This window comes from Rutidosis leptorrhynchoides, chromosome 6, assembly GCF_046630445.1.
Source record: "Rutidosis leptorrhynchoides isolate AG116_Rl617_1_P2 chromosome 6, CSIRO_AGI_Rlap_v1, whole genome shotgun sequence".
Classification (NCBI taxonomy): domain Eukaryota; kingdom Viridiplantae; phylum Streptophyta; class Magnoliopsida; order Asterales; family Asteraceae; genus Rutidosis; species Rutidosis leptorrhynchoides.
In genome coordinates, this window is record NC_092338.1 from 277,349,169 (window position 1) to 277,421,257 (window position 72,089).

Sequence of the window (72,089 nt, forward strand, 5' to 3'; positions counted from 1 at the left end):
GGGGGTCCAATGATGGTGGTTAGGGAACAGGATGAGACTTTAGGTTTGCAAGTCTATCAAGGTGCAAAGGTATTGACTAGGAGACGCAATCAGGCAATACAATATCAGGGCAACCATCCACAGGTGGAAAGGGGTTCAGATGAGGAGATGGAGGAAGCGGATGACATTAGGGATGTCATTAGGGATAGTGCTACTGATGTTTTTCAGCGTATAGATGAGGTAGAAATGACTAACGAGGCTAGGCATCATTAGTATGAGCAGTGGCACGCCAAGAATGTGTACAAGAAATCCAGGCAATGCCATCATGATAGATGGCACTATCATCAGCATTAGATCATGAGCCAGCTATCATATCAGGTACCGCATAACTACGTCCCGACTCGACCTGCTTACTATCCGCCACATCAGCCCAATATGCGACCACCCTTTACCTTGTACGACCCTAACCAAGCCTATCAGGACACCTATCACCAACCATGAAACCCACAAAACCCACAAAACCCACAAAAACAATTTGCAAACACCGGTGAAGGGTTATTCTGGAAAAATTATCTAGGGTAAAAGCTATATTGAATTTTCAAAAAGATCAAATGTTTTCATAAAGATCCAATTTCCTTAAAGGATCTAAATTTTTATAGTAATGTGGGACTGTAAACCACATCGTTACTACCATTGTTCATACCGCCATATAGAAATCACTGATGTACAAAGTGTGAAGAATAAAGAAGTGATTTAAGTATGTTTATATTCAAGTTCTATATTGCTTGAGGACAAGCAACGCTCAAGTGTGGGAATATTTGATAATGCTAAAAACGAACATATATTTCATAGCATTATCCTTCAAGAAAGATAAGCTTTTAGTTGCAATTGTTCTATTTACAAGTGATATTCGTTTAAATAATAAAAGGTGAAGATAAAAGACAGATTCGACGAATTGAAGACGCAAATGACCAAAATGCTAAAAAGTACAAAGTACAATCCAAGAGGTTCAATTTATTGATGAGAAACGTCTAGAAATTACAAGAGTACGAGCCGCGAAACGCAAAGTACAAGATATTAAATAGTACGCAAGGACGTTCGAAAATTCAGAACCGAGATATGAACCAACTATCAACGCGCGACGCAATGGACCTAAAATTACGAGTCAACAAGGCACAAGAATATAATATAATATATATATAATTATATAAAATTATATATATTATATTATATATTAAATAAACTCAGCAGCCCACGTTTTACTTGAAAATGTGAGCTGGTATAGCTGGCCATGCGATCACATGGCCAGGTAATGTTAAAGTCATGCGATCGCATGAGGGGCTGTAGCTGGCCAAGTCCTATAAATTGCGACGTTTTCGGCTGAATTATGTACACCTTCTTCATTTTTATCTCCTTCACTCTCTCAATATATATTTATATTTATTTTATAATTATAATTTTAATATTAAGTTAATAATAATAAGGTTATAGTGGCGAATGTTTTAAGTTTGTAAGTCGAAATTCTGTCCGTGTAACACTACGCGATTAATACTCATTGTAAGTTATGTTTAATGTTTTTAAATAAATGTCTCGTAGCAAAATTATTTTTATGCTTATTTAAGCCGAAGTAATCGTGATGTTGGGCTAAATATTAAAGACGGGGTTATTGGGCTTTATACCATAATTGGGGTTTGGACAAAAGAGCGACACTTGTGGAAATTGGACTATGGGCTATTAATGGGCTTTATATTTGTTTAACTGAATGATAGTTCGTTAATTTAATATAGAGATTTACATTTTGAGGTAATTATAAATAACCACATACACTCGATCGGATACGATGGGTGGGATATTTATAAATACTAATAATCGTTCATTTAACTGGATACGGGGATGGATTAATAGTCAATGGACTCATTAAAACAGGGGTGGATTACATACAAGGACACTTGGTGTAATTGTTAATAAAGTATTAAAACCTTGGATTGCACACAATCGATAACCTGGTGTAATCATTAACAATGTATTAAAACCTTATTACAGTTTAAGTCCCCAATTAGTTGGAATATTTGACTTCGGGTATAAGGATAATTTGACGAGGACACTCGCACTTTATATTTATGACTGATGGACTGTTATGGACAAAAACCAGATGGACATATCGAATAATCCAGGACAAAGGACAATTAACCCATGGTAATAAATTAAAATCAACCGTCAAACATCATGATTACAGAAGTTTAAATAAGCATAATTCCTTTATTTTATATCTCATCGCACCTTTAATTATCGTACTTTTAATTATCGTCATTTACTTTACGCTTTAAATTAAGTCATTTGTATATTTAATATTTTACATTAGGTTTTAATTGCGACTTAAGACATAAAATCGACAAACCGGTCATTAAACAGTAAAAACCCCCTTTTATAATAATAATAATAATAATAATAATAATAATAATAATAATAATAATAATAATAATAATAATAATAATAATAATAATAATAATAATAATAATACTTATATATATATTTATACAAATATAGTTTAAAATAAATATAGCGTTAAGTTTAGTTGTATCCCTGTGGAACGAACCGGACTTACTAAAAACTACACTACTCTACGATTAGGTACACTGCCTATAAGTGTTGTAGCAAGGTTTAGGTATATCCCATTCTATAAATAAATAAATAACTTGTGTAAAATTATATCGTATTTAATAGTATTTCGCAATAAAAATATAACTATTTCGTATACACATCGCATAACATCACATATATATACATTTTAATTAAGTCGTTATTTTGTCGTTAATCGTTACATATATATTGTTTCGAAACTCTTAAGTTAGTAGCCTCGTTTAATGTATCTAACCCATTGTTAATATACTTAAAGAGATACTTACTTATCATTATATCATGTTTCCGCATAACATCACATATATATATATATATATATATATATATATATATATATATATATATATATATATATACATATATATATATATATTTATACATATACATATATATATATACATATACATATATATATATATACATATACATATATATATATATATACATATACATATATATATATATATACATATATATATATATATATATACATATATATATATATATATATATATATATATATATATATATATATATGTCCATATATATATTATCATGTCGTTTCTACAAGTTATAACGTTCGTGAATCGGGACAAACTGGGTGGTCAAACGTTTACATAAAATCTGTTTTAATTAATCAAGTCTTAACAAGTTTGATTGCTTAACATGTTGGAAACATTTATTCATGTAAATATTCATCTCATATAATATATAATCATGGAAAAAAAATCCGGGTCATTACATGAACGATGTCTGTTTTCATAGTTGTCCACCAATGCACGAATTTCAAGTCATTCTACATTTTATTACTGCTGGATGTACTGTCAGTTTGGGTTTGTGAGCTTCCGTCAAGATCAGATCCCTCAAGTCTCCAAGCATAAGCACCCAAACACGGTTATGATACGTCTTAATTCTACGTAAGTCATCAATAAGGTCAAGTTTTTGTTTAATCATAAGTTTAGATTTAACATGTTAATCCTCCAAAGCACAGGCTTGCACAGTTCTTAGTTGGTCAATCATATCTGAAGTAATCTACAAACGAAGAAATTTCACGGTGTCACTAGACTTCTTGCGACTTAGTGCATCAGCAACCACATTTTCCTTACCCGGATGGTACTTGATCTTACAGTCGTAGTCCTTTATAAATTCTTACCATAGCCTCTGGCGCGTGTTCATTTCTTTCTACGAGAAAATATACTGCAAACTTTTGTGGTCTGTGCAAATCACATAATGTGTCCCATACATGTAATGTCTCCATAGTTTCAGGGCGAACACTACGACAGCCATTTCTAAATCATGTACATGATATATGAACTTTCAATTATCTCGAGGCGTAAACGATCACTCTGTCTCTCTGCATCAATACATAGCCCAACCCGACTAATGAAGCATCACAATATGTAACACCCCGTCAGAACCCACTAATGGTGTGTTAACCTCCGGTCCCACAGTTAACGGTCACGCCCTCTATATGAGACGTTTTTCGAAAAGTATTCGCATTAATTTCAAAAGACGTTGTCATTGAATGTAAAGTAATTCAAAACAATTAACATTAATGACAGAAGTAAATAATCCCAAACATTATTTAAATAAAAAGTTTTCAATGCGAATGTAATTGTCTTAACAAAAGGTCATGCTGGACTCCAATCCAGTGTATGCATCAAGCAAGCATAAAGTCATCAAATAGCGGAAGTTTATACCTTTAAGAACCTGAGATAAAACATGAAAATGGATCAACAAAATTGTTGAGTGAATCTACAGGTTTAGTAAATCGCTTAGCGTGGACCACGAGATTTCATTAAAAGCAGTAAAAATTATACATCTGTTATAAGCACTTGAATATAAAGTTTTAACCTGCGAATATCTAAAGCGCTACGCGACTTACTTTACCCTATATAGCATACACTGATTAAGTATATGGTTATGAAGTAATAAGCACTCGTTCGTTGAGTGAAGTTTTTCAGACCTAACGGATCCGTCCCTATGATTCAAGCTTACAAATGTAATTAAGATATTCAAGATAAGGGCTTTTTGATCAAACTCATATGTATATTCAATTTTTGTACTCGTGTCTAATTCATAAAATAGTTTAAAACAGCATGTTATCTCATCCCAAAAAGTAAAAGTGTATGGGACTGTAGACTCACCTTGAGTGCACTTGAGTAAAGCACAAGTAACGAGTAGTCGAATTACTACGACCGAGTGATGTAACCTAGATACATATCAATATGTGGTCACATAAGTATATCTCAAAATAAAAGTTGATTCACAGTACAGTTGTCCTAATTGCTCAGACCGACGCACTTGTCAAGTAAAAGTCAACACAAAGTCAACTAGTTCATGCAAGTCAACAAAAGTAAAACTTGGTCAAGTTGGTAAACCTAGCTCAACTACTTCAGTAGTTCATTTCAATGATCTCATATAGTCAAGCCAAGGTCAACTCATAAGTTTCATACATTCGTTCGTCAATTTAACGTTTACTAGTTCAGTTACCGTTAGTGTTCAGAAAAGTCATGCAATCGAGCAAGCATTATTCACAAATGACACATCAAGAAATTATGATAAACTCCGAATCACAAGTACATGTCATAAGCTTTCTAAAAACACCAATCACGCTATCATACAATTTCTAGAACTTACGTAACATGCAAATCTTTATAGTTCAGTTTCTATTTGCGCATCAGTTTTATAAAAATTTTCATTTAATTTAGACACATGTAAATCACACAAGACCAGTGGGTGAATTTCACAAACATCCCAAAGTTTAATCTATCAAAAGTTCTAAGAAATTCATGTAGCCAATTTGTATAGTTTTACCAATCAAGTTGGACTTTCTGATTTAGACAGAATTCAGACCTATAGTTTTAGCATGCATAAAGCACATAGAAAATAGAGTTTTCAGAGATATACATACAAATGATATATGCTCAATTAACAACATATCAGATGCTCAAGTTCCAAAACAAATTCTACTTCATGCTAGACCATTATATGTATAATCGAGACAGATTCGACCCCATTCAGGTAGTCGTTTTTGGGAGAGATTATACTGACATTTAGAGGCAATTAGCATACAAGGTCTACATGAAAGATTAAGTAATCATTATGAACTTTTCAAAATACAAAGGCCTATTTTCCAGAAATCATGTAAAGTGGTCGTTTATCTCAAGATAAAAATGTTGTTTAGTAAGTTTTATCGTAAACGGTTAAGTAATCATAAAATGAGTTTTACAAATCCAATCAACATGATATCCTAGTCCATTTTGTGTGTTTTTAAATTATCTATCCAATAGACATCAATTCCAAATACAAAAATCGCAGTTTTCAGATTAAAGCACAATAACACGTCAAAAATTCAAACAAGCATAACTAGAGCTATACATAACGAAATCACGCGATTCTTGCGACCAAAGTTATTAATTTTTCGATAGATTTTCATCTAGACACTTTTTATTTACAGAAAAATTAGTCACCATATCAGTAGCATAGCATTTGAATTCGTGATTTAACCCTAACATGCAAACCGAGCATTATAACGACTAGTAACGCATACAATCGCAATCAATTGAGCAATAAGACATCTAGTACCATGTAATAATAATAAAATTCAGTTTTATAGAATTAGAGTTATGCAATTTTACCTTAAAATGCAATTAATCAGTACTAGCGCGTAGAGAACGATCAAAGGAAGCACTTTAATGTTGATGATTCAAGCAAACAAGCAATTTATGATGGTGTTTTGCGTGCGTGTTAGTTGAAGAGAAAAGGGAGGCCAGGGATAGAAAGATGTCAACTAGTATAGGGTTTAGGAATAAGAATGCAGTGTTTGGTTTAACATGTAATTAGTTTAGGGCCCTAATTAAATAACATTAGTTAATCCATAAGCCCAAAACAAGTCCAAGAGGGAAGGTGGGGAGAGGGGTCGGCCGAGTGAACCAAGTGGGTTGGGTCTCGGCCTCGTTTTGCTACTAGCTTGCTATCGGGTGATCCATTTCGAATGCCGTTAATCGTACCTAGTTCTCCGAACGTTAAGCGGTCGTTAAAACGCAATTCGCCAAGTTTAATTCATTAAATAAATAATAAATTAAATAATTTTTTCTTAAAACTAATAATCATTATAAATAATTATTTTATTAAAATTCGATCGTTTCACAGTCCCGAAATACATCTGTTGCAGTTCTTAAAATCATATCGTTTTCTCTGTATCTCAAATCATGAAATACGTTTTTCGATTAATGAAAGGACTCGTTCATATACATTATAAACGATTCACAATAGTTGATTACATCGCGAGGTATTTGACCTCTATATGATACATTTTACAAACATTGCATTCGTTTTTAAAAGACAAACTTTCTTTACAACGAAAGTTGACGGCATGCACACCATTTCATAATACATCCAACTATAATTGGCTTAATAATAATCTTGATGAACTCAATGACTCGAATGCAACGTCTTTCAAAATATGCCATGAATGACTCCAAGTAATATCCTTAAAATGAGCTAATGCATAGCGGAAGATTTCTTTAATACCTGAGAATAAACATGCTTTAAAGTGTCAACCAAAAGGTTGGTGAGTTCATAGGTTTATCATAACAATCATTTCAATATATTAATAGACCACAAGATTTCCGTTTATAAATATATGTACACTCGCAAGTGTATAAAAGTATTCTATAAGTTGTAGGCACCCGGTAACAAGCCTTAACGTTCATGTTTTACCCTCTGAAGTACACCAGATCAGGTGTGTTTAAAATAACCTCGAAGTACTAAAGCATCCCATAGTCATGATGGGGTTTGTCAGGCCCAATAGATCTATCTTTAGGATTCGCGCCTACCGTACATAGACAAGTAGTTTAATGTTACCAAGCTAAGGGTATATTTCTGGTTTAAACCCACGTAGAATTAGTTTTTGTACTTGTGCCTATTTCGTAAAACATTTATAAAAATAGCGCATGTATTCTCAGTCCCAAAAATATATATAAAAGGGAGCAAATGAAACTCACAATACTGTATTTCGTAGTAAAAATACATATAACGTCATTTAACAAGTGCAAGGTTGGCCTCGGATTCACGAGCGTATCAATATTGAGATTCAATATTGCAGGAAAGTACGTAGACGCAACAGAGATGATAAACACTAGATTGACCTCACGAGCATACCCATGAACCATACACATCACCTCCATAGCTATAACCCATAATTTTCTTAGCTTCGACTCATTCAAAAAAACTATTTTGAAATCACTCGGACAGTACTCCGTCATAATATTTTATGTATACTAATAATATCTTAAAATAATACAGAGCAAATATATATATATATATATATATATAAATATATATATATATATATATATCGATTGAGAGAGTTTAGAGAAATATATTTTCAAGTTTCTATGAAATAATGAAACCTATTGAATTCTATTTATAATAGATTTTTGAATTATTAAAGTGAATTATCAAAGTATGAATTATTAAAGTGAATTATTAAAGTATGAATTATTAAAGTGAATTATTAAAGTATGAATTATTAAAGTGAATTATTAAAGTGTGAATTATTAAAGTGAATTATTAAAGTTAAAGTAAAGTAAAAGTAAAGTAAAGGTAAAGTTAAAGTATAGTAAAAGTATAAAAACTATGTATATATAATACGCGTATAAATATATATAATATTAATTTAAATAGTTATATATATTTAATGAAATAAAATATAAATATCGTTATATTTAATATACTGATTAAGTAATGAGTTGTCAAAAGTGATTCTAGATATTTATAAAAGTTATATGCATTTTAATAACAAAGTTCTTTTTAAACTGAAAACGTCGTTGTACGTTTGAAAATAGATTAATAGAATATTATGGAAACCAATTCTCCACTAACTTTTGTCTAACTTTCGTAAATGACACTTTTTGTTTTTATTTATAAATAGCTTTACAAATTATTCTGAATATCGTTAAGAGGAATAGATTTTCTCAAATCATAGTGGACCTCTCAACAAAGACTTGTAATCATAATTCAATGTTTCTGATAATTCAATCATTTAATATATATATTTTTTTAATTTTGTCAAAAATTATATTGAAACAAATACGTTCGTGTAAAGTATTATACGTTTAATACTTTATTAATATTCTCAAGTTATAATATATATATATATACATATACATATCTATTTATATATAACGATTCGTGAATCGTCGGAATTTGGTCGAGGTTATAATGAATGTATGAACATAGTTTATAATTCTTGAGATTTAACTTAACAAACTTTGTTTATCGTGTCGGAATAATGTAAAGATTAAAGTTTAAATTTGGTCGGAAATTTTCGGGTCGTCACAGTACCTACCCGTTAAAGAAATTTCGTCCCCGAAATTTGATAGAGGTCGTCATGACTAACAATGAGAATGTTATTATAACGATTATAGAGTTTTATCATGTTCAAGAAGAATGGATAAAATAATTCGATTACTCGAAGCGTGTGAGTGAAGTTATAGTAAATGAATGAAATAAGATAATAGTGATTCGTCGTATCTTTTGACGTCATCACGATTGATCTCCGAAAAGAAAATATTTGTAATCTATATTGGATTTGATTATTCGGCGATGAAGGAAATTATGATCCTCTTCGAATTAATGCGATAATCCATTTTGATTTCTCTGTCGGATATTTCACTATAAATCCACCTCATTTGTTTTCTTACAACTCACACCTTCTCAACTCATATTTTAAAGTATTTGTCAATATGCTTCATCCAGTGCTGATTCTTGATATACTCCTCACTGTCATATCTGTCGCTCTTCTTTTTCATATGCCTCCGGAAGAATCTATTTACTTCTACTATACTCTTGGTTTTATAGTATTTTTAGTTCTCCCGTGTCTTTATATTGCTATATGCATTGATATATACGGTTTGTGATTTCTGGGTTGTTGTTGGGTTTTATATCTTCCCTTATATTTCAAAGTCCTTGCTTCTTCTATAATCATTGTCATCCACAGTTAATGCTCTCTTCTATTTGCTATGATTTATACTACCATTTCTAGTTCGGAGCTTTGTCCTTTCGTTTCTTCTTCTTGCGATTAAGCACCGCTTGTAATGGTCCAGAATTCGCAGATATAAATTTCGGAATGAACATTGTTAATGTTCTAGGAAGCAAATTGTAATGGCACGATCTTGACTTGTCAAATTACCAGAATACCTCGGAAAAGGCCGAATCATCAAGAAACTTGATATTTAGAGATCAAAGAGAATACAAGAGTCGTGTAACATAGCACATGATGAAGTTATGATCTGTGAATCATCATGTTCCATTTAGAAACTCAGCATGAATTACTGTAATATAATCACGTTGATCAAGTGTCATTATATTATACTAACTCATGCTTCAGCTCCCAACACTTCTTCAAGAATATTCCTATTTTAAACTCGAATGTTTCAGAATTTAGAAACTAAAATAGTTTCTTTTATGATATAGTACAGATACCGCGAAGAGGTAAATGATATCAGATAAGAATAATTATAAAAATATCTTCAGAAGTATGGATGATATTTATAATGAAAGATACGATGATATCTTAGAATGTCTAATATCAGAGGATGATGAAGGATATTGTCCGCAGGGGTTTAGAGTCAGGAGCAAGGTATTCGTTAATGACTTCAGCAAGTACTGAATCATTTGAATTCTTTGAAGGCAGGTTCAGCCTTTGTGATTTGTCCACAGCCTCCTTCATACTTTGCTCAATCCGTTTTCCAGTTCCAAAGCTTCTCTTTTTCTGAGCTTTGCCAATATACTATCCTTTATCATCCAACTTTTTACTGTTAAGGTCGTTTACAGTTTTTGCTGCTTCATCAGCATTTTTCAAAATTTCGAGAACTGGTTCGCAGTTTAGGGTGTTTTTCAGAAATTTCTCATTCAAAGAATGTAAGTCTTGAAGGTAGACGTTGTGTGTATATGTAATTGTTAATGTAGACATGCTGCGAGGTTTCAAAATACTGATTGCTGATTCTCAATAATTGGTATGACAATTCTTGTTATAAGGTACGAATGAGTATATGATAGGGTTTCGATAATTATAATGATTTTTTTTTTGGAAAGTCAAAGATCAGTGAAGTTGTTGGTAAGTTTATTGCTAATGTGGTGAATATAAATGATTCCCCTGTAACATTGGATAAAGGGCAACGTATCTATCGAGGTTATAATAAGACTGTTTTGATTGAGAAGTCGAAGTTGACTTGCTGGAGCTGTGACAAAACTGTCTATTTTGAAACGGAATTGAAAAGTTATTTTAGCTAGTAAATGCCAAAGGGTCTAACACGGATACGTGTCAAACTATGACTTGGGTTTTGAGAGTTTTTCAGGTGTATAACTGTGGGTAACATGTGGTTGGATCATCATCTCAATTGTTCCTTAGTTGAAGTGTCTTCAGGAATTTCGAAAGGTTTGAGCACATATTGTAATTGTTAATACATATGATGTTCTAACACAGTTTTGAAGTCAAAGTATAGCTTTGAAAGATATAGGAATCTAAGAGTGATGATACTGGTTATATTTCGAATTGAATTATGCGATTTCCAAAATCAAAATATGTAATTGAATTTGAATGAGTATGATTGTTTTGATTTATATGAAAGAATGGATATTGTTGTGAAAGTAGGGAGTATAGTTGATTATTGCTGAATCAGTTTCGAAAAATGTAATATATTAATTGTGAATTTATATATCTCTCGGGTATTACCTACCCGTTAAAAAAAAATTTCACAATTAATATTTTGTACAAAAGAAGTTTATTACAGTCTTTATGAAAATATATGTGTATATTTTCTTTAGATGTAATATAGATTTAATGAGTTAATATTAAATTAAACTCATTTGTTTTATGGTTGAAACTAGAATTGAGTAATCCCTAAAACTTTATAAATTGCATAAGTATTTCTTCAATAATATTGAAATTATGAATCATTACTTTGTTATTTGTTGGTTTTCGTGAAATTCTTGTGAACTTTGCAAGGTACAAATGATGTTATTTGAAAAGTTTCGAGTACATCGATGATGAAAGTGTAAAATCAAACATATATTCGAATAATACACTTGATTTATTATGAATTGGATTTTTATTGAATTGAGATAGAGATTGTAATTAACGATGGTTAAGTTGCGGACGAAGGACGTACATCATTGCATATTTGTAATATGAATTAACTGAGTAGTTAAGATTCACACATAATAGCTTAGTACGGGAAGATTTATTATGGTTTAAAAATTTATACATATAAAATATACATATAAATCTTTCGATTGGAAATGAGTTAATACTTCATAACTCGTTGATACAATATATTTGTTGTTGATTCGTAATGATGTCCACAATGATTCTTGAACTGACAGAGTTTGTGATGTTACAGGTGCTGTTGATTCTAACGATACTGACGGCACTGACTGTGTTGATGATGCTACGGTCCTATTGATGCTGTTGGTAAAACAATTCTAGCTTGTAAATCGTACACTATTTTCGATCAAAGTTACTACTCTACCATCTCCGTTCACTCATCCTATTTACGGTCAGAATTAAATAATCTCTAAGATTTTGGAGATTACATAACTGCCGCAGAGATATCTCTTCAATGAAGTTTATAAATTAATACGTCATCGTTTGTTGTTGTTGATATTCCTGGATATTTACAGAGCGTATGACGTTGATGTTTGAGATACAGATTGTGATGTTGCGGTATGGGATGTGGATGTTGTTGGTGGTGGTGGTGATGGTACTGTTGGTGTTGCTGATGGTGGTACTGTTTATGCTGCTGGTGCTGCTGCTGGTGTTTGTAACCTTTGCACCATATTCTCCAAAGCCACTACCCGAGCGCGAAGCTCGTTGACTTCTTCTATTACACCGGGGTGATTGTCGGTTCGGACGAGCGGATAAATAAAATCTAGAATTTGGTGTAGTATGTAATCGTGACGAGATACTCTAGAAATAAGAGAGAAAATGGCGTTTCGGATAGGTATGCCGGTAAGTGCTTCAGGTTCTTCGCCAAGAGGGCAATGTGGTGGATGGAAGGGAACACCTTCTTCTTGTATCCAATGATTAAGGAGGCTACGAACCCATCCCCAATTCATCTAGAATAGATGATGACTAATTGGTTGATCCATTCCGGTCACACTGCTTTCGGAACTTGAGTGGGATTCCATTTCGGAATTCGAGGGACTTGAACTAATGACGAATTTCATTTCGTACGATTGAATAAAGAATTTTTCGATATGAAATGATTTTTCGGCTATCGGGTGGTATTCTAATTATATAGAGCAAAAGGTTTCGTAGATTACGGAGGAATTTATGGAATATGTCAGGCAAAGTTTACAGTAACAGATACGATAAGATATGAATTAGCAGATACGCTAAGATATGAATTTTGTCTATACACTATTCATGCAATCAATGCAATAAGATGTGTCTAGACTAAGAATGATAAGCAGGTAATTTCCGTCAAAAATGATGAGTAAAACTTTTGACATGCAGACACGGTCGAAGTCCAGACTCACTAATGCATCCTAACGACTATCAGTTAGACACACTAATGCAGACCTGGTTCGCTAAGACCACCGCTCTGATACCAACTGAAAGGACACGTTCATATACATTATAAACAATTCACAATAGTTGATTACATCGCGAGGTATTTGACCTCTATATGATACATTTTACAAACACTGCATTCGTTTTTAAAAGACAAACTTTCTTTACAACGAAAGTTGACGGCATGCACACCATTTCATAATGCATCCAACTATAATTGGCTTAATAATAATCTTGATGAACTCAATGACTCGAATGCAACGTCTTTCAAAATATGCCATGAATGACTCCAAGTAATATCCTTAAAATGAGCTAATGCACAGCGGAAGATTTCTTTAATACCTGGGAATAAACATGCTTTAAAGTGTCAACCAAAAGGTTGGTGAGTTCATAGGTTTATCATAACAATCATTTCAATATATTAATAGACCACAAGATTTCCGTTTATAAATATATGTACACTTGCAAGTGTATAAAAGTATTATATAAGTTGTAGGCACCCGGTAACAAGCCTTAACGTTCATGTTTTACCCTATGAAGTACACCAGATCAGGTGTGTTTAAAATAACCTCGAAGTACTAAAGCATCCCATAGTCAGGATGGGGTTTCTCAGGCCCAATAGATCTATCTTTAGGATTCGCGCCTACCGTATATAGACAAGTAGTTTAATGTTACCAAGCTAAGGGTATATTTCTGGTTTAAACCCACGTATAGTTTTAGTACTTGTGCCTATTTTGTAAAACATTTATAAAAACAGCGCATGTATTCTCAGTCCCAAAAATATATATAAAAGGGAGCAAATGAAACTCACAATACTGTATTTCGTAGTAAAAATACATATAACGTCATTTAACAAGTGCAAGGTTGGCCTCGGATTCACGAACGTATCAATATTGAGATTCAATATTGCAGGAAAGTACGTAGATGCAACGGAGATGATAAACACTAGATTGACCTCACGAGCATACCCATGAACCATACCCATCACCTCCATAGCTATAACCCATAATTTCCTTAGCTTCGACTCATTCAAAAAAACTATTTTGAAATCACTCGGACAGTACTCCGTCATAATATTTTACGTATACTAATAATATCTTGAAATAATATATATATATATATATATATATATATATATATATATATATATATATATATATATATATATATATATATATATATATATATCGATTGAAAGAGTTTAGAGAAATATATTTTTAAGTTTCTATTAAATAATGAAACCTATTGAATTCTATTTATAATAGATTTTTGAATTATTAAAGTGAATTATTAAAGTATGAATTATTAAAGTATGAATTATTAAAGTGAATTATTAAAGTATGAATTATTAAAGTGAATTATTAAAGTATGAATTATTAAACTGAATTATTAAAGTATGAATTATTAAAGTGAATTATTAAAGTTAAAGTAAAGTAAAAGTAAAGTAAAGGTAAAGTTAAAGTATAGTAAAAGTATAAAAACTATGTATATATAATACGCGTATAAATATATATAATATTAATTTAAATAGTTATATATATTTAATGAAATAAAATATAAATATCGTTATATTTATTATACTGGTTAAGTAATGAGTTGTCAAAAGTGATTCTAGATATTTATAAAAGTTATATACATTTTAATAATAAAGTTCTTTTTAAACTGAAAATGCCGTTGTACGTTTGAAAATAGATTAATAGAATATTATGGAAACCAATTCTCCACTAACTTTTATCTAACTTTCGTAAATGACACTTTTTGTTTTTATTTATAAATAGCTTTACAAATTATTCTGAATATCGTTAAGAGGAATAGATTTTCTCAAATCATAGTGGACCTCTCAACAAAGACTTGTAATCATAATTCAATGTTTCTGATAATTCAATCATTTAATATATATATTTTTTAATTTCGTCAAAAATCATATTGAAACAAATACGTTCGTGTAAAGTATTATACGTTTAATACTTTATTAATATTCTCAAGTTATAATATATATATACATATACATATCTATTTATATATAACGGTTCGTGAATCGTCGGAATTTGGTCGAGGTTATAATGAATGTATGAACACAGTTTAAAATTCTTGAGATTTAACTTAACAAACTTTGCTTATCGTGTCGGAATAATATAAAGATTAAAGTTTAAATTTGGTCAGAAATTTTCGGGTCGTCACAATTAATATATTCATATATTAATTATAGTAGTTCTCTAAGAACTAAATATGAATTTAATTCGATTAAATACACAAAACGCAAGTAAGCACTAAATAACTTAACGGACAGTTAACAAAGCTTAACGGAATTAGTAGGGTTATTACACAATATACCACAAAATCGTCTATACCCTCTGGTAAAGTCAACACAGGTGCCTGACATAATAGTTGCTTCAACATATGAAAAGCCCTTTCATGTTCATCATTCCATCGAAAGGTAACTTCTTTCGAGTTAACTTGGTCAACGGACCCACAAATTTCGAAAAATCTTTGATAAACCTACGGTAATATCTGCCAATCCCAGAAAACTCATGATCTCAGTCGTAGTTCTCAGCGAATTCCAGTTCATTACCGCTTCTATCTTAGATGGATCCACTTTGATACCCTCGGCACATATAATATGACCTAAAAACTGTACTTCTCTCAACCAGAATTCGCACTTAGAAAACTTAGCAGACAACTGTTCACGCCTCAACAGATTCAAAACATGTCTTAAATGTACTACATGCTCGGCCTCGATTTTATAATACATAAATATTTCGTCTATAAACACAATCACGAACTTGTCCAAAAACGGACGGCGCACTCTGTTCATCAAATCCATGAAGACTGTTGGCGCATTCGTCAACCCAAGCGGCATGACTAGAAACTTGTAATGACCATAACTCGTTTTGAACGTTGTCTTAGGTATATCCAATTCTACAACACGAACCTGATGATACCTTGAATGCAAGTTTATCTTGGAGAAATACGAAGCTCCCTGTAATTGATCAAATAGATCATCGATTCTAGGTTACGGGTACTTGTTCTTAACGGTCCCCTTGCTCAGCTCACGGTAATCAATACATTCGAAGGGTTCCGTCTTTTTTCTTGACAAACAACACTGAAGCACCCCACGGAGAAGAACTAGGACGAATAAATTCACGGTCAAGCAAGTCCTGAAATTGTGACATCATCTCACAGATCTCAAATGGAGCTAAAAGGTACAGTGCTTTTGAAATCAGAGTAGTTCCTGACGCTAACTTAAATACTCAACTTCCCTCACAGGCGCCAACCCGGGAAATTCATCAGGGAAAACTCCAAAAACTCAGAAACTACTGGAATGTCGACGACCGTTTTCTTTTCTTTCTTGACATCAATCACATTTCAATAAATGGCTTGATACGCATCTGATGTCCTTTTCAGTCAATTGGTAAAGTTTAACATTATGGACTTGTAATCTTTAAAAGATGGCTTGATACATATCTGATGTCGTTTTTAGCAACTCGCAAAGTTCATCATTTAATATCTGGAGTCTAAGGTTTTTATAAAATAGTAGTCATTAATACTTAATTCGGTATTTAAATGACGATCATCTATCACTTTATTCACAGTCGAAAATCATTCTCAACTGTCAAATTAACCATTACCAACTTAATTCAGTAAGAATAATATTCTGATTTCTTATCGACGTTGTCAAAAGATCGAATCTTCCTTGTTATACCCTCGTGGGAGTTTCCATAAGAGAATTAAAGATTCGAGGGTAGTTGTTGGGTTGGTTCATTTTATTATAACGAAAACTCTCTTTTATAATAAACCCCATATTATTATCAAAGTGACACACTAATTATTTATGCTTGATTTAAGTTTCTTGGAAATGAATTAATGGGTAAAAGTATATTAAAAAGAATAAAGGTGATAGTTAATCATCGAAACAATAGTATCTTATTCCGGGATGCAACTTATAGTTTTTTTTAAAGGCAACAGTCGGCATCGAATATTCTCGTTTGTCACGTTACTATCATATAAAGTACCTCCCTATTAGTTAACCTTAGCAATTTAATTATTGTAGTTTAATAATTATAAATTTACAAACCAAAGAAAATACATCAACCTATAGTAATATAAAAAAAATCCTCATTAAATCGAACACTCAAGAACGACACCCGAGTCATACGTATTCATTACTAATCTTTAAAAAAAAGTGCAAGTTATAATATTGTGATTTGGTCTACCCCACACTTATAAATTAAAAACTTGAAGACCTTAACCAAACAGCCCGCACGAGTCACGACTCCTCGTTGTGTCGGGTGGTGTGACTTCTGAAATTCATTCTGTTGGAAACAACAAAAAGAATATGACGATCGGATGCACATTAGTGGGTGGCCCCGAAAATATACTTATTCTAAAAAAAATCTTGACTATGCTTAATCGTACAAATCAGTTATTTATTACTCCATAATTTTGTAATGATACTTGATTGTATAACTGCTTAATGCATGTTAACGATACCTCTTGGTCCTTGAAAAGATCCTAATATTTACTTAGAAATAATAAATATATATAGTCATATAAAGCTTTAAAATAATGATGTAATCATTAAGCTAATTACCCTTACTTTTCATGATGATGATGTCATAATTATATATTAATATAACTAAAAAAATAATACGAAATCTTTTATAAAAGGAAATATTAATCTCTCCTAAATTCTAATTTTAATTTTCTAAAAAAATTTAAAAGGCATTTATTATCACTAATTAAAAATATAAATATAAATACTCAACTTTGAGCGAACTTTATTATTATTATTTACTTTTAATATAATAATTATAATTATAATTATTATATTATTAATATTCAAATATGGATTCTTTTAACGAAATTAATTACGTTACATATGTATACGAAAATACATGTCTCTATATATTTGTGAAAACAACGACAAGCTTCTTAGTCAAACGGGTCATTAAAATAAATGAGTTTAGCATTTACATTCACTTAATACCTAAAACATGTCATTAAATTGTTTCGTTTAAACAAACCCGTGATTTCATGGGTCATTTCACCAGTAACAAATTAAACTACTATAAATAATAAATAACGACATAATATAATAATAATAATTATAATGAAACTAAATACTTTCTCCATTTCAAATCTATTATTCATAGACGAAAAAACACACAAGTTAAAAAAATGTAATTGACACATGTACTTTTTGTTACTTTTTAGTTTTACCTCTTATTTTTTTTCTAAATTTTTTGTCTTATATGAATAACCCAGTTAAACTTTAACACATTATTCTTATCCATTTACAATAAATAAAAATAAAGTTTAAATTAAATTAAATTAAATTAAATATGAATAAATAATAAATAAAAATATAAAATGAGGTTCCTTGTGGAATTAGGAAAAACCAAAACTTGCATCTTCTCCTTCCTTTCATTCCGTGTTGGAATAAAATAAAACCCTAATTACAATCACAAATAAAAACAGTTGGATTTGAACGTATAACCAATTTCTCCAATCATTCTCTCTTTCTTGATTTTGACAGGTGAATTGTACTTATTTTAATTTGTGTTTCTTCTCTTTGCGTTCTTCTCTGGGTTATAAAAAAAAGCAACTATTTCACGTAGTTTATTTTTTTTCGATAATAAATCTGTATTGTTTGTCTTATATTTTCTATAAAGATTCAGTCTATTTTGTTGCTGTAATGTTTCTGAAATGTTTAAAATTTGCCAGAAAGCAATCAGAGTGCAAATATGGGTAAATGTTCATTCAAGCTTGACCACCCTTTGGGTATTCTACTATTCATCAAACAATCTTTTTTTCCTTTTATAATTATTATTTTGAAAATATTTGCAATTATTATTGATGATTGATTTGCAATATAAATCCAAATAGTTGAAAGGAAACTATGGATTGGTAATATTTGGATGTTTTTATGATTATTATTGAATCTAAGCCTAGTAAATTTATTGTTTAATTGTCTTCATGTACATTGGTTGTTAATTTAATTATAATTCTACTGTTGATGCTATTTGAAAGTTGTGGTACACAAGATCTGATTAATTTTAAATTTCTACATAATTAGATTGTGTTCATTAGCTAATTAAATTGCATTTGGTTTTGTTTAAAATAGAAAAGAGAATGGCTGAATCCTCACGCATCAGGGAGAAGTATCCCGATAGAGTACCGGTATGACATTTGGGTTGTTTTTTTTTTTTTATTTCATCAAAGTTTATGTTAGATAACCAATGTGTTTAAACCATCTCTTAAGTCGATTGCGGTATTTATATTCAGGTGATCGTTGAGAGAGCTGAAAAAAGCAATATTCCTGACATAGACAAAAATAAGTATGTCGATTTTCATCTTCCCTCTCTGTTTTGTTTCTCTTCTTTTATTTTTGGCAAACATATTGAAAACTATATATAACTGAGTCCCTTCATCGAAAGATGAAAGAAACAAACAAGGATACAAACAACACGGCCAGGCTCGGGAACAGTAAACAAACCCTAACAAACAAGCTAACGCTAACTACAACCTAGCCAAGCCAAAACCGGGATAACAAAATACCATGTACTACAAAGAACAAACGAAACACCACCGGAACAACTTAAACCATAAGCAATTACAACCAGACGCATCATAAACGCCACAACAAAGAACTAAACTCTACGAAAACCAATACACAAATTTAAACCAATCATGGCTTATCCTTACCGTTACCGGGATTACCTTTTGCAATCCTTGATGATCGGTTTAACCACCTTACCATCAACTGTGGGCCGGTTGATACCTTTACCCGCAAGGGACCTAAAAGAATAAGACAAAACATTTGACAAGCCATCCCCAATTAGCGTACCCTACTACGGGAGAATCAACCCTTTCTTCGCCGACCCCTTAAAGAACCAATGTTACGATCCGACCCTTTTTTCAAATTAGATGAACCACCAACAAGCTCGTCCACGAGATCTTGAACAAATTTTGCACCGCCTCCCCAAAACATGGCCTTGCACCCGCCTTTGACCTCGTCGACTTAGAAGTTCCCACGTCGAAAGTCTTCAAAAAATTCCTACTTTTTTGAAACCAAGCACGACAAAAGGCCTTTGCACGACGAATCGGAGAAGAGCAAAATCTACTACCACCACCACCATCGTCAAGTGTACCGTTTTGTTTCTCTTCTATTATTAGAAAAAAATGAAATTAAATACCTGAGATCATGTTTTTTCTTAGAAACTTTTTGTTTTGGACTAACATGTGTCATGTCAAAATAAAACATGTATAAGCAGGAAAATAAACATGTATAACTTGCGTTTCAGAAAAACATGCGTCATGTCAAAAAAAAAACATGTATAAGCAGGAAAATAAACATGTATAACTTGCCTTTCAGAAAAACATGTGCCATGTCAAACCAATGTATACGGTGTTGCGATAGTGATATTCAAACGATGATAACTATAATAATCAGATAATAGTTAACCATAATATAGTGTGGGGCATGATATAATGTTTGGATGTCTTTGTGCTGTTTTAAATTATAATGATGGCTAATGATTCCGGGTATTTGGTGTGTATTGAAACACTAAGAACAATAATTCTTAAATAAGAAAATCCAGGTAATTGAATTTGACTGTTTGACCGTTCGTTCCCCTGCAGCCAGTGTTGTTAATGGCAGCTATCTCGGCCAACTAGTCGGTTTGTAGATTAGCCCGTCCCGTATCGCCTAAAAACGTCTAATTAGGCAGTCAAGGCTAAAAAGTCAGGTCAAAGTCTGTCTGAATCGGGTCTATGTCGGTCAAAGTTGGTCAAAGTTGGTCAAAGTCAAGATTTCTCCCGACTCTGACTGCAGCTAAGTTATTGAACCTTTAATTTGACACACAAAATAACCAAATAATCATTCGCATGCAGATATCTAGTACCTGCTGATTTGACCATTGGTCAATTTGTGTATGTGGTTCGTAAGAGGATCAAGCTAACCCCTGAGAAGGCTATCTTTGTTTTCATAAAGAACATGCTACCACCAACTGGTGAGACCCAAATAACCTTTTTATATCGCTTGTTTGATCATCTTTTTAAACAATGAACTTAGTTATTCTTGTTGCTGTTGAATGTTTGCAGCTGCTTTGATGTCTGCAATGTATGAGGAACACAAAGATGAAGATGGGTTCCTTTACATGAGCTACAGTGGCGAAAACACATTTGGATCTATGTAAATTTAATTGCGTTAATATGTACAGAATAAAACTTGTTAATTAAAATTCCTCGTTTCAGGTATGTGATTACATTGACAAATTGATCGTTTTATAATCTAAATCTTTCCGTTTCATGTGAATGTGATCTTCATCTTTTCATCTATGTTGTGCTCATCAGTGGATTTTGATTGCGACATTGTGTTGTTTAATATACCAGAAAGGTTAAGGGAAAAAATTCATTATAATTTCTTGTTTGTTCATCTTTCAATCATTTCAAACAGTCCTGATAACCAATGAAGAAGTCATCTAAAACATTAATTTCCTATTTAGAATTATATATTTTGTTTTCCATTGACAAACTCAAAAAGGTTGGCTATTCTAATATCTTGTTGAAACCATCTCGAAATGAACCTGCTTTGTTTGACAATGCTCAAAATTATACTTGGCAATTGGGACCCATACACTCAAATTCGGGTCAAATGGGTCAAGCTTTCGGGTCAATTGGGTCTTGAGAAAAATTAAGTTTAACAATAAACAATGTAAATCAAAACTTAAAAAAATTCAAATGGATTTCTCTCAAACCTATTGAGTCATATACAAAAAATGTAGGAACAGGTTTAATGGGTATCAATACATAAAAATCAATAAATAGAAATGGGTCTAATGAATTTTGTAAATGGGTCAAATGGGTTGAGGATAAAAAATTTCATACGTCAAAAATTTATAAAAGCATTCATGGTTATATCATTTATTATGTACATTAATATTTCTTATGTATATATAATAAATAATAATAACTAAAATAATGTAATAAATGTAAAAAAAGTGATCTAACCTATTTGACCCATTTGACCCATTTGACTTGTGACCCATTCGACCCATTACTCAAACCAACCCAACCTGACCCATTTTGACCCGTTTAAAAAATTGAACCGTTAGACCTATGACCCATTTCAACTCAAAACCATTTTGACCCGTTACCCAAACCGACCCAACCTGACCCGTTTGCCAGACATACTCAAAATCCTAAAAGTTTGTACAAACTTACATGCCTTAGAAGGTGGTACGAATCTGGGTTTGCGATACGATCTATTTGGTGTTAATTCTACACGTGCGAATACCCATGTTGAAGATGACATATTTACGAGAGGTGATCGGTACAAAACATCATTTTGGTCATACACCACCAAATAAATATTTTGGATATTTTTACCCATAGGTTGAAAAGGGAGGATGTGATAGGGCGATTAAAAGAAATTGGTAAAATCGTTCAAAATGTTTATTTTATGGTATACGGCAAAACAGAGGTGGTGTACAGATCGCCTCCTGTTTGTTTATCGCATTTGGATTTCTCTAATTTTAACAATCTGCTTTCATAAAATCGAATCATGCTTGTTCTATTAACAAACCCATAGGGGAGGAGTTAGTTATGTTCACCAATTTAAAACATTAATCTGTAAAGTGTAAAACAATTCCATCGTATATCAAGAAACTCAAGTATCATGATTCCATTTTCTAAATGTATTTATCAAGATTCTAATCTTGATAATTACATTGAATTATAGAAGATTGAGAGAAACTTGTTCATTTATCTTACAGTTTGTATTTCGGGAAGAAAAAAATAATTAAAAAAAAAAAAAAAAAAAAAAAAAAAAAGAAGAAGAAGAAGTCAGCTTAGAATTTCAAAATAAAAACTTTGACCTCAGAAGTCAAAGTATCAACTGCAGTACAGGTTTACTCTATTGATAGTCACATGGAATGTTGACCGCTCAGTTACACAACACGGTTTGGTTTAGGACTACAATTCGCTAGGTCACAAAAAATTGGTACGGGCGGAGTCGTCATTTTTGATCCCATGGTGCAATAAACCGTATAATATGGCACCATTTTATGTTAACTAATCATTTATATTACTCCGTCCCAACTAATAGTCATGTTTTTCCATTTTGAGATGTCCCAAATTAATAGTCAACTTCCATAAATAGATAAGAATAATGAGGTAAAGTTCTTTTATACACTTACTTTATACATGTAAAATAAAAAGGTAAGTAAAAAGTAAAAGGATAAAACTATAAAATAAATAAAAAGTACAGTTGATATTAACATTTATTAAACTATATGCCCTTTTGTCTATAGACTATTAAATTGGAACCGGAGTATATGGTAGAAATCCAGACGTCTAAAATATTTTGTAGACTTCACCAATATTAAGGAATTTTTTGTTGACTCAACTCACACGTCCATTATAAATTTATAACGAATATAAGAAATGTGCCATACCAGGATTAAAACCCTCAACAGATAACATAAGAAACTAAAAGTTGTTTTCAAGCTCATGTGTCAAAAATCAACTTGGAACATCAATATTCGTTTCAATCGACTTTGGTAAGCGGGAAACACTCGGGTATGCAAGTTTTGGGGGTTTTACCATGTAACTATAACCTTTACTCACAGTTATAAACATGATAAAACGTGTAAACACGAATCCAAGAAACATATTTTGCAATGCAGAATGCAGACAGAATTAGTGCTCAACGTATATAAAGAAATCTTTGTACATTAGCTTATGACGGTTATAACATTGATCATAATGGAGATGTATCTGCAAATTTAAAGCACTCATACATGGAACTTGATGCCTTAAATAAGGTCACAAGGATGTTATGGGCAAAAAATGCCACATAACTTTATTCATAGCGATTGCATCCTTGATTACACGATACTATTACCATAACACACTTGACCACCTTACTCTTACTTAGGAAGTTCTTTCAAGAAGTCTTCATGATCAACAAGAACCTACAATCAAACAACATACAAAATATTATACATGTTAGCGTCAACCATCACAAGTTAGCCCACCTGAGTTCCTTGCAAGAGGTCTCAGGTTCGAAACATGTTTAGGACAAAAAAAAAAAAATTATGGTGACCAAGGAAACAACCACGGAGTAATCCTCCTGGGCTGCGTACAATAAAGTATAGGGTGGGAATACTTGCCCTCGAGCAGGGAAAAACCTTATAACTTCTAACTTCTATAAACATACATAAAGTTCTACTATGTCTTGGTTAAAGAAAAGAATTGAGTTCTACATGTAACATAGAAGATTTATTTATAATTTATAATTTCTTTAGTTTTAAACGTAAAATAACCAAATGAATAATAATATTTACCGTTTTCCAGCCATCTGGATCCAAGAAAGAGGTGATTTTGGTACCGAGTCCAGGAATCGGCCCAGGCTGCCTGGTTATCTTTCCACCAAGCTCTTGGATGACATGGTTGACGACTTCAGCACTTTTATACACATCAGTGGTACTAATTGCAACCTATATACACCATACAATCATAATCATATACATTAAACTTGATGAATTTATACATAGAGATTTAAATAAAAGAACAAATCATCTGCTAATGGAACAAGGTTTACCTGTGCATATGCGTTCCCTTTGGTATACTCGGTTACACCATAATTGTATGTGAGCTCCAAAACAACGCTTTCTTTTTCTTCAGCGTACCCCATCATTGCCAAAGTGTACTGTGTCACAATTTATGTTTATAGCAAGGATGGAAAAGTCACGAGACAGAGACGATTCGGGACTTTTCGTCGGTCGAGTGGGGGTCGAGTCGAACATTGACTAACGTCGACTTTTAGTAGTAATACATATAATTTAACATATACGTAGTACACACAAATATATCTAACATAATCAAATGTAAACATTTTAAACTATGTATAGGGCACGAAAAGCGCGAAATCTGAGTAACAAATATTATAATTTTGACCTGACATTGACCACCCGTGACTTTCCGATTCACACGAACTTTGACCTGACTTTTTAGCGTTAAACGGCTAATTAGAAGTTTTTGGGCGAAACAGGGCATGCTAATCACCAAACCGACTAGTCGGCCGAGGCGGCCGCCGTTTACAACACTGTTTTAGTAACTCAAAAAGTGATACAGAAAACCTCATAGAGAATATGAGACATACTTTCTGTTCTGGTCTATCGACTGTCCTGCATAGCTTCATCCCGAGTGCCTGTACAAATCAGATCAAGTCATAAACCTAATCAACTAATTGTATAAATCAGATTATTCAGGAAACTAACCAAGAAAACCACACCTTCTCATAAAATTTGATGGAACGTTCAAGATCACCAACACGGAGCATTACTTGGCAGAGTGGTTCAGGTGTGTTTGGCCTATCGATGAGTTCAAAAAGGTAACCATCAGGGTCTTTAGCAAAAGCAATTATACTTGTTCCACCTTTAACGGGACCTGCCTCCCTTGTGATGGTCCCACCTTTAGCCTTAATGTCTTCAGCAAGTTTGTACACCTACCAAAAAGATCTGAATTTAGCACACAAAAATAAACCAAACTTCATATCATATCATATCATATCAAAGTAAAACTACGCATACATCTGAGGTAGCAATTGCAAAATGCCCAAATCCGGTTCCTATATCATACTTATCCACTCCATAATCTGTACCATTAACATAAACACAACATCAATATTAATCACAAGCCCAAAAAAAACAAAAAACAAAAAATTACTTTGAAACGTGTAGAAACATACTGTATGTAAGCTCCACTACAAAGTGTGATTCTTCAGGACCAAATCCAAGAAATGCATTTGAGTACTTCTCCTCAGGTATGTCTCGTTGCCTCAGTAATTTCATTCCAAATGCTTCAGTGTAAAACCTAATATAGCAAATATATATATAAAAAAATAAACGTATAACTCGAATACTCTAAAATACTGGGAAGAACATATAAGACGTGAGATGTGTGATGTACTTAATGCTGCGTTCAAGATCACCAACACGATAGACTGCATGTAGCATACGACGATTATCCTTCTTTGGAAATTCCAATAACTCGGCACTTAGGGCACCTGATGCTGACTCAGCCATTTTGATAAACTGTTTATTTGTTTACTCTGTTCATAATTAAAGTATTGTATATCAGAAGATTGATAAGGGGAAAACATGTTCTTTTTTTGGACATTTGCTTGGGATCATCCGGGGGGACTAAACCACTAACGCGTTCATCTCCCGTAGTTGATTGCATAACCCGCCCCCAACTACTGCCCTGGAGGAAACCCGGACCTTTCCGAGGGCATGGCCGGTAAAACCCACGGGAAAACATGTTCTGCGTATGTATACTGATGTACAGATTACATAGCATCTAACAGTTATACTTTTGAAGAGAATTCATAGCTTAATTATAAAAGATATAAAGCTACTACTATTCTTTTATTCGTTAACATTTAAGAAGCTTATTAAACATCTATGGCTCTGATGACAAATAATTTGACAACTGGTAGTAGATAAAAAGCTACTAAATTACAGTATTATAATAAGAACCAAACAATTTCAAATATATCTATAAATATGTTGGGAAAAATTGCTATATCTGATAAAAATAAGAACAGAAATAAAATTGGAACAAATTTCATGATGAATTGGTTTGATATTGTGCAAGACTGATCGTTTGGTAAGCAGTATATGACTGTAAACCCTAATTATTCGCATAATAATGATATATAATATAAGTGTTGTAACAGAGGCCAGAAAACGAACCCTAACAAAAACGATGAACAAAATAACAAGTGATTAAACAAACCTAGTTCTTTATATCATAATAGAAACGACTGTGATATAAAGATTAATTGACGTTTTAGTGACGAAGAATGAATACTTACAGAAGATAGACAAGTGATCGGTGAGAGACACGAGTCACAACCAAAATGTGGATCTTTCTTTTCTATACTCGTAATTATTGTTCCTTTTTTTCTCTTTTCCATTTCTATTTTATATTTATATTTATATTATATTTATATTTATATTTATTATATTTATATATTATAAATTATAATATTATAATTATATTTACAATTTATATTTATATTTATATTTATATTTATACTTGAATACTATATTTATGTCTCTGCGTTGTACGACAGCACTAAAAATAGTATTCAAAAACGTTAGTGTTGACACTTATTAGCTTGGCTCTATGATACAATTACAATGTAAAAACATTTCAATATTGATAACATTTGTAGTGGAAGTAAGTGATGACGGGGTTAAATTCAGTAAGTTGGATAGATTCCTGGTATCCGAAAAGTTTGCGAATATGTGGGGAGATTTATCTACAGTTGCTCTTGACCGCAATCTCTCGGACCATTGTCCTATTCTTTTACGTGACAAAGAAGTGGATTTTGGACCGAAACCGGTTAGGGTATTTGATACGTGGTTAGATTTACCTGGTGCAGATGATGTGATAAAGGATGCATGGAATTCGGTAGTCGATGACAGGAGACCGGATGCTGTTTTCATGAAGAAACTGAAGTGTGTCAAAGCTGCTCTCAAAGAATTAAGTATAAAGGCGTTTGGTTCCTTGGAGTCTGATTTGATTAAATTGAAAAAGGAAGTAAATGAGTGGGAATTGAAAGCGGAAATAGTAGATCTAAGTGATGATGATCGTAAAAAATGGTTAGACGCGAGAAATAGCTGGGTAGAAAAAGATGCTTACAAAAGGAAAATGCTCAAACAGAAGGCCAAGATAAAATGGTCGCTGGAGGGTGACGAAAACACAAAAATTTTTCATTCCATGATTAAAAGACGAGAGTCCAAAAACAATATTTGAGGCATCATGTTAAATGGCACCTGGCAGGAAGATCCGGAGGTAATTAAAGGGGAGGTTTTTCAATTCTATAAAAATCAGTTCACCGAAACGGATAACATCAGACCTAAATTCGAAGGTCCTTTTCCAAGTGTGATTTCGAACGAAGATGCTAACAAACTGGAGATTCCATTTAGTGAGTTTGAAGTCTTAGAGGCGATCAAAAATTGTGGCGAGTCAAAGGCTCCGGGACCTGATGGTTTTAACTTCAAATTTTTTAAAAGATTTTGGGTTCTAATTAAGGAGGATATTATGAAGGCTATGCATTGGTTTTGGGATAAAGGTGTGATTACTAGGGGATGCAACGCTTCTTTTGTCACATTGTTGCCAAAGAGAAAGGACCCAACTGTTCTTGGGGACTATCAACCAGTCAGTTTGATCGGAGCGTATTATAAAATTATCTCGAAAGTGTTGGCTAATCGAATGAAAAGTTTAATCCCCAAAATCATTGGAATGGAACAAAGTGCATTTAGCAAAGGGCGGTCAATACTTGATGGGGTGCTTATTCTTAACGAGGCCGTGGAAGATTTGAAAAAGAGAAAACAAAATAGCTTCATCTTCAAAGTGGACTTCGAGAAAGCCTTCGAGAGTGTTACTTGGGAATATCTCTTCGACATTATGAAACATATGGGGTTCGGGACGAAATGGAGAAAATGGATTGGAGCATGTTTCAGATCATCAACCGTGTCGATTCTCGTAAATGGATCTCCCACCTTAGAGTTCACACCGGAAAGGGGCATAAGACAAGGAGATCATTTGTCTCCGTTTTTTTTAATTGCCGGCGAGGGATTGAATTACTTAACAAAAGCCGCGTGTAATCGAGGTCACTTCAAGGGCGTGGAGATTGGGTTCGATAAAATTTTAGTATCACACCTACAATACGCGGACGACACAATTTTTATTGGCGAGTGGGGTAAGAGAAACGCTAGAAATGCGATGAAAATACTTGAATGCTTTGAGAAAGCTTCCGGTTTAAGGATTAATACATCGAAAAGCATAATTTATGGTCTCGGTGCAAGCCAGCATGAAACAGAGGTGTTAACGATCATGTTAAATGTTGTTAACCCATTGTTTATTATATCTAAAGAGATGTTAAATTATTACATTATCATGATATTATGATATATTAATATATCTTAGTATGATATATATACAGTTAAATGTTGTTACAACGATAATCGTTACATATATGTATCGTTTCAAAATCATTAAGTTAGTAGTCTTGTTTTTACATATGTAGTTCATTGTTAATGCACTTAATGACATGTTTACTTATCATTTATCATGATTAAGCATAGTATATCAATATCTTAATATGATTCATATGTAATTAGTAAGACGTTGTTATAACGATAATCGTTATATATATCGTTTCAAGTTTCTTAATTCAATAAACACAATTTTTATGTATATAACTCATTGTTAAAATACCTAAAGAGATACTTACTTATTATAATATCATGTTAACTATATATATAATAATATATATGTCATCATATAGTTTTTACAAGTTTTAACGTTCGTGAATCACCGGTCAACTTGGGTGGTCAATTGTCTATATGAAACCTATTCCAATTAATCAAGTCTTAACAAGTTTGATTGCTTAACATGTTGGAAACACTTAATCATATAAATATTAATTTCATTTAATATATATAAACATGGAAAAGTTCGGGTCACTACAGTACCTACCCGTTAAATAAATTTCGTCCCGAAATTTTAAGCAGTTGGAGGTGTTGACGTATCTTCTGGAAATAAGTACGGGTATTTCTTCTTCATCTGATCTTCTCGTTCCCAGGTGAACTCGGGTCCTCTACGAGCATTCCATCGAACCTTAACAATTGGTATCTTGTTTTGTTTAAGTCTTTTAACCTCACGATCCATTATTTCGACGGGTTCTTCGATGAATTGAAGTTTTTCGTTGATTTGGATTTCTTCTAACGGAATAGTGAGATCTTCTTTATCAAAACATTTTTTTCAAATTCGAGACGTGGAAAGTGTTATGTACAGCTGCGAGTTGTTGAGGTAACTCAAGTCGGTAAGCTACTAGTCCGACACGATCAATAATCTTGAATGGTCCAATATACCTTGGATTTAATTTCCCTCGTTTACCAAATCGAACAACGCCTTTCCAAGGTGCAACCTTAAGCATGACCATCTCTCAATTTCAAATTCTATATCTTTTCTTTTAATGTCGGCGTAGCTCTTTTGTCGACTTTGGGCGGTTTTCAACCGTTTTTGAATTTGGATGATCTTCTCGGTAGTTTCTTGTGTTATCTCCGGACCCGTAATCTGTCTATCCCCTACTTCACTCTAACAAATCAGAGACCTAAACTTTCTACCATAAAGTGCTTCAAACGGCGCCATCTCAATGCTTGAATGGTAGCTGTTGTTGTAGGAAAATTTTGCTAACGGTAGATGTCGATCCCAACTGTTTCCGAAATCAATAACACATGCTCGTAGCATGTCTTCAAGCATTTGTATCGTCCTTTCACTCTGCCCATCAGTTTGTGGATGATAGGCAGTACTCATGTCTAGACGAGTTCCTAATGCTTGCTGTAATGTCTGCCAGAATCTTGAAATAAATCTACCATCCCTATCAGAGATAATAGAGATTGGTAATCCATGTCTGGAGATGACTTCCTTCAAATACAGTCGTGCTAACTTCTCCATCTTGTCATCTTCTCTTATTGGCAGGAAGTGTGCTGATTTGGTGAGACGATCAACTATTACCCAAATAGTATCAAAACCACTTGCAGTCCTTGGCAATTTAGTGATGAAATACATGGTAATGTTTTCCCATTTCCATTCCGAGATTTCGGGTTGTTGAAGTAGACCTGATGGTTTCTGATGCTCCGCTTTGACCTTAGAACACGTCAAACATTCCCCTACGTATTTAGCAACATCGGCTTTCATACCTGGCCACCAAAAATGTTTCTTGATATCCTTGTACATCTTCCCCGTTCCAGGATGTATTGAGTATCTGGTTTTATGAGCTTCTCTAAGTACCATTTCTCTCATATCTCCAAATTTTGGTACCCAAATTCTTTCAGCCCTATACCGGGTTCCGTCTTCCCGAATATTAAGATACTTCTCCGACCCTTTGGGTATTTCATCCTTTAAATTTCCCTCTTTTAAAACTCCTTGTTGCGCCTCCTTCATTTGAGTAGTAAGGTTAGTGTGAATCATTATATTCATAGCTTTTACTCGAATGGGTTCTCTGTCCTTTCTGCTCAAGGCGTCGGCTACCACATTTGCCTTCCCCGGGTGGTAACGAATCTCAAAGTCGTAATCATTCAACAATTCAATCCACCTACGCTGCCTCATATTCAGTTGTTTCTAATTAAATATGTGTTGAAGACTTTTGTGGTCGGTATATATAATACTTTTGACCCCATATAAGTAGTGCCTCCAAGTCTTTAATGCAAAAACAACCGCGCCTAATTCCAAATCATGCGTCGTATAATTCTGTTCGTGAATCTTCAATTGTCTAGACGCATAAGCAATTACTTTCGTTCGTTGCATTAATACACAACCGAGACCTTGCTTTGAGGCGTCACAATATATCACAAAATCATCATTCCCTTCAGGTAATGACAATATAGGTGCCGTAGTTAACTTTTTCTTTAACAATTGAAACGCTTTCTCTTGTTCATCTTTCCATTCAAATTTCTTTCCTTTATGCGTTAATGCAGTCAAGGGTTTTGCTATTCTGGAAAAGTCTTGGATGAACCTTCTGTAGTAACCAGCTAGTCCTAAAAACTGGCGTATGTGTTTCGGAGTTTTCGGGGTTTTCCACTTTTCAACAGTTTCAATCTTTGCTGGATCCACCTGAATACCTTCTTCGTTCACTATGTGACCGAGGAATTGAACTTCTTCCAACCAAAATGCAAACTTTGAAAATTTAGCGTACAGTTTTTCTTTTCTCAGCAACTCTAGCACTTTTCTCAAATGTTCTTCGTGCTCTTGATCATTCTTCGAGTAAATAAGTATGTCATCGATGAAAACAATAACAAACTTGTCAAGATATAGCCCACACACTCGGTTCATGAGGTCCATGAACACAGCTGGTACGTTAGTCAATCCAAAAGGCATAACCATAAACTCGTAATGACCGTAACGCGTCCTAAAAGCAGTCTTTGGAATATCATCCTCCTTCACCCGCATTTGATGATACCCAGAACTTAAATCAATCTTTGAATAAACCGACGAGCCTTGTAGTTGATCAAATAAGTCTTCGATTCTCGGTAGTGGGTAGCGGTTCTTGATGGTAAGTTTGTTGAACTCTCGGTAGTTGATACACAACCTAAATGTACCATCCTTCTTCTTGACAAACAAAACAGGAGCTCCCCACGGTGATGTGCTTGGTCGAATGAAACTACGCTCTAAAAGTTCTTGTAATTGGCTCTGAAGTTCCTTCATTTCGCTGGGTGCGAGTCTGTATGGAGCACGAGCTATTGGTGCAGCTCCCGGTACAAGGTCTATTTGAAATTCAACGGATCGGTGTGGAGGTAGTCCCGGTAATTCTTTCGGAAATACATCGGAAAATTCTTTTGCGACGAGAACATCACTGATGTTTTTTTCTTCAGGTTTAACTTCCTCTATGTGTGCTAGAATGATGTAACAACCTTTTCTTATTAGTTTTTGCGCCTTCAAACTACTAGTAAGATTTAATTTCGCGTTGTTCTTTTCTCCGTACACCATTAAAGGTTTTCCTTTTTCACGCATAATGCGAATCACATTTTTGTAACAAACGACCTCTGCTCTCACCTTTTTCAACCAGTCCATGCCAATTATTACATCAAAACTCCCTAAATCGACTGGTATTAAATCAATTTTAAACGTTTCATCCCCCATTTTAATTTCTCTCTCCCGACATATATTATCTGCTGAAATTAATTTACCGTTTGCTAATTCGAGTAAAAATTTACTATCCAAAGGTGTCAATGGGCAACTTAATTTAGCACAAAATTCTCTACTCATATAGCTTCTATCAGCACCCGAATCAAATAAAACATAAGCAGATTTATCGTCAATAAGAAACGTACCCGTAACAAGCTCCGGGTCTTCCTGTGCTTCTGCCGCATTTATATTGAAAACTCTTCCACGGCCCTGCCCATTAGTATTCCCCTGATTCGGGTAATTTCTAATAATGTGGCCCGGTTTTCCACATTTATAACAAACAGCGTTGGTATTACTTGCTCCGACACTATTGGTTTCGGCATTACTTGTTCCGACATTATTTGTTCCTTTAGTTCTGTTAAACTTTAGTCCGTAGACCACTTTGTCGCGCTATGACCATTTCTTTTACACCTGTTGCAAAATGTCGTGCAAAACCCCTGATGATTTTCTTCACACCTATGACATGGTTGTTTTTGGTTTTTGTTGCCGTTGTTGTTATTGAGGTTGTTGTTGGGATTGTTATTATTGTTGAAACGGTTGTTGTAGTTTTTGTTGTTGTTCGGATGTTTGTTGTAGTTATTGTTAGGATTGCGGTTATTGTTGCGATTGTTGTTGCGATTGTTGTTGCGGTTGTTGGGATAGTTATTGTGATTGTGGTTGTAATTGTTGTTGTTGTTGTACTGGTGACTCTTGTCACCATTTTCCTCCCACTTCCTCTTGAGTTGTTTCGTGTTGGCTTCTTCGGCCGCCTGCTCTTTAATTCTTCCCTCAATCTGATTTATGAATTTATGAGCCATTCGAATTGCCTTCTGTATAGAAGCGAGCTCGTGTAAACTCACATCTTCTTGAATCCTTACTGGTAACCCTTTTACAAACGCGTCGATCTTCTCTTCTTCATCTTCGAATGCTCCCGGACACAATAGGCACAACTCTGTGAATCGTTATTCATATGTGGTAACGTCGAACCCTTGTGTTCGTAACTCTCTAAGTTCTGCCTTAAGTTTATTGACTTCGTTTCTAGGACGGTACTGCTCGTTCATCAATTGATTGAATGCCGACCACGGTAGTGCGTAAGCAGCATTTTTTCCTACCTGTTCAAGATAGGTGTTCCACCACGTTAACGCAGTACCTGTGAAGGTATGCGTAGCGTACTTAACTTTGTCCTCTTCAGTACACTTACTTATGGCAAACACCGATTCGACTTTCTCGGTCCACCATTTCAATCCAATTGGTCCTTCGGTTCCATCAAATTCCAAAGGTTTGCAGGCAGTGAATTCTTTGTAGGAGCATTCTACACGATTTCTTGCGCCGTTAGCTGCATTGCTAGATTCAGAGTTATTGTTGGTATGTAGCGCAGCCTGTACTGCGGCTATGTTTGCAGCAAGAAAGGTACAAAATTCCTCTTCGCTCATATTCATGGTGTGTCGAGTAGTCGGTGCCATTTCCTTCAAAATAGCCAACTGAATCGAGTTAATCATACAGAATATTAAGAGTAGTTAATAGTATTTCGTAGCATAATATGAACTCATTTATAAAAGCTTTTTCTTCATATAAGCGTTTTATAAGTTTAAATTCGGGTACTACCTATCCGTTAAGTTCATACTTAGTAGTTAATATACAATTCAACTACTACAATTCCATATGAAAAACTGATTATAATAATATATCACATACAAATATTCTTCAAACTTACAACTTCGCTATATTACATATAACATGAAATATAGTACACTATGATACAAGACAGTTTTGAAGATAAATCTAGTTAATACGCAAGTTGTTCAGCAAAGGAAATAAAGACACGTAATTCATAAGTCCAGAAACAAGTCATGCATTCTGGTTTTACTAAGACGACTTCCCATCTTTGGTCTTGTGGAAAATAACTGTTATGACCATTGGCTAGGCAGCATGTTGTAATGTCGTCAAAAGGACGAGGGTTTCGTAATGTCCAACAGCCCCGTAATAATCTAAAAACCTTGTTTCTCACCCCAACTACTGAATCCGTCACTTGTGGGAAGGTTTTATTTAAAAGTTGCAATTCGATGTTCTTTTTCTTGTGACAACCCGGAAATTTCCAACCAAATTTAAACTTTAATCTTTATATGTTTCCGACACGATAAGCAATATTTGTTAAGTTAAATTTCAAGAATTTTAAACTATGTTCATACATTCATTCAACCTCGACCAAGTTCCAACGATTCACGAACCATTAAACGAATATGATTATATATGTATATGTGTATATATATTATAACTTGAAACGTAAACAAAATATTAGATTAAATACTTTATATGATTGTATCTGTTTCAAAATGTTTATCAATGGAATTAGAAGATAAGATCAAATGATTGAATTATCAGATATATTGAATTATGATTACAAGTCTCTGTTGAAAGGCCCACGTTGATTTGAGAAATCTTTCTATTTTAACAATATTCGGAAAATAGTAAAGTGATTTATAAATAAGAACAAATTGTCAATCATTGAGAACTAGACAAAGGATAGTGGAAGATTGAATCTCATAAAGACTCGATTGATCTATTTAGTTTCAAACGTACAAAAACGTTTTCAGTTTAAAAAGAACTTTATTATTAAAACGTATATAACTTTTATAAATATCTAGAACCACTTTTGATAACTCATTACTTAACTAATATGATAAAGATAATGATATTTATATTTTATTTTATTAAATATATATAACGATTTAAATTAATATTATATATATTTATACGCGTATTATACGTACATAGTTTTATACTTTTACTATACTTAAACTTTACCTTTACTTTATTTTTACTTTACTTTAACTTTAATAATTCACTTTAATAATTCATACTTTAATAATTTACTTTAATAATTCATACTTTAATAATTCACTTTAATAATTCATACTTTAATAATTCATGCTTTAATAATTCACTTTAATAATTCAAAAATCTATTATAAATAGAATTCAATAGGTTTCATTATTTCATAGAAACTTGAAAATATTTTTCTCTAAACTCTCTCAATCGATTTACATATATTTACTCTGTATTATTTCAAGATATTATTAGTATACATAAAATATTACGATGGAGTGCTGTCCGAGTGATTTCGAAATTGTTTTTCGAATGGGATAGGATTAAGTAAATTATGGGTTATAGCTATGGAGGTGATTGAGTATGGTTCATGGGTATGCTCGTGAGGTCAATATAGTGTTTATCATTTCCGTTGCGTCCACGTACCTTTCCTGCAATATTGAATCTCAATATTGATACGTGAGTAATCATAATTTAACTTTTACATACTAATAGTGTATCCCTGACTAGTGCTCGAGTATTTAGGATTATGCATGCTTGTACTTTTGATTTTGCCCTTAGACAGGTTAGGTTGAATCTTAAATTAGTTACACTTGCGGTTGAGATAAGGTATAAGATATGCATGTCCTTGGAAAGCTAGCGAAAAATTAAGAACTTTTCCTTTAGATATCGAATGGTTTCGATGAACGGATTAGAAGTTATAATCAATTGAATTTTAGATATTTTTATTAAAAATGATTATTATTATCGTCGTTTTTATCGTCGTTCTAATTTTATCTTATTATTATCATTATTATTATCTTTAACAATAAAAGGGATTTATCATTAAAAATTGTTAATTTTTTTTATTACTATCGTTATTATCGTTAAAGTTATAATTAGTATTATTATTATTATCCAATTATTATTATTATTATTATTAATATTGGTATTATTATTATTATCATTATTAATATATATATATATATATATATATATATATATATATATATATATATATATATCATTATTTAAAAATGGTTATTGTTATTGTTATTATTATTATTAATATATTATCATTAAGATAATTATTAGTATTATCGTTAATAATGTTATAGTAACTATCATTATTAATATTAGTGTAATTAAAACAAATATTTGTAACACCTAATTATTTTGATTACTATTATTATCATTATTATGAACACGATATAAAAGACGATTAAAAGCTATTAAACGAAACGATTAGGAAATAATGGGTAAGAGTATCATGATGAAATTAAAATATTATAAGATATTGATTTAGATAAAATTATCTTTCTTATTATTTTTATCATTACTATTATTATTAAAAGTATCGTTAGTATTAAAACTATCATTTTAACAAAAATTATCATTTTAATAGAAATGTCATTGTTACTATAAAATATCATTATTATTATTATTTTAAATAGAATTATTATTTTAAAGATAATATTAAAATTATCGTAAATATTAAAGTTATCATAATTAGAATCATCATTTTATCATAATGTCATCTTAGTAATTATAAATATTGATATTTTTATAATAATTATTATTATTACAAAATAATACAACTTTTACTTACTATCATTATAGATATTATTTTATCAAATAAATATGTGATACAAACATATTTTACTACGTGTAATAACTTACTTTAATAATACCTATCATATTATCTTTATGATATTAAATGAACCCTATAAATTTTATTACTTAATATATATAAAAGTATATTTTATTATATAAATTTAATATAAAATTTTATTTATTAATAAATAAATTATATTATTTACTCTAATAAATCTTTTAAAAATATTTAAAAATATAAAACGACGATATTTAAACTATATATTAATCATGTATAGATTTTTGGAAATTATTTTGAGTCAAATTTACTTTTGTTGACTTTTGCATATTAGTCTCGAGCATTAGGATTGTGGTACACTATGACTTGACCTAATTTATTAGACAAATATTAACCAACACATAAATATATATAATTAATTTAGGTTCGTGAATCCGAGGCCAACCTTGCACTTGTTCAATGACGTTATATGTATTTTTACTACGAAATACAGTATGGTGAGTTTCATTTGCCTTTTTACCCTTTATATTTTTGGGACTGAGAATACATGCGCTTTTATAAATGTTTGACGAAATAGACACAAGTAATTGAAACTACATTCTATGGTTGAATTATCGAAATCGAATATGCCCCTTTTTATTAAAGTCTGGTAATCTAAGAATTAGGGAACAGACACCCTAATTGACGCGAATCCTAAAGATAGATCTATTGGGCCTAACAAACCCCATCCAAAGTACCGGATGCTTTAGTACTTCAAAATTTATATCATGTCCGAAGGAGGATCCCGTAATGATAGGGGATATTCTTATATGTATCTAGTTAATGTCGGTTACCAGGTGTTCACCATATGAATGATTATTTTTGTCTCTATGCATGGGACGTATATTTATGAGAACTGAAAATGAAATTCTTGTGGTCTATTAAAATGATGGAAATAAATGATTATGATAAACTAATGAACTCACCAACCTTTTGGTTGACACTTTAAAGCATGTTTATTCTCAGTTGTTAAAGAAATCTTCCGCTGTGCATTTGCTCATTTTAAAGATATTACTTGGAGTCTTTCATAGCATATTTTGAAGAACGTTGCATTCGAGTCCTTGAGTTCATCAAAGATTATTATTAAATAAATTTATAGTTGGATAGTGGATATTATGAAATGGTATGCATGCCTGTCAATTTTCGATGTAAAGAAAGTTTGTCTTTTAAAAACGAATGCAATGTTTGTAAAATGTATCATATAGAGGTCAAATACCTCGCAATGTAATCAACTATTGTGAATCGTTTATAATGTATATGAACGGGTCCTTTCAGTTGGTATCAGAGCGGTGGTCTTAGCAAACTAGGTCTGCATTAGTGTGTCTAACTGATAAGTCGTTAGGATGCATTAGTGAGTCTGGACTTCGACCGTGTCTACATGTCAAAAGTTTTGCTTATCATTTCTAGTCGGAAATCATCTGCTTATCATCCTTAGGAAATTACTTGCTTATCATTATTAGTCTAAACACGTCTTGCTACATTAATTGCATGAGTAGTGTATAGACAAAATTCATATCTTAGCGTATCTGCTAAATCATATCTTATCGTATCTGTTACTTTAAACTTTGTCTGACATATTCCGTAAATTCCTCCGTAATCTATGAAATCTTTTGCTCTATATATATAGATATTCTATGTAATTAGAATACCATTCGATAGCCGGAAAATCATTTCATATCAAAAAAATCCTTTATTCAATCGTACTAAATGGAATTCGTCATTAGTTCAAGTTCCTCAGATTATGAAATGGAATCCCACTCAAGCTCCGAAAGCAGTGTGACCGGAATGGATCAACCAATCAGTCATCACCTATTCTGGATGAATTGGGGATGGGTTCGTAGCCTCCTCAATCATTGGAGACAAGAAGAAGGTGATCCCTTCCATCCACCACATTGTCCTCTTGACGAAGAACCTGAAGCACTTACCGGCGAACCTGTCTGAAACACCATTTTCTCTCTCATTTCCAGAGTATCTCGTCACGATTATATACTACATCAAATTCTAGATTTTATTTATCCGCTTTTTCGAACTGACAATCATCCCGGTGTAATAGAAGAAGTCAACGAGCTTCGCGCTCGGGTAGTGGCTTTGGAGAATATGGTGCAAAGGTTACAAACACCAGCAGCAGCACCAGCAGCATAATCAGTACCACCAACATCAACGTCAACAGTACCATTACCACCCCCAACCACAATCGCGTCGTAAACCTCAACTCCACAATCTATCCCACGAGCATCAAGGTCATACGTCCTATATATAACATGGAAGACCAACAACAATAAACGATGAAGTATTAATTCATGACTTCATCGGAGAAATATTTTACGGTGATTATGTAATCTCTAAAATTTTAGAGATTACTTATTCTAGATCTAACCATAAATTAGATGAGTGGACCGAAATGATAAAAGAAACCCTGACCAGAATGGTGCACGATTTACAAACTAGACTTGTTTTACCAACAGCATCAACAGTACCGCCAGCATCACCAGCATCGTTAGTGTTGTCAGCATCAGCATTAGCATTAGCAGCACCTATAACCTTACAAGCTCTGTCAGTTCAAGAATCACCGCGGACATCAATATGAATCAACAACGAGTATATTGTATCAACGAGTTATGAAGAATTAACTCATTTCCACTGAAGGATTTATATGTATATCTTATATATAAATCTTTAAACCATAATAAATCTTTCCGTACTAAGCTATTATGTGTGAATCTTAACTACTCGGTTAATTCATATTACTAATATGCAATAATGCACGTCCTTCGTCCGCAACTTAACTATCATTAACTACAACCTCTGTCTCAATTCAATAAATTACAATTCATAATAAATCAAGTGTATTATTCAAATATATGTTGATTTTACACTTTCGTCATCAATGTACTCGAAACTTTTCAGATAACATCATTCGTACTTTGCGAAGTTCACAAGAATTTAATGAAAACCAATATCATGCCCCAACAAATAACGAAGTATTGATTCATAATTTCAATATTATTGAAGTAATACTTATGTAATCTCTAAAGCCTTTAAGAGATTATTCAATTCTAGTTTCAACCGTAAATTAAATGAGTTTAATTTAATATTAACTCATTAAATCGATGTTACATCTGAAGAAAATATATATATATATATATATATATATATATATATATATATATATATATATATATATATATATTCAAAAAGACTGTAATAAAAATTCTTTTGTACAAAATATTAATTGTGAAATTTTTTTTTTTAACGGGTAGGTAATACCCGAGAGATATATAAATTCACAATTAATATGTTACATTCTTCGAATCTGATTCAGCAATCATCAACTATACTTACTATTTTCTCAAACAATATATATTCTTTTATAGAAATCAAAACAACCATACTCATTCAAAATTTAATTACATATTCTGATTTTGAAATCTCAGAATTCAACTTGAGATATGACCGAAATCATCACTCTTAGATCCTTACATTTTTCACAAGCTATACTTTGACTTCAAAACTGTGTTAGAACATCATATGTATATTAACGATTACAATCTGTGTTCAAAACTCTTCGAAATTCATGAAGACACTTCAAATAATGAACAATCGAGATGATGATCCAACCACATATTAACCACAGTCTTGCATCTGAAAAGCTCTCAAAACCAGAGTCATAATTTAACACGTATCCGTGTCAGACCCTTTGGCATTTATTAGCAAAAATAACTTTGCGATTCCTTTTCAAATTAGTCAGTTTTGTCACAGCTTTAGCAAGTCAACTTCGACTTTTCAGTTGAAACAGTCTTATTATAACCTTGATATAGACGTTGCGCTTTCGTCATCGTTACCGGAGAACCTTTTATGTCTCACCACATTAAAAATAAACTTACCAACAACTTCACTGATCTTTGACTTTCCGAAAAGTCATTATATTTATCGAAACCCCATCATTTACTCATCCGCATCTTGTAACAAGAATTGTCATGCCAATTACTGGGAATCAGCAACTAGTATTTTGAAATCTTGTAGCATGTCTCTGCCAACGGTTATAGGTGTATATATAACGTCTATCTCCTAGACTTATATACTTTGAATGTGAAGTTTCTGAAAAACACCCTAAACTGCGAACTAGTTCTCCGAAGTTTGGAAAATGCTGATGAAGCAGCAAAAACTGTAAACGACCTTAACAGTCAAAAGTTTGATAATAAAGGATAGTGTGTTGGAAAAGCTTAGAAAAAGAGAAGGTTTGGAACTGGAAAACGGATTAAGCAAACCATGAAGGAGGCTATGGACAAATCACAAAGACTAAACCTGCCTTCAAAGAATCCAAATGATTCAGTGTCTACTGAAATTATTATCAAATACCTTACTCCTGACTCTAAACTCTTGTGAATAATATTCTTCATCATCCTCTGATCTTAGATATTATAAAATATCATCATATCTTTCATTATAAATATCCTCCATATTTCTGAAGATATTTTCTTAATTTTTCTTATTTGAAATCATTTACCTCTTCGCACTATCTGTATTACATCATAAAAGAAACTATTTTAGTTTCTAAATTCTGGAACATTCAAGTTTAAAATAGGAATATTTTGAAGTAGTGTTGGGAACTGAAGCATGAATTAGTATAATATAATGACACTTGATCAACGTGATTATATTACAGTAAGTCATGCTGAGTTTCTAAATGGAACGTGATGATTCACAGATCATAACATCATCATGTGCCATGTTATACGACTCTTGTATTCTATTTAACCTCTAAAATATCAAGAAAATATTTCTTGATGATTCGGCCTTTTCAAAGGTATTCTAGTAATTTGACAAGTCAAGATCGTGCCATCACAATTTCCTTCCTAGAACATTAACAATGTTCATTCCGAAATTCATATCTGTGAATTCTTGACCATTACAAGCGGTGTTTAATCGCAAGAAGAAGAAACGAAAGGACAAAACTCCAAAATAGAAATTGGGGTATAAATTGCAGCAAATAAAAGAGAGCATTAACTGTGAATGATAATGATTATAGAAGACAGAAGCAGAGACTTTAAAATATAAGGGAACATATAAAGCCCAACGATAAACCAGAAATTATAAACCATATATATCGATGCATATAGCAATATAAAGATACGGGAGAACTAGAAACACTATAAACCCAAGAGTATAGTAGAAGTAAATAGATTCTTCCAGTGGTAGATGAAAAAGAAGAATGACCGATATGAAAGTTAGAAGTATATCGAGAATCAGAACTGGATGGAGCATATTGATGAATACTTTAAAATATGAGTTGGGGGGAAAGAATAGAAGGTGATGAAACATGACTAGGAACTTAGAAATCAACAGATTTAACTCACACAATGGCGGAATAAGTGAATCAAACCCTCTAGTGAATAGGTTAAGTTTTTTTTGATTAATTTAGTCAAACCACAACTAAATCAAGTGTGATTAGATCAACACCTAGAGCTATTATTCACCACCTGGGTGATTTGGACTGAGAGAGAATCGGAGGAGCTCACTAGATCTGAGTGTGTGTAACAAATGAGAGGCTTAACCTAAAATGAAGAACATAAGACTTTATATACCCCTGCTGTTGACTCACCCATACGATTCATTCATCACACGTACGAGTTGGCTTCATCAGCCGTACGGGTGATCACTCACTCGTGTCTTCTCATTTAGGTTGTAATTGTGACTTAGCTCAGCATCAACCGTGCGTATGAGCCTGTCATCCGTACTAGTGAGGCTTCACTCGTACGTCTGACTAAGTCTAACATAGTCAAACATCTAAATCTCGTTCCTGCAGTTCCTGTAACCACATACAAACACGGATAGTATAATAACGAGCAATCATGGTGGCCTGTAAACTGTTGTACCTGCAATGGACGTGGGTAGATGTCTAGGGACTTGCATAAAATGCATCAACAGAAGGTGTGAGTTATAAGGAAACGAAGGAGGTGAATTTATAAGAAAATCTCCGACAGAACAATTAAAATGGACGATCGCATTTAAAGCGGATCCTAATTCCCTTGATTATCGGAGAGTCAAATCTTATTAAGAAGATTTTCTTCAAATTCCTTGAAATCTGGGAATCAATCATATCTACGTCAAATGATAAGATGAATCTACACTTACTCATTTCACTCTTCTATGTTAGCTTCATTTGTACTCTTCATATAAATGGATTGTTTATCCAAATTATTCGCTGATAATAAAACTCTAATTTTCAGCCCGTATGCATCATGAAAACATACTTATTATCATTCACGACCTTTCCACTCAAATTTCGGGACGACATTTCTTTAACGGGTAGGTACTGTGACAACCCGGAAATTTCCAACCAAATTTAAACTTTAATCTTTATATGTTTCCGACACGATAAGCAATATTTGTTAAGTTAAATTTCAAGAATTTTAAACTATGTTCATACATTCATTCAACCTCGACCAAGTTCCAACGATTCACAAACCATTAAACGAATATGATTATATATGTATATGTGTATATATATTATAACTTGAAACGTAAACAAAATATTAGATTAAATATTTTATATGATTGTATCTGTTTCAAAATATTTATCAATGGAATTAGAAGATAAGATCAAATGATTGAATTATCAGATATATTGAATTATGATTACAAGTCTCTGTTGAAAGGCCCACGTTGATTTGAGAAATCTTTCTATTTTAACAATATTCGGAAAATGGTAAAGTGATTTATAAATAAGAACAAATTGTCAATCATTGAGAACTAGACAAAGAATAGTGGAAGATTGAATCTCATAAAGACTCGATTGATCTATTTAGTTTCAAACGTACAAAAACGTTTTCAGTTTAAAAAGAACTTTATTATTAAAACGTATATAACTTTTATAAATATCTAGAACCATTTTTGATAACTCATTACTTAACTAGTATGATAAAGATAAAGATATTTATATTTTATTTTATTAAATATATATAACGATTTAAATTAATATTATATATATTTATACGCATATTATACGTACATAGTTTTATACTTTTACTATACTTAAACTTTACCTTTACTTTATTTTTACTCTACTTTAACTTTAATAATTCACTTTAATAATTCATACTTTAATAATTCACTTTAATAATTCATACTTTAATAATTCACTTTAATAATTCATACTTTAATAATTCATGCTTTAATAATTCACTTTAATAATTCAAAAATCTATTATAAATAGAATTCAATAGGTTTCATTATTTCATAGAAACTTGAAAATATTTTTCTCTAAACTCTCTCAATCGATTTACATATATATATTTACTCCGTATTATTTCAAGATATTATTAGTATACATAAAATATTACGATGGAGTGCTGTCCGAGTGATTTCGAAATTGTTTTTCGAATGGGATAGGATTAAGTAAATTATGAGTTATAGCTATGGAGGTGATTGAGTATGGTTCATGGGTATGCTCGTGAGGTCAATATAGTGTTTATCATTTCCGTTGCGTCCACGTACCTTTCCTGCAATATTGAATCTCAATATTGATACGTGAGTAATCATAATTTAACTTTTACATACTAATAGTGTATCCCTGACTAGTGCTCGAGTATTTAGGATTATGCATGCTTGTACTTTTGATTTTGCCCTTAGACAGGTTAGGTTGAATCTTAAATTAGTTACACTTGCGGTTGAGATAAGGTATAAGATATGCATGTCCTTGGAAAGCTAGCGAAAAATTAAGAACTTTTCCTTTAGATATCGAATGGTTTCGATGAACGGATTAGAAGTTATAATCAATTGAATTTTAGATATTTTTATTAAAAATGATTATTATTATCGTCGTTTTTATCGTCGTTCTAGTTTTATCTTATTATTATCATTATTATTATCTTTAACAATAAAAGGGATTTATCATTAAAAATTGTTAATTTTTTTTATTACTATCGTTATTATCGTTAAAGTTATAATTAGTATTATTATTATTATCCAATTATTATTATTATTATTAATATTGGTATTATTATTATTATCATTATTAATATATATATATATATATATATATATATATATATATATATATATATATATATATATATATATATATATATATATATCATTATTTAAAAATGGTTATTGTTATTGTTATTATTATTATTACTATATTATCATTAAGATAATTATTAGTATTATCGTTAATAATGTTATAGTAACTATCATTATTAATATTAGTGTAATTAAAACAAATATTTGTAACACCTAATTATTTTGATTACTATTATTATCATTAGTATGAACACGATATAAAAGACGATTAAAAGCTATTAAACGAAACGATTAGGAAATAATGGGTAAGAGTATCATGATGAAATTAAAATATTATAAGATATTGATTTAGATAAAATTATCGTTCTTATTATTTTTATCATTACTATTATTATTAAAAGTATCGTTAGTATTAAAACTATCATTTTAACAAAAATTATCATTTTAATAGAAATGTCATTGTTACTATAAAATATCATTATTATTATTATTTTAAATAGAATTATTATTTTAAAGATAATATTAAAATTATCGTAAATATTAAAGTTATCATAATTAGAATCATCGTTTTATCATAATGTCATCTTAGTAATTATATATATTGATATTTTTATAATAATAATTATTATTGCAAAATAATACAACTTTTACTTACTATCATTATAGATATTATTTTATCAAATAAATATGTGATACAAACATATTTTACTACGTGTAATAACTTACTTTAATAATACCTATCATATTATCTTTATGATATTAAATGAACCCTATAAATTTTATTACTTAATATATATAAAAGTATATTTTATTATATAAATTTAATATAAAATTTTATTTATTAATAAATAAATTATATTATTTACTCTAATAAATCTTTTAAAAATATTTAAAAATATAAAATGACGATATTTAAACTCTATATTAATCATGTATAGATTTTTGGAAATTATTTTGAGTCAAATTTACTTTTATTGACTTTTGCATATTAGTCTCGAGCATTAGGATTGTGGTACACTATGACTTGACCTAATTTGTTAGACAAATATTGACCAACACATAAATATATATAATTAATTTAGGTTCGTGAATCCGAGGCCAACCTTGCACTTGTTCAATGACGTTATATGTATTTTTACTACGAAATACAATATGGTGAGTTTCATTTGCCTTTTTACCCTTTATATTTTTGGGACTGAGAATACATGCGCTTTTATAAATGTTTGACGAAATAGACACAAGTAATTGAAACTACATTCTATGGTTGAATTATCGAAATCGAATATGCCCCTTTTTATTAAAGTCTGGTAATCTAAGAATTAGGGAACAGACACCCTAATTGACGCGAATCCTAAAGATAGATCTATTGGGCCTAACAAACCCCATCCAAAGTACCGGATGCTTTAGTACTTCGAAATTTATATCATGTCCGAAGGAGGATCCCGGAATGATAGGGGATATTCTTATATGTATCTAGTTAATGTCGGTTACCAGGTGTTCACCATATGAATGATTATTTTTGTCTCTATGCATGGGACGTATATTTATGAGAACTGGAAATGAAATTCTTGTGGTCTATTAAAATGATGGAAATAAATGATTATGATAAACTAATGAACTCACCAACCTTTTGGTTGACACTTTAAAGCATGTTTATTCTCAGGTGTTAAAGAAATCTTTCGCTGTGCATTTGCTCATTTTAAAGATATATTACTTGGAGTCCTTCATAGCATATTTCGAAGAACGTTGCATTCGAGTCATTGAGTTCATCAAAGATTATTATTAAATAAATTTATAGTTGGATAGTGGATATTATGAAATGGTATGCATGCCTGTCAATTTTCGATGTAAAGAAAGTTTGTCTTTTAAAAACGAATGCAATGTTTGTAAAATGTATCATATAGAGGTCAAATACCTCGCAATGTAATCAACTATTGTGAATCATTTATAATGTATATGAACGGGTCCTTTCATTTCTCACTTTGGTAAGAAGTGAACATCACTAACCCGTAAGCATAACATGCTTCTTTATGTTGCATGTTAGAAGCTCTTTCTAATTCACGAAATCCTATGTTGGGATATGTTGAGTCAAAATAGGTTCTTAACCCGTAGCGTAAAATTGCATTTGGGTTCCCCGAATTTAATGCTTTAAAGAAAACACGGCGTAACTTACGGTCTCCCCAATGTGATATACCCCACCTATCAAAGGAAAGCCTTTTATAAACTAAGGCATTTCTGGAAAGTCTTTCAAATGTTTGACAAGTTAATTTCGCCATAACTAAATGTGCTGATGAATTCTGACAGACTCTAGACAAGATTTCCTCAATCATATCCTCTGGTAGGTCTTCTAATATATTCGGTTGTCTACCCTTAACGTCCATTTTGTTTTTATACTGTAAAATAGACAAGGATTAGATTCGTAAAAGATAATTAACAAACTATACAAGCAATTTTTACATAGAACATAAAAGTACAAGCACACTACAATACATATAATACACAACATGATTACAACCCTCTAATCTGAATCACTGGTTTCTTCTTCTTCGGACTTGGTTCGTTTTCCTAATTTTCTAGGAATATATGGTGTTCCTCTAATACGAGCCGTCGTTTTCCATAATGGTTTAGAAAAACCTGGTGGTTTAGAGGTTCCCGGGTCATTGTTACATTTTAGGAAATACGGATGTTGTCGATACATATAAAGTTCATCGGGGTTGGAATCGGGTTTCTCTATTTTTATACCTTTTCCCTTATTATTTTCTTTCGCTTTATTAAATTGGGTCGAGGTAATTTCTATAACATCATCGAAATCCTCATCGGGATCCAATTCATCGAAAAATTGGTAATCTTTCCAATATTTTGCTTCCTCGGCGGAAACACCATTGACCATTATTAACTTTGGTCCGTTGGTTGAGGATTTTCTTTTATTTAATCGATTTACTATAGGTATCAATATTTCTTCCTCCGGAACCTCTTCTTCTTCTGGTTCCTCCTCTTCCGATTCCTCCTCTTCTGGTTCCTCTTCTTCCGGTTTCTCCTCTTCCGGTTCCTCCTCTTCCGGTTCCTCTTCGGGAATTTGTGAATCTTCCCAAAATATATTCGACTCTTCATTATTATTAGGTGAATCAATGAGATTTGTACTAGAGGTAGACATCTATCACACAATATCAAACACGTTAAGAGATTAATATATCACATAATATTTACATGTTAATAATATATAGTTTCCAACAAAAAAATGTTAAGCAATCGTTTTTGAAGAAAAACACGGTCGAAGTCCAGACTCACTAATGCATCCTAACAAACTCGGTAAAACACACTAATGCAATTTTCTGGTTCTCTAAGACCAACGCTCGGATACCAACTGAAATGTCCCGTTCATATTGATTATAAATGTTCCATATTAATTGATTTCGTCGCGAGGTTTTGACCTCTATATGAGAAGTTTTTCAAAGACTGCATTCATTTTTAAAACAACCATAACCTTTATTTTAACGATAAAGGTTTAAAAAGCATTACGTAGATTATCAAATAATGATAATCTAAAATATACCGTTTACACACGACCATTACATAATGGTTTACAATAAGAATATATTACATCAAAAATAAGTTTCTTGAATGCAGTTTTTACATAATATCATACAAGCAGGGACTCCAAATCTTGTCCTTATTTTATTATGCAAGAGCGAAAGCTCTTAATAATCACCTGAGAATAAACATGCTTAAAACGTCAACAAAAAATGTTGGTGAGTTATAGGTTTAACCTATATATTATCAAATTATAATAATAGACCACAAGATTTCATATTTCAAAATACATCCCATACATAGAGATAAAATTCATTCATATGGTGAACACCTGGTAACCGACATTAATAAGATGCATATAAGAATATCCCCTATCATTCCGGGAAATCCTTCGGACATGATAAAAATGAATTCGAAGTACTAAAGCATCCGGTACTTTGGATGGGGTTCGTTAGGCCCAATAGATCTATCTTTAGGATTCGCGTCAATTAGTAGATCGGTTTACTAATTCTTAGGTTACCAAGCAAAATGGGCATATTCGGCTTCGATCATTCACCCATATAATGTAGTTTCAATTACTTGTGTCTATTTCGTAAAATATTTATAAAACTGCATGTATTCTCATCCCAAAATATTAGATTTTAAAAGTGGACTATAACTCACTTTCACAGATTTTTACTTCGTCGGAAAGTAAGACTTGGCCACTGGTCGATTCACGAACCTATAACAAATATGTACATATATATCAAAGTATGTTCAAAATATATTTACAATATTTTTAATACGGTTTTACTGTTTTAAGTTTATTAAGTCAGTTGTCCTCGTTAGTAACCTACAACTAGTTGTCCACAGTTAAATGTACAGAAATAAATCGATATATATTATCTTGAATCAATCCACGACCCAGTGTATACACGTCTTAGGCTAGATCACAACTCAAAGTATATATATTTTTGGAATCAACCTCAACCCTGTATAGCTAACTCTAACATTACTGCATATAGAGTGTCTATGGTTGTTTCAAATAATATATATACATGGGTCGATATGATATGTCAAAACATTTGCATACGTGTCTATGGTAACCCAAGATTACATAATATATTAGAATACATGTATAATACAATATAAGTTAGCTAGGATATGATTTGTATAGAATTGTTACAATATTTCCCGTAGCTACAACAATCAAAAAATATCCAATCTTGTTTTACCCATAACTTCTTCGTTTTAAATCCGTTTTGAGTGAATCAAATTGCTATGGTTTAATATTGAACTCTATTTTATGAATATAAACATAAAAAGTATAGGTTTATAGTCATAAATATAAGTTACAAGTCATTTTTGTAAAGGTAGTCATTTCAGTCGAAAGAACGACGTCTAGATGACCATTTTAGAAAACATACTTCCACTTTGAGTTTAACCATGATTTTTGGATATAGTTTCATGTTCATAAGAAAAATCATTTTCCCATAAGAACAACTTTTAAATCAAATTTGAACATAGTTTTTAATTAACTTACCCAAAACAGCCCGCGGTGTTACTACGACGGCGTATATCCGGTTTTACGGTGTGTTTCGTGTTTTCCGGTTTTAAATCATTAAGTTATCATATCATATATATATAGAACATGTGTTTAGTTGATTTTAAAAGTCATGTTAGAAGTATTAACTTTTGTTTGCGAACAAGTTTAGAATTAACTAAACTATGTTCTAGTAATTACATGTTCAAATCTTCGAATAAGATAGTTTTATATGTATGAATTGAATGATGTTATGAACATCATTACTATCTCAAGTTTAGTAGGTAAACCTACTAGAAGTGACAAGAAATTATCTAGCTTCAAAGGATCTTGGATGGCTTGAAAGTTCTTGAAGTAGAATCATGACACGAAAACAAGTTCAAGTAAGATTATCACTCGAATTAAGATAGTTATAGTTATAGGAATTGAATCAAAGTTTGTATATGAGTATTACCTTGATTTAGAATGATATCTTACTGTAAACAACAAGGATTTCTTGAGGTTGGATGATCACCTTACAAGATTGGAAGTGAGCTAGTAAACTTGGAAGTATTCTTGATTTTATGAAACTAGAACTTGTAGAATTTATGAAGAATACTTAGAACTTGAAGATGGAACTTGAGAGAGATCAATTAGATGAATAAAATTGAAGAATGAAAGTGTTTATAGGTATTTTTGGTCGTTGGTGTATGGATTAGATATAAAGGATATGTAATTTTGTTTTCATGTAAATAAGTCATGAATGATTACTAATATTTTTGTAATTTTATGAGATATTTTATGCTAGTTGCCAAATGATGGTTCCCACATGTGTTAGGTGACTCACATGGGCTGCTAAGAGCTGATCATTGGAGTGTATATACCAATAGTACATACATCTAAAAGCTGTGTATTGTACGAGTACGAATACGGGTGCATACGAGTAAAATTGTTGATGAAACTAAATGAGGATGTAATTGTAAGCATTTTTGTTAAGTAGAAGTATTTTGATAAGTGTCTTGAAGTTTTTCAAAAGTGTATAAATACATATTAAAACACTACATGTATATACATTTTAACTGAGTCGTTAAATCATCGTTAGTCGTTACATGTAAATGTTGTTTTGAAACCTTTAGGTTAACGATCATGTTAAATGTTGTTAACCCATTGTTTATTATATCTAAAGAGATGTTAAATTATTACATTATCATGATATTATGATATATTAATATATCTTAGTATGATATATATACAGTTAAATGTTGTTACAACGATAATCGTTACATATATGTCTCGTTTCAAAATCATTAAGTTAGTAGTCTTGTTTTTACATATGTAGTTCATTGTTAATACACTTAATGACATGTTTACTTATCATTTATCATGATTAAACATAGTGTATCAATATCTTAATATGATTAATATGTAATTAGTAAGACGTTGTTATAACGATAATCGTTATATATATCGTTTCAAGTTTCTTAATTCAATAAACACAATTTTTATGTATATAACTCATTGTTAAAATACCTAATTAGATACTTACTTATCATAATATAATATCATGTTAACTATATATATAATAATATATATGTCATCATATAGTTTTTACAAGTTTTAACGTTCGTGAATCACCGGTCAACTTGGGTGGTCAATTGTCTATATGAAACCTATTCCAATTAATCAAGTCTTAACAAGTTTGATTGGTTAACATGTTGGAAATACTTAATCATATAAATATCAATTTCATTTAATATATATAAACATGGAAAAGTTCGGGTCACTACAAATAACTTAATTATTTTATTTGTTATCTTACATTTTTAATTCTAATTGATTAATGTATATTTATTATTTTAAATTATTATATATACTCTTATATATATATATATATATATATATATATATATATATATATATATATATATATATATATATATATATATATATATATATATACATACATAATTATTTACACATTGGTTCGTGAATCGTTGGGAATGGTCAAAGGTCAAATGTATACATGAACACAGTTCAAAGTTGTTGAGATTTAATTTTACAGACTTTGCTTATCGTGTCAGAAGCATATAAAGATTAAGTTTAAATTTGGTCGGAAATTTCCGGGTCGTCACAAAAGTCAATGTCGTTTGGTGGAAGGTTAACCCTAATCAAATCGGTCCTCTCAAGTTTACCGTTATATTACTTCTCATTGTTTCGAGCCCCGGCAAGCTTCATCAACCTACTTGAGAGTTCGCGTCGTAAGTTCTTTTGGGGCGGGTCAAGGGATAAAAATAAAATATCTTGGGTCAAATGGGAGGATATTCTTGTTCCGTATGGGGCGGGTGGGCTAAATATTGGTTCCTTGAAAGAAAAAAACTTATCGCTTCTAAGCAAATGGTGCTGGCGTTTTCGGGTGGAACATGGGGCTTTTTGGGTAAAAATTATCAAAAGCATTTATGGGCGGGAGGGAGGTTTGGGTGTTCTGTACACTATTTAATCGGGTTCTATTTGGTCCTCAATCATTAATGTTGGCTCTGCTTTATTTTCTCTTGGTTTAAACTTTAATCAATCATTTGTGAAAGAGATTGGAAATGGCGAGAATACTCTCTTTTGGTTGGATTGTTGGGTTGGTGATCACAGGTTAAAAGATGTGTTTCCAAGGTTGTTTCAACTTGAATCGGTTAAAGAAGTTCGTGTAGGCGATCGGGTGGTTAAAGGCGTATCAGATATTCAGTTCTCATGGGAGTGGAGTAGGCCAATCTTTGGAAGAGGTCAAGACGACTTGATGCAGTTACAAAACTTGCTGCAGAATATACGGTTCGGGTCCACTGATTTGGATTGCTGGAAATGGGAATGGGGCGGCTGCGGGGTTTTCAAGAGTAGTGTGATGACTGAGCTTATAGATGAAAAGGTATTGCACAACTCTTTTCGAGATCAAGAAACAATTCGCAATAAGCTTGTACCTAAGAAAATTGAAATATTTGCTTGGAGAGCGGTTAGGAAAAGGATTCCAACTCGGGTCGCACTTGATAAAAAATCGATTGATCTTGACTCGGTTAGGTGTCCATTGTGTGATGACGATCTAGAATCTATTGAACATGCCCTTATCTTTTGTAAGTTTGCTTCGAAAATTTGGTCAAAGGTGTTCGGTTGGTGGAAGGTAAACAATTTGTCCCACTACTCTGTTGACGAGGTTTTTAAAGATACCAGCCCGCTTACGGGGTCATTTTACAAAGGATTAGTATGGCAAGCGGTGAAATGGGTCACTTGTTACTTTATTTGGAAGAAACGCAACATGAAGGTCTTCGGTAAAAACTCATCTTCTAGCGCGATGTTATTCAATGAAATCCAATGTAAAGGTTATGAATGGTTCGTGGCAAGGTCAAAGAAACACAAATTCGATTGGCACACTTGGTTTACGGATCCCGGCTCGTGTTGTCTTCCTCCAACTCGGGTAGGGGTTGGTTAATGATTTAAAAGCGTTTTCTTTTTGTGGTTCTGTATAAATTATGTGGAATTTTTTATTGTAATTAATATAGCTGTAGATATGTCGAGTGGTCGTGATTGTATAGGTGGTTCTCTTTCGCTGTAACATTGTTCTCTTTGATAATATAATTTTTGCTGCTTTTCAAAAAAAAAAAAAAAATAGTATTATAAACGTTATTAATTAATACAATTACAATGTAACAATCAATTATCATTGTCAAATCATGAAAAGTAAAGATGTAAAGAAAGTACAACGATGTACAAAATTTGATGAATTAAAACAAAATAGGCATCAATACGTTAAATTTTTTACTTTTATTCTCAAATAATGCAGAATTATATATAAAAGTTACAATGATCTAAAGGAAATTCAAATCAAATTTACAGTAACAATTCACACATAAAAAATCACAAAGATGAAAGATGTCACATTGATGTTTTAAATTGTACTAGTAATGTAACAAACAGATGCAAAGTTTAAAAAACAACAATAAATTCTTATATTAAAATTTTGATATTAACATAACTATAGGCAGTGTTGTAAAAGTCGGCCGATGCGTCGTTTTTTTGGGTTCTCCGTCCCGTTTTTTCTGAAAACGACTCAAAAGATGGTTAAAGCTAAAAGTTCGGTCAAAGTCTGTCAAAGACGGTCAAAGTTGGTCAAAAACGGTCAAAGTCAATCAAATTTTCGTCAAGATCTAATATATTTTAAAATTAGTGTTTGTTTTCATTTTTTGAGCCGCTCTTTTTTCTGTGTCCTTACTGATTATGTACTTGGTAACATTAATTGAGTTTGAAGTTTGATTGTTTTTAAATTCAAGTTCTTATTTAAGAAATTTATGGTACATAATAAACTATTTTATGAATATCTAAATATATATTTAAGAAATTATTAATAAAGTCAACGTTGGTCAACGACCGATGCGTCCACGATGCGTCCCCCGACTCGGCCGACGCGTCCTTTTTAGGTCTCGACCGATGCGTCACCGATTCGCGACTTTTACAACCTTGACTATAGGTATTAAGCTAACAATAATATGAAAATATTAAAACTTAAATTATAAATATGTGTGTACCATTTGATCAAACATTCATAAAACAAACTGTTAATATATTGATTTGTGTGTATATAAAATAACATGATTATTAATGTAAAAATATACATCTAGCCTAAATCTAAAAAAACATGTTAAATTTGCAACTTATAATTATAAAAAAAAACTTATCTGTTCGAGTATCTTTGTCTTCAAATAAGGTTCATGGTGTGTGCGGGAATTCAGTATTTTCAATAATAGATAACAATTGATATGAATATGCGAAACATAGAAGACATCAAAATGGTAAGTACAAACCAACTACTAAAAAACGTCAATCTTCATATGTGTAAGTTGACATTCATGAATGCTTATATGACAATATAAGTTAAAGTGCAAGTGATTATGCTTATGTGTGGTCTGGAATAACAAACTGTAACACTTTCAAATCGTGACCAGTGGTGATGACCATTTTATCCTTTATGTTATTATAAGTGGTTTATGGTTTATAATTACATGTTTTATAATTATTTATATGTCAGATTAAGTGTGTTTTGTGACATGTGATTGGGACCCCGCTAGGGGCTTCCTAACGAGGTGTGTAAAATATCTGAAAACTGGTAAATATCGTGTGTTATACGAAAGGAGTTTCCTTAACATGAAGAAACCTAATCCTAGGAAATTAACCTTTTACATACTAAAAGCTATGGGAAACCTTGTAGTTTCAATTAAATATGGGAAACCTTGTAGTTTCAATTAAACTTGATTGTAGTTTTGTGCTTGCATTCACATTATAAATAACCCCTCAACTTTGCCTATATTTTCAAAACGGTCCCTCAAGTTTACACTTTTTAAGGGGTAATAAGTGTAAATATATAATTTAATTAAAATATAAGAAATTAAGTTTACCCGAATTTATAACAGCCCCTATCTTCTCGCTGGGTGCAAGTTAAATTCTTCAGAGACCACCGTTCAACTCGGAAAAATCTTAGGAACCCAATGGGACTAACTATACGCGAAACGGACACTTCTCAAAAAAACGCTAAACACAACGACAACCCGTGTCTTCCCGCTCGGCACGAGTTAAATTTTTACGACGGCAACGTCAAACTCGAAATAATTTTATGAACAAAACGATACTAACTACGTTCGAAATGGACACTTTTTAAAAAACGCTAAACACAACGACAACCCGTATCTTCCTGCTCGACGCGAGTTAAATTTTTTCGCCAGCACCATTAGGCTCGAAATAATTTTATCAACAAAACGAAACTATCTACGTATGAACCGGAAAGATTTTAAAAACCGCTAAAGACGACAACACCAACAACGACGTATAACACATGGCCCATTTTCCCTTCTGTAAATAAAACTGTGTTAAATATGAATACGCCGACCGAAAGCCCCAGCCGCATCGCGCGGGCCGGTCCGAACTAGTTGAGTCTAAGTGAATACCCTTGTGTCTATTGAATTCGTATTTGTTAATTCGCGTATTTTTGTTTCTTTAGTATGATACAGGACTCCCATTTTTACAATTTTGTTTTTAGGATAATTAGTAGTTTTTAATTCTAAAATAACCGCTCTCTGTGGAACGAATCTGTACTTGCGAAATACTTTATTACATTGATCGGGATTAGTTGTCTGATTCATGTATTAAACCATTTAGTTAGTATTAATAATTTAAGTGTGGTTTTACAACATCACCCGTATATTACAAGGTAGTTAAAAAATAGTTAAAAATCACTTGAAATTTTGAGTTTTCAAAAAGTTTTAATTGTGAGATATCACCTACCTTTATACGTTTATATGAGTTCTTACAAGTTAGGGCAACTAGAGATGTAAGTTATATATTTTTTGCATGATTTTAAAATGCCATTTGCAATTGCATAATATCGAGTTCTTTCACGTGACTTTGTTCTGTCACTTGGCTATATGATTTCAAAAGTCATATGCAACTATGTTAGTTATGTTGGGACACAGGCCCAATAACACAAAATATAGAGTGAGTTTAACAAATGAAATATAAAGAATAAAGGAGACTGTATGATTGGTGAAGAATAAAAAGGATAAAACTTCACAAACTTTATTGAAACTATGACGCAATATTTATACTTACAAAAACAAAAACGTAACTAAGTACGTGACCAACTAACCTTATCAACCTAAATAACCGGCACACGTACACCACGTACGTCAGAATCCCATGAGATATACTCGGTCAAACTAATATACCAAATCTACCTAACAAACAATTCATAAAACTAAACGTAACAAACATTATTTAATTAAACATGAGAATTAAATAATAAATCTAAACTTAAATAAACTAATTAATCCAATAATCACCACTTTAATCAGTTTTCTCTAATATCCGTTCACCACAACTTGTAACATATAACACGGCTCTCCCAGACACGTTCCACACCATCTCAACTCTTCCTGAACACCCGATCTCTTCCCCAGTCACATCCATAGTCATCTCGGTTTGAACCGTCACAGCCACAATGATTATACTAACGTGTGTTCAATAACCCACCTGGAATCCCTCCAGCTTCTCAGTTCCTTTTTTTTTTTCTCCTTTTTACAAACTTGTTCAAAGAGTCTTTTACACCGCCCAAGAAAACAAGCCGAACACGCTATCACGTTTTCTTGTACCTCCACCGGTTAGACACTTTTCACGAACAAGTTTTGACAACTTCTTAACACCCAACTTTCCTGATCAGTGCTCTAAGAGACTCTTCACACCACCTAAGAAAACAAACTCTGGCCACGAGCTATCACGATTTCTTGTCCCCGGTCTAGCTTCTTCTCACGAGAAACACGATCTAGTTGAAACGTACTACAAACCTGGCTCTGATACCAATTGTTGGGACACAGAATATAGAGTGAGTTTAACAAATGAAATATAAAGAATAAAGGAGACTGTATGATCGGTGAAGAATAAAAAGGATAAAACTTCACAAACTTTATTGAAACTGTGATGCAATATTTATACTTACAAAAAATAAAAACGTAACTAAGTATGTGACCCACTAACCTTATCAACCTAAATAACCGGCACACGTACACCACGTACGTTAGAATCCCATGAGATATACTCGGTCAAACTAATATACCAAATCTACCTACCAAACAATTCATAAAATTAAACGTAACAAACATTATTTAATTAAACATGAGAATTAAATATTAAATAATAAATCTAAACTTAAATAAACTGATTAATCCAATAAGTTATAAACCATAGCAACTATGGGTCAAAATTAAAACATTTGCTAGTTGATCATGCACTTTGGTTATATAAAATAGATGTTCACGTGAATTGTTTTGGGTTGTTCATAATGTGGTTTCCGGTGATTTTGATTAGTAGCTACAGTGTAACGACCCTGGATTTTCCAACGTTTATTATTAATATTTATTATTAATACTTGTGATTTAATGAATGTATTTTTATACATTTACTTGTTACCATACATGACTTTTAAATGCCCGACACGTCTTTGTGACACACGAACTTTTCACGAATAATATTTCGGATATTATTTACATTCATGATTAATTTTTATTAATCATTTTTAATTGACTAAGGTTACTAGTTAATTACTTGGGCTTTGTTTATTTAATTGTTACTTACTTACATTACTTAAACTTGGGCTTTTATTAATGTTAATGGACCTAGAAGTCCACCCTACTTATCTTAATGGATTAATTTAGGAGCCCTTTTGTTACAAGTAGTCCATTAAGGCTTAAAAGTAGTTAGTTGGTGAATGAAAGACTTGTTACATGTATCATTACACATCTTTCCCATGCAACCTTACTTTATTACCAATTTGAGCCAAATACATGCAAGTGACTAGTGGACCTTTCCCTTCCCTTTCTTTGGTGAGAACCGTCGGTTTTGGTGGGTTAAAGGGAGGGTTCAAATCTTTTTTTTGACTACTTGTTCACTAGTATCATTTCACTTCTCACTTACACACTTACTTGCATCTCATTTTCTCTCATTTTTCTCTCAAGACTTGTAAGTAACAAGCTTACTTTTCTCTTCTTTTTCTTCATAAAAACCAAAACTTACATACATCATCATCATCATTTGCTTGTTTTAATACTTGTTCTTAGTTGTTGTTTACTTACTAAGTTGTAAGAATCAAACTCTCTAGTTTATTCTTCATATCATCTTGTTTATTCAAGAACATAAAGAACCTAGGAGAATCAAGTTTATGTTTTGATTCTTCCATAAAACTTGTTAAAGAAAGTTCATGAGTTTATAATCATACTTGTGTTCATGAAGTAAACTTACAGTTTACTTTCTTAAAGATCAAAGCCTTGGCTTGAATCTTTAAAAGTATGAACAACCATGAACTTGTTACTTGTTTATTTAGTTTATTTCTTCATATTATGCACTTTAAATTCGTGTTTGTTGGTTTAATGGTCAAGTATTACAAGTTAATCTTGATCTCATACTTCTTGAAACTAAAAGTTAACTTTATAAGTTCAAGAACATGGAAGTATAACTTTCTAGTTATAACTTCATATACTTGTGTTGGATCTAAGTTTATATAACTTATGGTCTACTTATTTTGTTGTAAACAAGATCTTACAAGCTTACATACACTTTACTAGTTGAAAATCTAAGTTTCATAACTTATGGTTTCATTAAAGTAAAGATTCAAGTGTTATGACTTAGGATTTAACTTAGTAACTTTAGATCTAGACTTTTGGGTCTTGGATCTTCAAGATCTAACTAAGAACTATGTTCTACAACTTAAAGATCTTGATTATTTAGTTTACTTTCAAGTTTGTAGTTTAATATTACTTTTAGAGTTCATGTATGTGTCGGATCTAAGATCTTGATGTAACTTTGGTTCATCAAACTACTTGCAACACTTAATTGAGGTGTGCTACTTATCTTAGACTTACACTTGTGTTATGATGGTCAAAACTTGGTAAAATATTATGCAAACACATCAACGAGTTGTACACTTGAAGATATATGCATCAAGGATGAGAACCGTGATGAGCATCGAACACCAAGAACCCACCGGAACACACTGTTTACTATTTTCTGGAACTGATCAGAATACATGGGCTACTGTAAAGTTGATTTTCAGTTAGCTCTGTTGGAGTAGATAATTTTTCATTCAAGTGTCATCTTAATCCGAGTTACGGTTTAGGATCTATGGCCCTCCGAACGTCACTATGTCCTTTTAATGTTGTGCTGAAAATTCTGACCTACTCGCACTTAAACCGTCGCCACGGTCAAACGAAGACGAGTTTCGTTCTGGAATTTTTACAGCAACTAAAGGACTCATATACGGAGCCATGGCCACTGGTCCCACCTCAATTCAGTTTGTATAGAGGCCGTGGCGATTGATAGAAGTCAGCCTTTGTTTTAAACTCTTTTCTAGAATGAAACTTACTTTACACCTTTTGTTTGATGATGATTGATGATGACCTTTAAGACCTAATTTACATACTTTTAAACCTTTGGGAACGATTTACTAACTTAGTAACTTTTGACTTAGTTTGAGGACTTTCCGGACCTACATACTTACCTTTCCCGTGTCAACTTTACTACTACTTTACCACTGTGAGTTATAGCATTCCTTTTTACTTTAACTATTTTGGGAACTGAGAATACATGCGCTTTTTACATTTTACATACTAGGCACGAGTACTTAAACTTTATATATGTGTGGGTTATACAATGGCATAAACTTTCCCCTTAGCTCGGTAACGTTTAGTCATCAGTCTTTGAACCGGTGAACGCGAATCTTAGATATGGATCCATAGGGTTTGACATCCCCACTCGGGCTAGTAGCGCTAGCATTTAACGGGTGTTTAATACTTCGTAAACATACGCACTCGCCAAGTGTACTTTCAGGGGGTTATAAACTTTAAGTTAGTTACCAAGTGCCCACGGTTAAACATATACTTTACATACTGTTTTGAAACGCTCTTTAAAGCACTGAAATCTTGTGGCCTACCTTACATACTGTTATACTTAAACTATAGCTCACCAATCTTTGTGTTGATGTTTTTAAGCATGTTTTTCTTAGGTGCTTAAGGTTGCTTGCTTCCGCTATCGTACTAGTCATGCCTTGTAGATACCCGCTGCGCTTGTTAGAGTTGTCACCGCATGAAACGTTTTATTTGCATTCAAACTATGTTACCTTTTGAAACAATGATTTGTAACGACCATTGGGTCACACACTATTACTAATTGCTTCTGTTCATTGGAGCATACTTTTGTTGTAAAACATTGATGTTGGTTAAGACATCACCTTTTATATTGAATGCAAACTTCTTTTGAAACCGCATATAGTATTTGACCTTGTAATGATCCTGTTGTTGATAATTCATATACGATGGAACAAATGGTGTCGGAACGAGTAATGGCGGAGCAAGTAGTGTCGAAGCAAGTTATGCCAATGTAGTTTGTTATAAATGTGGAAAACCGGACCACATTATTAGAAATTGCCCGAACCAGGAGAACACGAATGGACAAGGCCGCGGAAGAGTTTTCAATATTAATGCGGCAGAGGCACAGGAAGACCCGGAGCTTGTTATGGGTACGTTTCTTATTGAAAATAAATCTGGTTACGTTTTATTTGATTTGGGTGCGGATAGAAGCTATATGAGTAGAGATTTTTGTGCTAAATTAAGTTGTCCATTGACGCTGTTGGATAGTAAATTTTTACTCGAATTAGCAAACGGTAAATTAATTTCAGCAGATAATATATGCCGGAATCGAGAAATTAAACTGGGTAGCGAAATATTTAAGATTGACTTGATACCAGTAGAGTTAGGGAGTTTTGATGTGATAATCGGTATGGACTGGTTGAAAGAAGTGAAAGCAGAGATCGTTTGTTACAAAAATGCAATTCGTATTATACGAGAAAAAGGAAAACCCTTAATGGTGTACGGAGAAAAGGGCAACACGAAGCTACATCTTATTAGTAATTTTAAGGCACAAAAACTAATAAGAAAAGGTTGCTATGCTGTTCTAGCACACGTCGAGAAAGTACAAACTGAAGAAAAGAGCATCAATGATGTTCCCGTCGCAAAAGAATTTCCCGATGTATTTCCGAAAGAATTACCAGGATTACCCCCACATCGATCCGTTGAATTTCAAATAGATCTTGTACCAGGAGCTACACCAATAGCTCGTGCTCCTTACAGACTCACACCCAGCGAGATGAAAGAACTGCAAAGCCAATTACAAGAACTTTTAGAGCGTGGTTTCATTCGACCAAGCACATCACCGTGGGGAGCTCCTGTTTTGTTTGTCAAGAAGAAAGATGGTACATTCAGGTTGTGTATCGACTACCGAGAGTTGAACAAACTTACCATCAAGAACCGCTACCCACTACCGAGAATCGACAACTTATTTGATCAACTACAAGGCTCGTCGGTTTATTCGAAGATCGATTTACGTTCTGGATATCATCAAATGCGAGTAAAGGAGGATGATATTCCAAAAACTACTTTTAAGACGCGTTATGGTCATTACGAGTTTATGGTTATGCCGTTTGGATTGACTAAAGCACCAGCTGTGTTCATGGACCTTATGAACCGAGTGTGTGGGCCATATCTTGACAAGTTTGTCATTGTTTTCATCGATGACATACTTATTTACTCAAAGAATGATCAAGAGCACGAAGAACATTTGAGAAAAGTGCTAGAAGTATTGAGGAAAGAAAAACTATACGCTAAGTTTTCAAAGTGTGCATTTTGGTTGGAAGAAGTTCAATTCCTCGGTCACATAGTGAACAAAGAAGGTATCCAGGTGGACCCGGCAAAGATCGAAACCGTTGAAAAGTGGGAAACCCCAAAAACTCCGAAGCATATACGTCAATTTTTAGGATTGGCTGGTTACTATAGAAGATTCATCCAAGATTTCTCCAAAATAGCAAAACCCTTGACTGCATTAACGCATAAAGGGAAGAAATTTGAATGAAAGGATGAACAAGAGAAGGCATTTCAATTATTGAAGAAAAAGCTAACTACGACACCTATATTGTCATTGCCTGAAGGGAATGATGATTTTGTGATATATTGTGACGCATCAAAGCAAGGTCTCGATTGTGTATTAATGCAACGGGCGAAGGTGATTGCTTATGCGTCTAGACAATTGAAGATTCACGAGCAAAATTATACGACGCATGATTTGGAATTAGGCGCGGTTGTTTTTGCATTAAAGACTTGGAGGCACTACTTATATGGGGTCAAAAGTATTATATATACCGACCACAAAAGTCTTCAACACATATTTAATCAGAAACAACTGAATATGAGGCAGCGTAGGTGGATTAAATTGTTGAATGATTACGACTTTGAGATTCGTTACCACCCAGGGAAGGCAAATGTGGTAGCCGATGCCTTGAGCAGAAAGGACAGAGAACCCATTCGAGTAAAATCTATGAATATAATGATTCACACTAACCTTACTACTCAAATAAAGGAGGCGCAACAAGGAGTTTTAAAAGAGGGAAATTTAAAGGATGAAATACCCAAAGGATCGGAGAAGCATCTTAATATTCGGGAAGACGGAACCCGGTATAGGGCTGAAAGAATTTGGGTACCAAAATTTGGAGATATGAGAGAAATGATACTTAGAGAAGCTCATAAAACCAGATACTCAATACATCCTGGAACGGGGAAGATGTACAAGGATCTTAAGAAACATTTTTGGTGGCCAGGTATGAAAGCCGATATTGCTAAATATGTAGGAGAATGTTTGACGTGTTCTAAGGTCAAAGCTGAATATCAGAAACCATCAGGTCTACTTCAACAACCCGAAATCCCGAAATGGAAATGGGAAAACATTACCATGGATTTCATCACTAAATTTCCAAGGACTGCAAGTGGTTTTGATACTATTTGGGTAATAGTTGATCGTCTCACCAAATCAGCACACTTCCTGCCAATAAGAGAAGATGACAAGATGGAGAAGTTAGCACGACTGTATTTGAAGGAAGTCGTCTCCAGACATGGAATACTAATCTCTATTATCTCTGATAGGGATGGCAGATTTATTTCAAGATTCTGGCAGACATTACAGCAAGCATTAGGAACTCGTCTAGATATGAGTACTGCCTATCATCCACAAACTGATGGGCAGAGTGAAAGGACGATACAAACGCTTGAAGACATGCTACGAGCATGTGTTATTGATTTTGGAAACAGTTGGGATCGACATCTACCGTTAGCAGAATTTTCCTACAACAACAGCTACCATTCAAGCATTGAGATGGCGCCGTTTGACGCACTTTATGGTAGAAAGTGCAGGTCTCCGATTTGTTGGAGTGAAGTGGGGGATAGACAGATTACGGGTTCGGAGATAATACAAGAAACTACCGAGAAGATCATCCAAATTCAACAACGGTTGAAAACCGCCCAAAGTCGACAAAAGAGCTACGCTGACATTAAAATAAAAGATATAGAATTTGAAAATGGAGATATGGTCATGCTTAAAGTTGCAACTTGGAAAGGCGTTGTTCGATTTGGTAAACGAGGGAAATTAAATCCAAGGTATATTGGACCATTCAAGATTATTGATCGTGTCGGACCAGTAGCTTACCGACTTGAATTACCTCAACAACTCGCGGCTGTACATAACACTTTCCACGTCTCGAATTTGAAGAAATGTTTTGCTAAAGTAGATCTCACTATTCCATTAGATGAAATCCAAATCAACAAAAAACTTTAATTCATCGAAGAACCCGTCGAAATAATGGATCGTGAGGTTAAAAGACTTAAGCAAAACAAGATACCAATTGTTAAGGTTCGATGGAATGCTCGTAGAGGACCCGAGTTCACCTGGGAATGAGAAGATCAGATGAAGAAGAAATACCCTCATTTATTTCAAGAAGATACGTCAACACCTCCAACTGCTTAAAATTTCGGGACGAAATTTATTTAACGGGTAGGTACTGTAGTGACCCGAACTTTTCCATGTTTATATATATATTAAATGAAATTGTTATTTACATGATTAAGTGTTTCCAACATGTTAAGAAATCAAACTTGTTAAGACTTGATTAATTGAAATAGGTTTCATATAGACAATTGACCACCCAAGTTGACCGGTGATTCACGAACATTAAAACTTGTAAAAAGTATGTGATGACAAATATATGGATATATATATAGTTAACATGATATTATGATAAGTAAACATATCATTAAGTATATTAACAATGAACTACATATGTAAAAACAAGACTACTAACTTAATGATTTTGAATCGAGACATATATGTAACCATTATCGTTGTAACGACATTTAATGTATATATATCATATTAAGAGATATTTATACATCATAATATCATGATAATATAATAATTTAAAATCTCATTTGATATTATAAACATTGGGTTAACAACACTTAACAAGATCGTTAACCTAAAGGTTTCAAAACAACACTTACATGTAACGACTAACGATGACTTAACGACTCAGTTAAAATGTATATACATGTAGTGTTTTAATATGTATTCATACACTTTTGAAAGACTTCAAGACACTTATCAAAATACTTTTACTTAACAAAAATGCTTACAATTACATCCTCGTTCAGTTTCATCAACAATTCTACTTGTATGCACCCGTATTCGTACTCGTACAATACACAGCTTTTAGATGTATGTACTATTGGTATATACACTCCAATGATCAGCTCTTAGCAGCCCATGTGAGTCACCTAACACATGTGGGAACCATCATTTGGCAACTAGCATGAAATATCTCATAAAATTACAAAAATATGAGTAATCATTCATGACTTATTTACATGAAAACAAAATTACATATCCTTTATATCTAATCCATACACCAACGACCAAAAACACCTACAAACACTTTCATTCTTCAATTTTCTTCATCTAATTGATCTCTCTCAAGTTCTATCTTCAAGTTCTAAGTGTTCTTCATAAATTTCAAAAGTTCTAGTTTCATAAAATCAAGAATACTTCCAAGATTGCAAGTTTACTTCCAAGTTTTCTAAATCCATTCCAAGTAATCATCCAAGATCAAGAAACCTTTGTTACTTACAGTAGGTTATCTTTCTAATATAAGGTAATAATCATATTAAAACTTTAATTCAATTTCTATAACTATAACAATCTTATTTCGAGTGGAAATCTTACTTGAAATTGTTTTCGTGTCATGATTCTGCTTCAAGAACTTTCAAGCCATCCAAGGATCCTTTGAAGCTAGATCTATTTTTCTCATTTCCAGTAGGTTTATCCAAGGAACTTGAGGTAGTAATGATGTTCATAACATCATTCAATTCATACATATGAAGCTATCTTATTCGAAGGTTTAAACTTGTAATCACTAGAACATAGTTTAGTTAATTCTAAACTTGTTCGCAAATAAAAGTTAATCCTTCTAACTAGACTTTTAAAATCAACTAAACACATGTTCTATATCTATATGATATGCTAACTTAATGATTTAAAACCCGGAAACACGAAAAACACCATAAAACTGGATATACGTCGTCGTAGTAAAACCGGGGGCTGTTTTGGTTGGGATAATTAAAAGCTAAGAAGAACTTTGATTTAAAAGCTATACTTCTGTAAAAATGATTTTTCTTATGAACATGAAACTATATCCAAAAATCATGGTTAAACTCAAAGTGAAAGTATGTTTTTCAAAATGGTCATCAAGATGTCGTTCTTTCGACTGAAATGACTACCTCTTTCAAAAATGACTTGTAACTTGTATTTCTAACTATAAACTTATACTTTTTCTATTTATATTCATAAAGTTAAGTTCAATACGAAACCGTGGCCACTGGAATCACTCAAAACGGATTAGAAACGAAGAAATGGCGAGTAAAACAAGATTGATAAAAACTACTCATTTTACCTACGTGAAAGTTAGTAATAAATCTATTCCAACCATAACCTAATCAACTTATATTGTATATTATGTAATCTTGAGATACCATAGACACGTATACAATGTTTCGACCTCTCATGTCGACCTATCTATATATATATTGCGGAACAACCATAGACACTCTATATGTGAATGTTGGAGTTAGCTATACAGGGTTGAGGTTGATTCCAAAATATATATATAGTTTGAGTTGTGATCAATACTAAGATACGTATACACTGGGTCATGGATTGATTCAAGATAATATTTATCGATTTATTTCTGTGCATTTAACTGTGGACAACTAGTTGTAGGTTACTAACGAGGACAGCTGACTTAATAAACTTAAAACATCAAAATGTATTAAAAGTATTGTAAATATATTTTGAACATACTTTGATATATATGCATATATTGTTATAGGTTCGTGAATCAACCAGTGGCCAAGTCTTACTTCCCGACGAAGTAAAAATCTGTGAAAGTGAGTTATAGTCCCACTTTTAAAATCTAATATTTTTGGGATGAGAATACATGCAGGTTTTATAAATGATTTACAAAATAGACACAAGTACGTGAAACTACATTCTATGGTTGAATTATCGAAATCGAATATGCCCCTTTTTATTAAGTCTGGTAATCTAAGAATTAGGGAACAGACACCCTAATTGACGCGAATCCTAAAGATAGATCTATTGGGCCTAACAAACCCCATCCAAAGTACCGGATGCTTTAGTACTTCGAAATTTATATCATATCCAAAGGGTGTCCCAGAATGATGGGGATATTCTTATATATGCATCTTGTTAATGTCGGTTAACAGGTGTTCACCATATGAATGATTTTTATCTCTATGTATGGGATGTGTATTGAAATATGAAATCTTGTGGTCTATTGTTACGATTTGATATATATAGGTTAAACCTATAACTCACCAACATTTTTGTTGACGTTTAAAGCATGTTTATTCTCAGGTGAATACTAAGAGCTTCCGCTGTTGCATACTAAAATAAGGACAAGATTTGGAGTCCATGTTTGTATGATATTGTGTAAAAACTGCATTCAAAAAACTGATTTCGATGTAACATATTTGTATTGTAAACCATTATGTAATGGTCGTGTGTAAACAGGATATTTTAGATTATCATTATTTGATAATCTACGTAAAGCTTTTTAAACCTTTATTTATGAAATAAAGGTTATGGTTTGTTTTAAAATGAATGCAGTCTTTGAAAAACGTCTCATATAGAGGTCAAAACCTCGCAACGAAATCAATTAATATGGAACGTTTTTAATCAATAAGAACGGGACATTTCATGTACTAGCTAGAATTATCTTCGCAACTACTTTTTATCAAAGTTTTATGCACTATATTTCATGCTATATGTAAAATATCGGTATTGTAAGTTTGCAAGTTATTGTATAAAGTCTTGAATATGATATATTTTTTGTTTTTTGTTTTTGTGATTAGTTTTTCATATATAATTGTAGTAGTTGAAATGGTATGTTAGCTACTAAGTATGAACTTAACGGGTAGGTACTACCCGAATTAAAGAGTATAAAACGCTAATATGAAGAAAGAGCTTTTATAATAAGTTCATATTAAGCTACGAAATACTATTGACTACTCTTGATATTCTATATGATTAACTCGTTTCATTTGACTATTTTGAAGGAAATGGCACCGACTACTCGACACAACTTGAATATGAGCGAAGAGGAATTTCGTGCCTTTCTTGCTTCAAACATAGCCGCAGTACAGGCTGCGCTACATACCAACAATAACCTTGGATCTAGCAGTACAGGAAATCGTGTAGGATGCACCTACAAAGAATTCACTGCCTGCAAACCTTTGGAATTTGATGGAACCGAAGTGTAACGACCCTGGAATTTCCAACGTTTATTTATTAATAATTATTATTATTAATACGTGTGATGAAACGAATGTATGTCATTACATTTACATGTTGCCATGATTGCCCGAACTTGACTTTTAAGTGCCCGAAACGTCTTTGTGACACACGAAACTTGCACGAATAATATTTTCAAGTATTATTTACATTCATGATTAGTTTTATTAATCATTTTAATTAACTAAGGTTATTGGTTAATTACATGGGCTTTAAATGGATTAATTTGTTAATTAAGTGAACTTGGGCTTTAGTAGTGAAATGGAAGTATGACTTTGGGCTTACAAGCTCACCCTACACTTTAAGTGGACTAATTAGCCCACTCTTCCACTAGTAAGTATTACTTGAACATGGAAACTAGTTAGTTACATCAATTGGAATCTAGTTAACTTGTTATCCCCATGAAACCCCATCTTTTGTCCAACTTTTGAAGCTTTAACACACTAATAACCAAAGAACAACTCCCCCTCCCTATTTGCTGCAGAAACCGTGGCCTTAGAGCCATTAGAAGGAGGTTTTGGTTTCAATTTATTCATTACTTACTTACTAGAATTCTCTCTCAAAAACACTCACACATACTTGCTTCATTTCTCTCTCAATTTTTCTACATTCTTGTAAGTAACTTGAAGCATTTCTCCCTTTCCTTTTCTTGCTAAAACCGTGGCCTTTCACCCTCTAATCATCATCATCATTTGTTGTTTGATACTTGTTGTTCATTGTTGTTAGTTACTTGTCTTTGTTAGTTAGTTATTTACATGTTGTTATGAATCAAACTCACTAGTTTGTTCATCACTTTATCTTGTATTAACAAGAACATTCAAGAACTAAACTCTCTAGTTTAGGTTCTACATATACTTTCTTTAAAGATTGCAAGTTCATGTGTTGATTAAAATCGTACTTGTGATTCATGAAGTAAACTTTAAAGTTTACTTTCTTAAAGATCAAACTTTGGTTTGAATCTTTAAAGTATGAACAACCATGAACTAATTACTTGTTACTTAGTTTATTTACTTCATGTTATGCACTTTAATTTATGTTTGTTGGTTGTTATTGGTCAAATGTTACTAGTTAACTTTGATCTCATTAATCTTGAACTTAAAGTTAACTTAAAAGTTCAAGAACATGTAAATAAGTTTTCTTTAAATATAACTTTGTATACTTATGCTTGATCTAAACTTTTGAGTCTTGAATCATCAAGATCTAACTAAGAACTATGTTCTACATCTTAAGATCTTGATTAGTTAGTTTACTTTCAAGTTTGTGACTTGTTATTAGCTTTAAACTAGGGTTATGATGGTCAAGACTTGGTTAAGATGATGTAGATACATCAATGAGTTGTACACTTGAAGCTATATGCATCAAGGATGAGAACCATGATGAACATCAAGCACCAAGACCACCGGAACTCACTTAAACTTACTGTTTCTGTCCAAACCCTACTGACCTGCTGTTTCTATAATAGACCAGTAGACCTGGGCTGTTGTGGCTATGATTTTAAAATAGATCTTTTCGAGTATATAACTTTTCATATAGGACTCGCCTTAATCCGAGTTATGGTTTAGGATTTATGGCCCTCCGATCGTCACTAGGTCCTTTTAACGTTGTGCAGAAATTTCAGACCTACTCGCACTTAAACCGTCACCACAGTTAAACGAAGACGAGTTTGCTTCTGTAAATTTTACCAAACTTAAAGGACTCATATACGGAGCCATGGCCACTGATCTCACCTTAATTCAGTAAGGGTAGAGGCCGTGGTGACTGATCAAAGTCAGCTTTTGTTTTAAACTACTTTCATAAACGAAACTTACTTTACACCTTTTGTTAAATGATGAATGATGATGACCCTTAAGACCTTATTTACATACTTTTAAACCTATTAAGTCGATTTACTGACTTAGTACCATTTGCCTTAGGTTGAGGACCTTCGGACCGATTACTTGCACACCTTTTCCAAACCGACTTTACGACTACATTATCATTGTGAGTTATAGCATTCCCTTTTTACTTTAACTTATTTTGGGAACTGAGAATACATGCAGATTTTATGTTTTACATACTAGGCACGAGTAATTAAACTTATATATGTGTGGGTTATACAACGGCATAAATATTCCCTTTAGCTCGGTAACGTTTAATCATTGGTTTTTGAACCGTGAACGCGAATCTTAGATATGGATCCATAGGGTTTGACATCCCCACTCGGGCTAGTCGCGCTAGCATTTAACGAGTGTTTAATACTTCGTAAACATACGCACTTGCCAAGTGTACTTTCAGGGGGTATAAACATTAAGTTAGTTACCAAGTGCCCACGGTTAACATATACTTTATCATACTGTTTTGAAACGCTTTTTGTAGCACTGAAATCTCGTGGCCTACCTTATTTACTGTTATACTTAAACTATAGCTCACAAACCTTTGTGTTGACGTTTTTAAGCATGTTTTTCTCAGGTGCTTGAGGTTAGCTTCCGCTGTGTACTAGTCGTGCTGTAGACACCCGCTGCTTAGAGTTGTCATCGCATGAACTACTTTACCTTGCATTCAAACTTTAGTAATTTTGAACTATGACTTGTAACGACCATTGTAGTCACATACACTTATTATTTGCTTCTACTTAGTGAAGCATGCTTTTGAAATGTAAAACATTTGATGTCAGTTATGACATCACCTTTTTATCGTGAATGCAACTTCTTTAATTACAGTATATAGTACTTAACCTTGTAATGATCCTGTTGTTGATGATTCGTACACGATGGTTTTGTACGGGGCATCACATTTGGTATCAGAGCATTGGTTGTAGGGAATTAGGTTGCATTAATGAGTCTAAGACCGACCCGAGTAGGATTCACTAATAGGACTAATCTACAACTTGCTAGTTTACGTGTTTCTGCTGAACTTACTGCATGCTGCTGCTTACTGTTACTGCTATATGCCGTATGCTACTACATGATTTCACTACTGCATGCTATTACTTGCTTTTGATTGCATGCTACCTTCGTACGATTTGCTGTTATTGCCATGCTATTTATTGTTATACATGATTTAAACTGTTGGCCTAATACGTGCTTGCTTTATGACTTACTGACATGGAAAATTTATTTTCCTTGTTCAGATGTCGGATGCACCACCTGCTAGCGTTTTGGGCAGTTCAGACTCAGATCCCGTCACCCCACCTGCTACTGCTGCCGATACACCGGTCCCGCTACCCATTAGCTATCCCGGCGCTTCTACTTCTGGAGCCAGTAGTAGTACACCAGCCCCAGTGGCTGCTTCCGATGGACACGTAGGCCCTAAGGAGATTCTAGCTCCGTCTGCTC

The 72,089-nt window shown here is 32.6% G+C and overlaps 2 protein-coding genes across 2 annotated transcripts; one reads left to right on the forward strand and one right to left on the reverse strand.

Moving 5' to 3' along the window:
• Window positions 1–18,602: 18,602 nt before the first annotated feature.
• LOC139856107 (autophagy-related protein 8C-like) lies at window positions 18,603–21,550 on the forward strand. The gene is made up of 6 exons (XM_071845341.1): window positions 18,603–18,737; window positions 18,926–18,982; window positions 19,326–19,381; window positions 19,487–19,539; window positions 21,095–21,213; window positions 21,305–21,550. Exons 2-6 carry the CDS (start codon window positions 18,946–18,948, stop codon window positions 21,397–21,399), a joined length of 360 nt encoding a protein of 119 aa, XP_071701442.1. The 5' UTR covers window positions 18,603–18,737; window positions 18,926–18,945; the 3' UTR covers window positions 21,400–21,550.
• A 2,367-nt stretch (window positions 21,551–23,917) lies between these two features.
• LOC139851509 (lactoylglutathione lyase GLX1-like) lies at window positions 23,918–27,171 on the reverse strand. Its single transcript, XM_071840581.1, has 9 exons — window positions 27,084–27,171; window positions 26,177–26,318; window positions 25,956–26,080; window positions 25,798–25,862; window positions 25,500–25,712; window positions 25,368–25,415; window positions 24,807–24,914; window positions 24,550–24,702; window positions 23,918–24,177 (listed from the first exon to the last, which is right to left on the reverse strand). Exons 2-9 carry the CDS (start codon window positions 26,290–26,292, stop codon window positions 24,133–24,135), a joined length of 873 nt encoding a protein of 290 aa, XP_071696682.1. The 5' UTR covers window positions 26,293–26,318; window positions 27,084–27,171; the 3' UTR covers window positions 23,918–24,132.
• Between the last annotated feature and the right edge of the window lie 44,918 nt (window positions 27,172–72,089).

Bases quoted from the DNA above. Each gene is read 5' to 3' on its own strand.
- LOC139851509 (XM_071840581.1), bottom strand. From the start codon at position 26,292: ATGGCTGAGTCAGCATCAGGTGCCCTAAGTGCCGAGTTATTGGAATTT. The intron at 24,703-24,806 runs GTAAACCTTGTT...TGGTGTATATAG, and splicing joins AAGGGAACGCATATGCACAG to GTTGCAATTAGTACCACTGA. The intron at 24,178-24,549 runs GTAAATATTATT...GTTTGATTGTAG, and splicing joins ATCCAGATGGCTGGAAAACG to GTTCTTGTTGATCATGAAGA.
- LOC139856107 (XM_071845341.1), top strand. From the start codon at position 18,946: ATGGGTAAATGTTCATTCAAGCTTGACCACCCTTTGG. The intron at 19,540-21,094 runs GTATGTCGATTT...ATTCGCATGCAG, and splicing joins CCTGACATAGACAAAAATAA to ATATCTAGTACCTGCTGATT. The intron at 21,214-21,304 runs GTGAGACCCAAA...GAATGTTTGCAG, and splicing joins GAACATGCTACCACCAACTG to CTGCTTTGATGTCTGCAATG.